This window comes from Streptopelia decaocto (genome assembly GCF_964273445.1).
Source record: "Streptopelia decaocto genome assembly, contig: HAP1_SCAFFOLD_272, whole genome shotgun sequence".
Taxonomy (NCBI): domain Eukaryota; kingdom Metazoa; phylum Chordata; class Aves; order Columbiformes; family Columbidae; genus Streptopelia; species Streptopelia decaocto.
In genome coordinates, this window is record NW_028115499.1 from 629 (window position 1) to 68,965 (window position 68,337).

The following is a 68,337-nucleotide window of genomic DNA, read 5'->3' on the forward strand; positions in this document are numbered from 1 at the left end:
TAAGGAAATTGCGTTACTCACCTACAGAGTACTGTTACATTTCCCAGGCTGCCAATCATCCTTCCTGGGTCAAGCATACACTCCAAGTCAGAATTTGAACCAAGATGAAGGCTCCTTTTACAGCAGATGATGAAATAAAACACGTCACGTTCTTTCCAGGCCAAGAAAAGGGTATGTCAGTCGTAACGTATTTGATGAAAATAACTTGGACAATGATTCCCTTAGAGAATAGGGAGTGTGTGGTGGAAAATGCAGAATTTCAGATACAGAACAAAATATTTGTAACTTTGATGGACAAATTAATCAGAGGAAGAGTCCTAGAGCCATAGAGACAGACCACAAACAGCTTGCTCCCAGAGGGAGCAGGGGCAGCCACAAGAATTAGCTGCCATGTAAGGGTGAACACATGCAATATGCAAAAGCAAGACATGAACTGTAGCTGAAAGACTGGATATTCAAGGGGCATGGATCAAACTGCAATGCAGTGAGGAAACAAAAAAGTGTATTTTGCCTAGATTGGTTTGTCTCTGGATTTGTTTATCTATGGATGGTAATAATAAAGAAAAGTAACAGGAATCCTATGATACACCAGTACATGCTTTGTATTTAGTATTAACTATTTGCTTCTGAAACATTAACCAATACAAGCCAAAATTTAGAGCCAAGGGGTTCATAAACTCCAGGAGGTACTGATAGTCCCAGGAGCCAGCAGCTGGGTCATGGGTTGTCAGCTCTCAGGCAAGTTGCCTCCAAGGATGTGCCTTCTGTCCCTGACAAAGGGCTGTAGGCACAGGGAAACTTGGTTTGAGAGCAATCACAGCAGCCTCAAAAGTGCCCAGCACAAGAGGACTTGGTTATGGTTCTCACCGGGTCCTAATATCCCCTTGTGTCTTATCACATGGTACTCAGAAGAAAATGAAAGATAATGACTCAGACCTATACTACAGTAAGAACACAAGATAGTCACAGATTAATACAGTGGCTGCCCTTCTAAATATAATTAATTAATTAATTAATTAATTAAATAGAAATTCTCCACAGATCAATTCTCATTGAAATTACATCCATCTAGTCTTCTGTTCATCTTGCTCTGAGCAATAATCCTATTTTCTGCTATTATCAGTGACCCCTGGGATAATACCACTTGCTTTGCTTGCTCTGCACATCACTTGATAGTAATGAATTGCTTTACGCACGTGCACTTTTAAATTTAAGTTTAATAAGGTAATACCTTGTTCACTAGAGACAATGACATTTGCTCCTCTCACTTGAAGATGTAATGTAGCATAGTTCAAGAAATAAATTTTGTTTTCTGAGAATAGGTGGATTTTCAGCATATTCAATAGTTCTGAATCACATCTATCACATATATTTCCCAGTTATGGTTCATCAGGGCCACAGAGGTTGGTCTGAATGGTATTTATTTATTTTATACAGATCCAGAAGCCTTACTATATGATGAAGATTGTAACGTTCTGGCTAGTAATTAGAAGACACAGGTTAATATTTTACTGGACATAATGGATAAACTCTGTGTAGTGCTGGTTTACGATGTGAGACACAAGCATTTACACAATAGGTCATATGCATGTTGAAGACAACAACACATAAACATTTCGTATGGATGATTTTTATGTTGAAAAAGGTCTCCTGTCTTATGAATCTTTAAACTGAAGGTCCTGGGCTCTTGGGGGACACCAAGTTAACCAGGAGGCAGCAAGGTGCCCTTGGCCAAAGGTGGCGGCGAGTGGTACCTTGGGCTGCACGAGGCAGAGCATTGCCAGCAGCTGGAGGGAGGTGACCCTTCCCCTCTGCTCAGCGCTGCTGAGCCCAGGCCTGAAGTGCTGTGCCCAGGTCTGGGCTCCCAGTCCCACAGAGACATGGGCGTACTGGGGAGAGCCCCCAGAGCCCCTCCCCCACCGCTGAGGTCATTAGAATGGCGTGCTGGGTTAACCCGGCGCTGTCCCGGCAACGGTTCTGTGCCAACACGGAGCGTCACGGGCAGGAGCCAGGCTCTTGCCCACAAGCACCACTCGGCACTGGGCGTCCCTCTGGCTGGCTGTTGCCACCTGCCTGGCCACTCTCTTGCGCCCCACGAGCAACATTTACAGGAGGCTTCTCCTTGCCTCGTCGGGATGGGACAGGTCAACTGCTGCCGCGGCTCCAGGTAGGCGTCCCCATGCAAGGCTCAGAGACACCCCAGAACAGCCGTACACCGCAGCAGCCAAATTTCTCACGCCCGACACCGTTTGCTCTGCAGGGACGAGCCTGAGCCCGTGCAGCAGTGCGTGCCCATCCCGGCATCATGGGAACCACTGCTCCGGCAGCGTGTGCGGGTGACCCAGGGCCGTGTGACGAGGAAGAGGGACCTCCTCCTCTTCAGGGACACGCTGGTCATCGCCAAGCACCAGTAAGATTTGCAGAGCCCAGCTGCCTTTCCTCCCAAGCACTGACCCTGGCACCAGGGCAGCGTCATCCCAGGAGCAGCCCCAGGCCAGCGGCACCCTGGTGCTGGATACAGCCATGGCCGTGACTGTGACAGGGGGACTCGGGAGGGGAGCCAGCGGGCTGCGGCTCCTCCAGCTCACTCCCTGCCGCTCCTCTCTGCAGACGTGGCAGCGCCCCGCGCCCAAAGCTCTGCCTGGCCCTGGGCCAGCTGCAGGTGCTGGGCAGCACCAATGGGGCAGCCGGCGATGGCTCTGAAGAGGAGGAGGGCAAGCACACCACCTCACTCCTCCTCGTCTGGCCCTGTGGCTCGTGTGTCATCACTTTCCGGTGAGTCTGGGTGCCACCTCCCACGGCTTCGTCCTGTCCCTGTGACCATCCCCATGGGGCAGGGCTGTGCCAGCGCCTGCCTGTGCCCGCAGGCTGGGGAGCAGCGGCACTCAGGCTGTGTCTCCTCTTTCTGCAGCTGCCGGGCAGTGAAGGAGCTCTGGCTCAGCGCCCTCCTTGGGTAAGCCCTGCCTGGCAGTGAAGCCTGGGGGACCTGTGCTCACCTCATAGGGGGATGCTCTAGGTATCATAGCCCTACAGTGTGGAAACAGGGCTCTACAGCTGAGAAGAGCTGCCCCAAAGGCAGTGGGCAGCTCTTGAGTGGGCAAAGCTGGTGGAGCACCTTCACCAGGCTGTGTGCACACAACACCTGCCCAACCCCACCTGGACCTTTGCTGCTGCTCTCCGCTCGGCTTCCGAGTGGTACTCGGGTGCTTTGGGCAGCTTGGAAGGGCTCCCTGGGCTGGCAGGGGAGGGAAAATGTGGCTTGTGTCTCACACAGCTCTTTCTTTGCTCCTTCCCCACGCACAGACCACCGGAAGGAGTGGAGGGAGCCCAGGTCACCCGGCTGCCCTCCTTCAAGGCGCTGCTAAAGGAGCTGAGGAGCCGCAACGCTGTGAGTGTCCCTCCTGTTTCCGCTCGGTCCCCAGAGCCTGTTCCAGCCCAGCACCAGCGGCATCACTTCTTACCTTCTTCTCTTTTTGCTTGCCCAGGCCATGACACTGCACGCCGCCAGCCTGGAGAGGCTGCTTGAGGGCCAGGCAACGGTGAGCATCGCACAGAGAGAAATCTCAGCCATGCCCATCACTCACACGTGGCCAGGGCACGATGCAGCTCGCTCGGGGCCCTTTCTGCTGCAGGGCTGTTGGGCGAGCACAGCACATCTCTTGCAGGCTGATGCAGAGGAGCGGCCCCCACCTGTCGCCCCCTCTGGTGGCCGAGGTAGAAGTGGCCAGTTGGCTGGTGAGTTGGGAGAAGATGGGTGCAGAACAGCCCTTCCCTTCTCCTCTTGCAGACGGGCACTCATGCTGCCCTGGGGCTGCTGCTGCCCTTCCTGCAGGGCAAGTCTGTCCCTGTTATTCTGCAGCAGGAGAGACCTGAGCCCCCGGGGTCCCTTCTTCCCAAATGACACTTGTCCCATGTGCTGGCGGGTGGGGTACAGTGTGAGAGGTTCCAGGAGCGTTGGTCTGGTGCTTCTGCTCCACCTTGCTTTGTTCTCTTCTCCTTGGCAGAAGGTGAGACCCGCAGCCAGAGGAGGTGGCTGCCCTGGCGCTTTGCGCGGCCAGGGACCTCGGCGGCTGCAGAGGCACAGGGGCCGTCGCCCTCTGCCCACACGGCGGTTCTCTTTGGCCGGCCCCTGGCAGCTCTCTGCAGCCAGGATGGTGCGCTGCCCCAGCCCATCCAGGTAAGCAAGCCCGGCCAGGGGATCCCCATCCCGCTGCCTCCTCTGCAGAGGCAGTGTCCCCGTTGGAGGCATCCCAGATGAGCCTTGGGAATAAAACACACTCCTCCACGTCACCCAACTCCAGCCACCCCTCTGTGCAGCCCCAGGGAGAGCTGCAGACCATCCACACTCCCTCCTGTCCCTGAGGAAGCTTGGCCTGTCCCAGGGCCTGTCTCCAGCCCAGCAATGTCCTCCTCTCTCCCCTGCAGGACCTGCTGGCTCTGCTGCACGAGCAGGGCCCATCCACGGAGGGGATCTTCCGGCTGGCGGCCAGCGAGCGCGCCTCCCGGGACATCAGGGAGGCCCTGGACACCGGCGCTCAGGTCCACCTGGCCAGCCAGCCGGTGCACGTCCTGGCTGTCATCTTGAAGGTGAGCCCTGCTGACCTGGAGTCTGGTGCTGCTGATGGGCAGCTGTGCGAGCAGGAGCCCAAACCCAGGAGCTGCTCGGCACCCAGCGTGCTGGGGATGCTGCCTGTGCTCCCGGCGGCACTGCTCGCAGCCTCACCAGCAGCCCTTGCCATTGCAGGACTTCCTCCGCAAGATCCCCTCCAAGCTCCTCCACTCGGAGCTTTACCAGCAGTGGATGGATGCCCTGCAAAAGACCAGCAGGGAGGAGAGGCTGGCGGGGCTCAAAGAGTAAGTGTGGCCAGCAGCCTGGCGGCTCCACAGGGACTGCCAGAGCCCGACACCTGCCTGCAAAGCCACAGCCTGCCTGAACAAGCCGTGCTTTTGGCCACCCACCTCTTGCTGCTGCTGTGGGCTCAGCATTCTGGGGGGAAAGTGGCACAGAAAAGCATTTGTCTCTCTCCTTGTAGCACTGCCTGCAGGCATTGGGGGTGGCTCCACAAAGGGACTCTCAGCAGAAGGGCTGGCAGGGAGAGAGGTGCCCATATGTCAGCGAAGGCAGTCCCTCTGCTGTAGAGCCGGCTTGGCCAAGGAGCCTTCCTTGGGATGGGCTTGGCTGACACCAGCATGGGACACCTGTCCGGACAACACCTACTTCATCCATTCATGTTGTGTTCCTGTTCCCGCAGGGTGGGCAGCAAGTTACCTGAGGCCAACCTCCTCCTCCTCCGAACCTTGCTCAGCCTGCTCCACAAGATCAGCACCAATGTCCCTGTCACCAAGATGACTGCCAGGAACCTGGCCATCTGCGTGGGGCCCAACCTCCTCAGCCCACCCGAGGAGGACACGCTGGCCCTGGATGTCCTGATGCAGGTGACAGGGAAGGTACGCTGTGTTTGCCAGCCCGCTGCAGCCTTCCAGGCCCATGCCAGCTTTGCTCTTCAGGGCTTCCTGGCTGCCTCCTCTCTTCAGCAAATGCTCGTGGTGGAGCTGCTGCCAAGAGCAGCCCCACAGCTGCAGCTTTCTGTGCAGAAGGCAGCATCAGGAGTGGGAAGGGCTGTTGGACCCATTTGCAGCCAGCGGGTTGGCAACCAATGGTTTACTGTGTGCAGGTGACGGAGCTGGTTGAGTTCCTCATCCAACACCAAGAGGAACTCTTTGAGGAGCAGGAGGAGGAGGAGGCTGAGCTTCCAGGTGCACCGGCCAAGGCTGAACTTGCCAGCCAACAGGCCGAGGAGTCACCGGTACCAGAAGAAGAAGGAGAAACTGACGAGGTATGTGAGGTCCACCCAGAGCGTGAGAGAATGCCTCCCCACCCAGAAGGTGGGATGGCCACTGTAGGGACTCTTTGTGCGGTGATCCCAGCAGAAGTGGCACAGCTGGGCTGAGCAAACCCATCCAAGGGATCCGCCTGTTAGGGCTGAGATGGAGAGTGTGCAGGTGTCATCTTCTGTGTTTCCATTGCAGGTGCCTCCAGCTGCTCCAGAATGTGAACCCCAGGAGAGCACCTCTGGGCAGACCAGGTGACATGAGCTAGCTGTGATTAAGAGTAGAATTGATTCATGGTGATCATGGCTGTGCCTGTCTAACAATCCTCCTGAACGGACAGGTGTCCAAGCTCTTCGCAGCGAGGGGAAACACCATCCCCCAGGAAGAGAAAGCACAGCTGCGAAGAGGAGGTCGGTGGCCCGCCACCCAAGCAAAGCCGAAAGCTGTGAACAGAGAGCTCAGCAATGGGTAAGTGAGACCACCCAAGCAGGGTGAGAAGACCTAGGAACCCAGGTGTGTAACAGAGCCTGTTCTCCCTCTTGGGGAATTTTCACGCTGCCCTGAGTATAGGAAATTGTTCTGTGGTGCCCATTGATGGTCCCAGAGAGGAAGCGGTCACCTGCCCTTGGGCAGTATACTTTGGGTTGGAAGCGACCTGCCAAGGTCCTCCAGTCCAACTGCCTGCTATGAGCAGGGACATCTTCAACTAGATCAGGTTGCTCAGAGTTCCATCCAGTCTGGCCTTAAATGTTTCCAAGGAAGGGACATCTACAACCTCTCTACCACCCTGCATTCTTACTGCAGCTGCACCCAGGCCTGGCCCTTACAGCAGAGATTTGTCCAGCAGTTGAGTCAAAAGCTGGTGTGTTCACTTAAGCCTCCCCAAGCTTCAGCAATCTAAATAATTAAGAGAAAAACACCAAAGCCTAATGAGCAGCTCTAAGGAAATCTGCAGTGGAGATCTGCGGATGGATATTGCCTTTCACGTCAAAGCACAAGTTGCTTGTTCGCCTCTCAACCCGGTGCCTAATGCCTGTCCTTTCCCCCCATCTTTCTCAAGGCAGGCTGTAGAGGTGGCCGAAGAAATCACCCTCATGCTGCCACCCTTTTGGCTCAGCTGGACGGTCTAGTGGGGCTTCTGAGAAAGAAGATCACATCTCGTCCTTTCTGCAGAACTTTCACCAGCCCATGAAGAAGTCTCACAAGTGTTGGCTGTGCGAGCCGTGAAAAGAGCTGCAGAAAGGGCACTTGAGAGCTTCTAATGCATTTGTTTTCACATGCCAGTTGGCAATTTTCAGATGTTTAGAACAGTGTTTTTAGCCACTAGGGCGAGAGAGTTTGTTCGTTCATTCGTTCGTTAGTTAGTTAGATAGTTAGTAAGTTAAGAAGTTAGTTAGTTAGTTAGTGAGTGAGTTAGTGAGTTAGTTATTTTCTGCTGTAGGTAGCTGTCTACTGAAGACGTTTTTTTCACATTGCAGTTTTCACTTTTCAAATATTTCCAATAACGTTTTGAGCCAGTTTGGCAAGAGAGTTTGTTATTTAGTTAGTTTAGTGTCTACTGTAGGTGTAGGTGTTCACTGTAAATCCCACCAAATTTGCCTCCGATATGACTGTGATTACTCTTCGTCTCCAAGCAAAGCGCCGTGTCAGAAGAGGATGCGGTCCAAAGAAGGATTTGTTGGGCCCCTAAGCATTTCAGGCTTTCTGAAATCACATCAGAGCTAGCAGGAGATGCAAACTGGAAATATTGATTTCCACGTAACCGACTACTATTCCTGTCGCTGAGCCAAGCGCACAAGTTGAGGGTCACTACATTTTAATACTGGCTCTCTTGATTTGGAGTGTTAATAAGACCTTGTGAGTCCCTCAAGGTAGTGATTCCAAATGAGGGCGGAAAGTAAGGCATGGAAGATATGTTATTATTTCTGGGAGACACTAACCAGAAATGTCAGAGTGCACACCTACAGAAAAGTGCTGAAACCTGTGTCTTTCTGTAAAAATGAATAAACGCTGAAAATAATTCAGTTAAACGAAAGTTTATTTTAATAAAAGCCAGAGGGATTGGAGGTCGGGGGGTGTGAGAGGGACATGCTTATCTGATATTTACTCTGGTCATTATTTTTCTGGTTTTAGAACTGAATAAAATGTAGTTGTCTATTGCTTTGAATTTTTAGATCCTACAACACAAAAACCCTCTATCCACCTATACTTGTGTGTGAGGGGGTGCAGCAGCGCCTCTGGTGGATAGATGCAACTACCATACTCCAGAAGCTCCCGCTACCATGAGACAGTTTTTTCCTGCCCTTTTCTCCCTCTTCCCTATCAACATTCTTCCCTACGACATCCATTTTGGTTTGGTTTGGTTTATCTTTTAAACACGAGCAACAACATCCTAAGAGAAAGGATGTCATTTCCTTTAGGTGTCCTTCCCTGGAAACAAACTCACTTCCCAGAAGCAGAAAGCAAACACTGTACTGCCTGCTTTTGTAAGGCAAGATGCAGTAGCAGAAATACCTACTAGAATGCTCAATTTCAGAGCCAAAAGGCTATTAATTCATGAAGTACTCTTAGTGTTACTTTTAGCAATGAATCAAAGGTCAGAATCACCATGCTGAGACATAATTTTCAACTCATTTGAGCATATAGGAGATTTTGCGTATCTAGCAAAACCTAAAATTAAGGACATAATCAAAACCATACTTGCCTGTTCAAGAGGTAATTTAGTAAAATTAAGAAGAGAAATCTGTTAGGTGTTTCCCTTCCCCCTTTCTACAAAATGGAACAAAACAGTTTGGGTTGGGGTTTTGGCTTCTCCTGAGTTGGCTTCATAGATCTGAAGCCAAAAAGACAACAGGACTTGCTCGAGGAGGCAGAAGGACAGCTTTCTTCTGTCTACCAACAGTCTCAGGCATGCCAGGAAGAGTGGGAAGAAGGCAATCCCCCTGGGTTGCACAGTTCTGATCTGCTCTGTTTCTTGGAGTTTCTCCTCGATGTTTTAGAGGCTGGGGTCTAAAAGGGAGTACCAGCCACTGTCTCTCACAGTATGCTCCTGGGCAAGATGTCCAGCATACAGGTGGATAAACAAACAATGCAGTGGGTGAGCAACTGGCTGACGGGCTGGGATCAAAGGGGTCTGGTAAATGGGGTAATGTTGGGCTGGTGACCAGTCACAAGCAGGGTTCCACAGAGACCCATCTTAGGGCCAGCACTCTCCGTGTCTTCATAAACGACTTGGACACAGGACTCGAGGGATTGCTTAGCAAGTTTGTCGACGACACATAATTGGGGAGAGCTGTTCGCGCTCTCGAGGGCAGAGAGGATCTGCAGAGGGATCTGAACAAACTGGAAAACTGAGCAATCACCAACCTCATGAAGTTCAACAAGGGCAAGTGTCAGATTTTGCACCCGGGACACGGCAACCCTGGCTGTACATACAGACTGGGGGACGCGATGCTGGAGAACAGCTCTGCAGACAGGGATCTGGTTCTGGTTGAGGGCAGGTGTCACGACCCCAAGCCTGACAGTGTTCAAGAAGAGACTGAACAATGCCCTCAGACACATGGTGTGAACGGTGGGGTTGTCCTGTGCAGGGACAGGGATTTGGTTCTGGTTGAGGGCGGGTTGAACATGAGCCAACAGTGTGCCCTGGCAGCCAAGAGGGCCAACCGTGTCCTGCGGTGCATCAAGCACAGCATTGCCAGCCTGAGGTGAGAGGGAGGTGATTTTCCCACTCTACCCTGCGATGGTGCGGCCTCACCTGGAGCACTGGGTGCAGTTCTGGGCGCCGCAGGATTAAAAGGATACAAAGCTACTCGAGAGTATCCAGAAGAGGGCTACCAAGTTGGTGAAGGGTTTAAAGAGGAAGTCATATGAACAGCAGCTAAAGTGACTTGGTTTGTTGAGCTTCAAGAAGAGGAGACTGAGAGGAGGCCTCATTGTGGTCTACAGCTTCCTCCCAAGGGGAGCACGAAGTGTAGACACCAAACTCTTCACTTTAGTGACCAATGATAGAACCTGAGGCAACCGCAGCAAGATGTGCTAGGGGAGGTGTAGACTGGACATTAGGGCAGTGGAGCACCGGAACAGGCTCCCCAGGCTCCCCAGGGAGGTGTCACAGCCCCAAGCCTGACAGTGTTCAAGAAGAGACTGGACAATGCCCTCAGACACATGGTGTGAACAGTGGGGTTGTCCTGTGGAGGGACAGGAGCTGGACACGATGATCCCGGTGGGTCTCTTCACACTGAAGACATTCTGTGATTCCACGATTCTATGAACCACCACCTTTTACCCAGATGTTATGTGAAGAACAAAGTTGGTGTGAAAAAGCTGGACCTAGGGAAAAAAGACAAAGATGGAGTTCTGTGGAAACTCCATCTCTGGACCCTGTCAACAGGGTGCATCCTCTTTCTCCCTGTCCCATAACAAGAGAGAGCCTTTCCACCTGCACCACTGCTTTGGCTGCAGGAAACATGCCCTCCTCATCCTCATGCCCGTGGCACCAGGAGACCTGCAGAAAGAGCGTGGAACTGACTGCAGATGGCACCAGTACGGGCATGAAGCATCCCAGGACTCATCCACATAGACTTGTGACCTGAAGCAGCTTGGCCAAGCTGCTGGAAAGCAACGTGGCAGAATGTGTCCTGGGTGTTCTAGTGGACACCAATTTGACCAGGAGCCAGGAAGGTGCCCTGATCTCTATGCAGCATACCCCATAGCAGCTAAAAAATGTGTTTGCCACAAACCAATATTGTGTTATTCACCTAATATGCTCCACAAATCCAGGCCAGGCCCTTTAGTAGTAGTTTGACCCATTCCGGTAAGATAAAGCTCTGGAGATTGGTTATTATTGGTTCTCTACGGGCTTGTGTCTCTGCTGTGGAGAAACTGTGTGAAAAGCTGTTGCAGGAAATCAAAGAACTCAGAGAAGACACGCACCATTCATGAGCTGTACGAACCTATGTTTCAGCTATTAGGAGGAGGCATTTCCAATCTCAAGAGAGAGGACAGAGGCAGCCCACAAGAAGAGGTTCACTGTGGTTCTTCCTAAGTGAGCAGGGAGAAAACATGAATAAGTGGCATGGAAGACCTACCTCAGAACTTCAAGAACGAGTACGTGAGATAAAAGGAAAAACTCCTAAGAAGGTGGCTGCTCCAGTTTACAAAAGGAGCAGAAGAGACTCTGATGCTCTTGAAGGAACCTCTAATTCACACCCAGAGACTGTGCAAAACAGAAATTAGAGGTGCCCCGACTCCAACCAGGTGGAGGAAAGGGATAACAGAGTTTATAGGACTGTACAGATTCAATGGCCTGGTACAACACACCCCCAGAAGTACAAAGCTTCAGTGGCTTGTGATCCAGCAAGCTGGAAGAAGTGGTGCTGCTGTATTCACACTCACTTTCATTGGCAAGGACTATGCTGACCGCCTTGGCTGTCACGCTGCAAACACACCTTTTCCCAAGCGCTGAGCCAAGGGCAACTGCTTTAGCCTGGATCCCGACGTGCGTTAGATTCCAAGAGCAGAAACTTCCTCTAAAAGGCTCCTCTCCCTGCACTTTTCCTTCTACCCAGTTGCACATGCTGCAAAAGGCACGTGTTGAGCTGCAAGAATTTCCTCTAAGGGCGTAGGTAATAAACCAGCCATTGGAAGAGATTTTCTGCAGGTTGGAGAAAACCGGTAGCAAGCACTGCGATGACCTCCACATCGCATGAACACACAAGCGTATGGGTGGTGCGTACGTGACTACTGGAATGCTGCTCCTTTGTGCCCTTCTTACTGTACTAGAGTGAGCGTGTCTACAGAGCTGCATCGTGCAAGCAAGCTGTGCGCTTTTCCCTGTTTGACTGGGCAGGTCTTTTGGAATGATGATACGTCTATTACGTGTTAACTCTATCGCAATATCATTCCTCAGCCTGACAATGCTAAAAGCAACTTGCTTTGAGCCCTACAAAAACCAAAACCAACCAAACCAAGAAAAGCCATCAAAGTGGAAGTCCTGAAGAGCCTCCGAGGTAATCCTAGACATGTTTTCATGGAAGATAAGAAACAGTAAAATAGACACCATGAACAGTCTGTAATGCAGTTTACAGAAATACGATGGTGTCGAGGTTTTTGATTGCGGGGTGACAATAAAACCCTGGAAGATGTATTGTTAACCCCCTCTCCCCCCTGTTCCCCATTCAGCCTCTCCCTCTCCCCGCTTCCCACTGAGGACAGGCAATTGGGAGGAAAGAAGGACAGAGAGAAGAGAGTTGGAAAAATTAAAAATGTTTTCCTGATGCTACTAATAAGAATAGAGAAAATAATACAAAATCTACAAAACCAATCTTGAAAGTCCCAGCAACTGCAGAGCTGGCACCCGAAGTCCTGGATTGGAGTCTGCAGCCAACCGGAGCTGGATTCAGTCTCTCACTAGGCCTCAGTTCGCAGGGACGACTCGCAAAGTCCTCTCCTAATGTCGGCCATAAAGAAAAAAGGAAGGAGATCCTCGTGATCGCCCACTTTTATATGAAGTATTCACGTGAATGGGATGTTATACTCCATTGGTCAGTTTCTCGGTCACCTGTTTCTCGTTGCCCCTCTTGCGAGATGTCCATCCACACTTATCAATAACTTTGCATTCCATTGCTATGTTTGCCAAAACATGTATCTGGTTTTCAAGGAAAATGCAACTAATAGGAAAGCTTTAGCTGACAGGCAAGTTCACTGAAAGAGAAACTTGTTTTTAACAAAACCAGGACATAGAGTGGTTTTAGAGAGGGTTACATAGAGAAACCTTGTATTACGTGGGCAGTTTTGTTGTATCAAAATGTATTTAATACAGAGAGAGCCATGCTTTATGGTAGAATGAAAATGTGTAATTGTCCTGGTTTTATTAAAAAACAAGGGATCTCTGGCAATGCTACGGGCGTGAAGCATCCTGAGACACATCCACACAGACTTGTGACCCAGAACAGCTTGGCAAAGTTACACAGTATCACAGTATCACAGTATGTTTGGGATTGGAAGGGACCTCAAAAGATCATCTAGTCCAATCCCCCTGCTGGAGCAGGAACACCTAGGTGAGGTCGCACAGGAACATGTCCAGGCGGGTTTTGAATGTCTCCAGAGAAGGAGACTCCACAACCTCCCTGGGCAGCCTGTTCCAGTGCTCTGTCACCCTCACTGAGAAGAAGTTTCTTCTCAAATTTAAGTGGAACCTCTTGTGTTCCAGCTTGATCCCATTACCCCTTGTCCTATCATTGTTTGCCACTGAGAAGAGTCTGGCTCCATCCTCATGGCACTCACCCTTTATATATTTATAAACATTAATAAGGTCCCCCCTTAGTCTCCTCTTCTCCAAACTAAAGAGACCCAGCTCCCTCAGCCTTTCTTCATAAGGGAGGTGCTCCACTCCCTTAATCATCTTCGTTGCCCTACGCTGGACCCTCTCCAGCAGTTCCCTGTCCTTCTTGAACTGAGGGGCCCAGAACTGGACACAATATTCCAGATGTGGTCTCACCAGGGCAGAGTAGAGGGGAAGGAGGACCTCTCTCGATCTACTAACCACCCCCCTTCTAATACACCCCAGGATGCCATTGGCCTTCCTGGCCACAAGGGCACAGTGCTGGCTCATGGTCATCCTGTTGTCCACCAGGACCCCCAGGTCCCTTTCCCCTACACTGCTCTCTAATATGTAATCTCCCAACCTATACTGGAACCTGGGGTTGTTCCTGCCCAGATGCAGGACTCTACACTTGTCCTTGTTAAATTTCATCAGGTTATTCCCTGCCCAGCTCTCCAGCCTGTCCAGGTCCCGCTGGATGGCAGCACAGCCCTCCGGCGTGTCAGCCACTCCTCCCAGCTTGGTGTCATCAGCAAACTTGCTGATAGTACACTCAATTCCCTCGTCCAAGTCATTAATGAATATATTGAATAATATTGGCCCCAGCACTGACCCTTGGGGCACTCCACTAGATACTGGCCTCCAACTAGACTCCGCACCATTGACTACCACTCTCTGGCTTCTCTCCCTAAGCCAGTTTGCAACCCACCTCACTACTCTATTGTCTAGACCACACCTCCTCAACTTAGCTGTGAGGATGCTGTGGGAGACTGTGTCAAAGGCTTTACTGAAGTCAAGGTAGACAACATCCACCGCTCTGCCACCATCCATCCACCTTGTTACATTCTCATAAAAGGCTATGAGGTTGGTCAAGCATGACCTACCCTTGGTAAAGCCATGCTGACTGCCCCTAATAACCCTCTTATCCTTGATATGCCTTGAGATGGCACCAAGGACAAGCTGTTCCATTACTTTCCCAGGGACAGAGGTGAGGCTGACCGGTCTATAATTACCCGGGTCCTCCTTCTTGCCCTTTTTGAAGACTGGAGTGACATTTGCTTTCCTCCAATCCTCGGGCACCTCTCCCGTTTCCCAAGACTTGGCAAAGATGATGGAGAGCGGTCCAGCAATGACTTCAGCCAGCTCCCTCAGCACCCGCGGATGCATCCCATCTGGACCCATGGATTTATGAATGTCCAGACTATTTAATTGCTCCCTAACCCAGTCCTCATCGACTAAAGCAAACTCCTCCATTGACCTGGCTTCATCCGGGGTCTCAGGGGTACAGGGCTCCCCAGGACAGCCTCCGGCAGAGTAGACAGAGACAAAGAAGGCATTCAGTAATTCTGCCTTCTCTGTATCTTCTGCCACCAGGGCACCCACCCCATTCATCAGTGGGCCTACATTGCCTCTGGTATTAGTTTTATCTGCTATGTATTTGAAAAAGTTCTTTTTGCTGTCCTTGACCCCTCTCGCCAGCTGTAATTCTAAGGAGGCCTTGGCTATCCTAGCTGCCTTCCTATATCCTCTAACAGCAGCCTTATATTCCTCCCAAGTGGCCAGCCCCTGCTTCCATGACCTGTAAACTCTCCTCTTCTGCTTGAGCATACCCAACAGCTCCCTATTCAACCACGCAGGCCTCCTGGCTCCCTTCCTTGACTTCCTACGTGTGGGGATGCTCTGATCCTGAGCGTGGAAGAAGCAATCACTGAATGCCACCCAGCTATCTTGGGCCCCTTTTCCTTCAAGCAGCCTTGCCCATGGGATTTCCCCCAGCAATTGCTTGAAAAGGCCAAAGTTAGCCCTGCTGAAGTCCAGGGTTGCAATTCTACTTGCTATTCTGTTCCTGCCACATGAGATGCTGAACTCCACCATCTCGTGGTCACTGCAACCCAGGCAGCCCTCAACCTTTACTGCTTCGACCAGACCCTCCTTGTTAGTGAGGATGAGATCCAGCAGTGCACCTCTCCTAGTCGGCTCCTCCACCATCTGCATGAGGAAGTTATCATCAATGCACTGGAGGAACCTCCTGGACTGTGGCTGGCTGGCTGAATGGTCCTTCCAGCAAACATCAGGGAAGTTAAAATCACCCACAACAACCATGGCCTGTGACTGTGAGGCCACTCTCAGCTGCCCATAGAAGGCCTCATCAACTTCCTCAGCCTGATCTGGTGGCCTGTAGCAGACGCCCACAACAGTGTCAGCCCTGCCAGCCTGCCCCTTGATCCTGATCCATACACTCTCAACTCGCTCGTCATCCGCTCCTGGGCAGAATTTAGTACATTGTAGTTGCTGTCTCACATAGAGAGCAACTCCACCACCACGCCTGGCTGGCCTGTCTTTCCTGAAAAGGGCATAGCCATCCATGACCACATTCCAGTCATGTGAACTGTCCCACCATGTTTCTGTAATTGCCACCAGATCATAATCTCCCGACCGAACATAGGATTCTAGCTCCTCCTGCTTATTCCCCATGCTGCGCGCATTGGTATACAGGCATTTCAGGGAGCGAGCAGAGCACACCAGTTTCTCCCTAGGGGCATAGGAGGCCACACGGTCCTCATCAGTTTTAGATTGCAGCCCCACTGGGACAAGCCCAGCTACAACCCCATCCCCCTTCGAGCCTAGTTTAAAGCTCTCCAAATGAGCCCAGCTAATTCCTGCCCCAGCATCCTTTTGCCCCTACGAGATAAACCTTTCCCACGTGACAGTGTCCGGACTGGTGTCTTATAAAACCAACCATTATCAAAAAATCCAAAGCCCTGCCTGTAGCACCAGTCTTGGAGCCAACCATTTAGAGAGTGAATTTTCCTATTCCAAGTTGCTGGTAAAGAGCGTGGCACAAATGGTCCTGGGCTCTTGGGGGACACCAAGTTAACCAGGAGGCAGCAAGGAGCCCTTGGCCAAAGGCGGCGGCGAGTGGTACCTTGGGCTGCACGAGGCAGAGCATTGCCAGCAGCTGGAGGGAGGTGACCCTTCCCCTCTGCTCAGCGCTGCTGAGCCCAGGCCTGAAGTGCTGTGCCCAGGTCTGGGCTCCCAGTCCCACAGAGACATGGGCGTACTGGGGAGAGCCCCCAGAGCCCCTCCCCCACCGCTGAGGTCATTAGAATGGCGTGCTGGGTTAACCCGGCGCTGTCCCGGCAACGGTTCTGTGCCAACACGGAGCGTCACGGGCAGGAGCCAGGCTCTTGCCCACAAGCACCACTCGGCACTGGGCGTCCCTCTGGCTGGCTGTTGCCACCTGCCTGGCCACTCTCTTGCGCCCCACGAGCAACATTTACAGGAGGCTTCTCCTTGCCTCGTCGGGATGGGACAGGTCAACTGCTGCCGCGGCTCCAGGTAGGCGTCCCCATGCAAGGCTCAGAGACACCCCAGAACAGCCGTACACCGCAGCAGCCAAATTTCTCACGCCCGACACCGTTTGCTCTGCAGGGACGAGCCTGAGCCCGTGCAGCAGTGCGTGCCCATCCCGGCATCATGGGAACCACTGCTCCGGCAGCGTGTGCGGGTGACCCAGGGCCGTGTGACGAGGAAGAGGGACCTCCTCCTCTTCAGGGACATGCTGGTCATCGCCAAACACCAGTAAGATTTGCAGAGCCCAGCTGCCTTTCCTCCCAAGCACTGACCCTGGCACCAGGGCAGCGTCATCCCAGGAGCAGCCCCAGGCCAGCGGCACCCTGGTGCTGGGTACAGCCATGGCCGTGACTGTGACAGGGGGACTCGGGAGGTGAGCCAGCGGGCTGCGGCTCCTCCAGCTCACTCCCTGCCGCTCCTCTCTGCAGACGTGGCAGCGCCCCGCGCCCAAAGCTCTGCCTGGCCCTGGGCCAGCTGCAGGTGCTGGGCAGCACCAAGGGGGCAGCCGGCGATGGCTCTGAAGAGGAGGAGGGCAAGCACACCACCTCACTCCTCCTCGTCTGGCCCTGCGGCTCGTGTGTCATCACTTTCCGGTGAGTCTGGGTGCCACCTCCCACGGCTTCGTCCTGTCCCTGTGACCATCCCCACGGGGCAGGGCTGTGCCAGCGCCTGCCTGTGCCCGCAGGCTGGGGAGCAGCGGCACTCAGGCTGTGTCTCCTCTTTCTGCAGCTGCCGGGCAGTGAAGGAGCTCTGGCTCAGCGCCCTCCTTGGGTAAGCCCTGCCTGGCAGTGAAGCCTGGGGGACCTGTGCTCACCTCATAGGGGGATGCTCTAGGTATCATAGCCCTACAGTGTGGAAACAGGGCTCTACAGCTGAGAAGAGCTGCCCCAAAGGCAGTGGGCAGCTCTTGAGTGGGCAAAGCTGGTGGAGCACCTTCACCAGGCTGTGTGCACACAACACTTGCCCAACCCCACCTGGACCTTTGCTGCTGCTCTCCGCTCGGCTTCCGAGTGGTACTCGGGTGCTTTGGGCAGCTTGGAAGGGCTCCCTGGGCTGGCAGGGGAGGGAAAATGTGGCTTGTGTCTCACACAGCTCTTTCTTTGCTCCTTCCCCACGCACAGACCACCGGAAGGAGTGGAGGGAGCCCAGGTCACCCGGCTGCCCTCCTTCAAGGCGCTGCTAAAGGAGCTGAGGAGCCGCAACGCTGTGAGCATCCCTCCTGTTTCCGCTCGGTCCCCCAGAGCCTGTTCCAGCCCAGCACCAGCTGCATCACTTCTTACCTTCTTCTCTTTTTGCTTGCCCAGGCCATGACACTGCACGCCGCCAGCCTGGAGAGGCTGCTTGAGGGCCAGGCAACGGTGAGCATCGCACAGAGAGAAATCTCAGCCATGCCCATCACTCACACGTGGCCAGGGCACGATGCAGCTCGCTCGGGGCCCTTTCTGCTGCAGGGCTGTTGGGCGAGCACAGCACATCTCTTGCAGGCTGATGCAGAGGAGCGGCCCCCACCTGTCGCCCCCTCTGGTGGCCGAGGTAGAAGTGGCCAGTTGGCTGGTGAGTTGGGAGAAGATGGGTGCAGAACAGCCCTTCCCTTCTCCTCTTGCAGACGGGCACTCATGCTGCCCTGGGGCTGCTGCTGCCCTTCCTGCAGGGCAAGTCTGTCCGTTATTCTGCAGCAGGAGAGACCTGAGCCCCCGGGGTCCCTTCTTCCCAAATGACACTTGTCCCATGCGCTGGCGGGTGGGGTACAGTGTGAGAGGTTCCAGGAGCGTTGGTCTGGTGCTTCTGCTCCACCTTGCTTTGTTCTCTTCTCCTTGGCAGAAGGTGAGACCCGCAGCCAGAGGAGGTGGCTGCCCTGGCGCTTTGCGCGGCCAGGGACCTCGGCGGCTGCAGAGGCACAGGGGCCGTCGCCCTCTGCCCACACGGGGGTTCTCTTTGGCCGGCCCTTGGCAGCTCTCTGCAGCCAGGATGGTGCGCTGCCCCAGCCCATCCAGGTAAGCAAGCCCGGCCAGGGGATCCCCATCCCGCTGCCTCCTCTGCAGAGGCAGTGTCCCCGTTGGAGGCATCCCAGATGAGCCTTGGGAATAAAACACACTCCTCCACGTCACCCAACTCCAGCCACCCCTCTGTGCAGCCCCAGGGAGAGCTGCAGACCATCCACACTCCCTCCTGTCCCTGAGGAAGCTTGGCCTGTCCCAGGGCCTGTCTCCAGCCCAGCAATGTCCTCCTCTCTCCCCTGCAGGACCTGCTGGCTCTGCTGCACGAGCAGGGCCCATCCACGGAGGGGATCTTCCGGCTGGCGGCCAGCGAGCGCGCCTCCCGGGATATCAGGGAGGCCCTGGACACCGGCGCTCAGGTCCACCTGGCCAGCCAGCCGGTGCACGTCCTGGCTGTCATCTTGAAGGTGAGCCCTGCTGACCTGGAGTCTGGTGCTGCTGATGGGCAGCTGTGCGAGCAGGAGCCCAAACCCAGGAGCTGCTCGGCACCCAGCGTGCTGGGGATGCTGCCTGTGCTCCCGGCGGCACTGCTCGCAGCCTCACCAGCAGCCCTTGCCATTGCAGGACTTCCTCCGCAAGATCCCCTCCAAGCTCCTCCACTCGGAGCTTTACCAGCAGTGGATGGATGCCCTGCAAAAGACCAGCAGGGAGGAGAGGCTGGCGGGGCTCAAAGAGTAAGTGTGGCCAGCAGCCTGGCGGCTCCACAGGGACTGCCAGAGCCCGACACCTGCCTGCAAAGCCACAGCCTGCCTGAACAAGCCGTGCTTTTGGCCACCCACCTCTTGCTGCTGCTGTGGGCTCAGCATTCTGGGGGGAAAGTGGCACAGAAAAGCATTTGTCTCTCTCCTTGTAGCACTGCCTGCAGGCATTGGGGGTGGCTCCACAAAGGGACTCTCAGCAGAAGGGCTGGCAGGGAGAGAGGTGCCCATATGTCAGCGAAGGCAGTCCCTCTGCTGTAGAGCCGGCTTGGCCAAGGAGCCTTCCTTGGGATGGGCTTGGCTGACACCAGCATGGGACACCTGTCCGGACAACACCTACTTCATCCATTCATGTTGTGTTCCTGTTCCCGCAGGGTGGGCAGCAAGTTACCTGAGGCCAACCTCCTCCTCCTCCGAACCTTGCTCAGCCTGCTCCACAAGATCAGCACCAATGTCCCTGTCACCAAGATGACTGCCAGGAACCTGGCCATCTGCGTGGGGCCCAACCTCCTCAGCCCACCCGAGGAGGACACGCTGGCCCTGGATGTCCTGATGCAGGTGACAGGGAAGGTACGCTGTGTTTGCCAGCCCGCTGCAGCCTTCCAGGCCCATGCCAGCTTTGCTCTTCAGGGCTTCCTGGCTGCCTCCTCTCTTCAGCAAATGCTCGTGGTGGAGCTGCTGCCAAGAGCAGCCCCACAGCTGCAGCTTTCTGTGCAGAAGGCAGCATCAGGAGTGGGAAGGGCTGTTGGACCCATTTGCAGCCAGCGGGTTGGCAACCAATGGTTTACTGTGTGCAGGTGACGGAGCTGGTTGAGTTCCTCATCCAACACCAAGAGGAACTCTTTGAGGAGCAGGAGGAGGAGGAGGCTGAGCTTCCAGGTGCACCGGCCAAGGCTGAACTTGCCAGCCAACAGGCCGAGGAGTCACCGGCACCAGAAGAAGAAGGAGAAACTGACGAGGTATGTGAGGTCCACCCAGAGCGTGAGAGAATGCCTCCCCACCCAGAAGGTGGGATGGCCACTGTAGGGACTCTTTGTGCGGTGATCCCAGCAGAAGTGGCACAGCTGGGCTGAGCAAACCCATCCAAGGGATCCGCCTGTTAGGGCTGAGATGGAGAGTGTGCAGGTGTCATCTTCTGTGTTTCCATTGCAGGTGCCTCCAGCTGCTCCAGAATGTGAACCCCAGGAGAGCACCTCTGGGCAGACCAGGTGACATGAGCTAGCTGTGATTAAGAGTAGAATTGATTCATGGTGATCATGGCTGTGCCTGTCTAACAATCCTCCTGAACGGACAGGTGTCCAAGCTCTTCGCAGCGAGGGGAAACACCATCCCCCAGGAAGAGAAAGCACAGCTGCGAAGAGGAGGTCGGTGGCCCGCCACCCAAGCAAAGCCGAAAGCTGTGAACAGAGAGCTCAGCAATGGGTAAGTGAGACCACCCAAGCAGGGTGAGAAGACCTAGGAACCCAGGTGTGTAACAGAGCCTGTTCTCCCTCTTGGGGAATTTTCACGCTGCCCTGAGTATAGGAAATTGTTCTGTGGTGCCCATTGATGGTCCCAGAGAGGAAGCGGTCACCTGCCCTTGGGCAGTATACTTTGGGTTGGAAGCGACCTTCCAAGGTCCTCCAGTCCAACTGCCTGCTATGAGCAGGGACATCTTCAACTAGATCAGGTTGCTCAGAGTTCCATCCAGTCTGGCCTTAAATGTTTCCAAGGAAGGGACATCTACAACCTCTCTACCACCCTGCATTCTTACTGCAGCTGCACCCAGGCCTGGCCCTTACAGCAGAGATTTGTCCAGCAGTTGAGTCAAAAGCTGGTGTGTTCACTTAAGCCTCCCCAAGCTTCAGCAATCTAAATAATTAAGAGAAAAACACCAAAGCCTAATGAGCAGCTCTAAGGAAATCTGCAGTGGAGATCTGCGGATGGATATTGCCTTTCACGTCAAAGCACAAGTTGCTTGTTCGCCTCTCAACCCGGTGCCTAATGCCTGTCCTTTCCCCCCATCTTTCTCAAGGCAGGCTGTAGAGGTGGCTGAAGAAATCACCCTCATGCTGCCACCCTTTTGGCTCAGCTGGACGGTCTAGTGGGGCTTCTGAGAAAGAAGATCGCATCTCGTCCTTTCTGCAGAACTTTCACCAGCCCATGAAGAAGTCTCACAAGTGTTGGCTGTGCGAGCCGTGAAAAGAGCTGCAGAAAGGGCACTTGAGAGCTTCTAACGCATTTGTTTTCACATGCCAGTTGGCAATTTTCAGATGTTTAGAACAGTGTTTTTAGCCACTAGGGCGAGAGAGTTTGTTCGTTCATTTGTTCGTTAGTTAGTTAGATAGTTAGTAAGTTAAGAAGTTAGTTAGTTAGTTAGTGAGTGAGTTAGTGAGTTAGTTAGTTATTTTCTACTGTAGGTAGCTGTCTACTGAAGACGTTTTTTTCACATTGCAGTTTTCACTTTTCAAATATTTCCAATAACGTTTTGAGCCAGTTTGGCAAGAGAGTTTGTTAGTTAGTAAGTTGAGTTTCTACTGTAGGTGTAGGTGTTCACTGTAAATCCCACCAAATTTGCCTCTGATATGACTGTGATTACTCTTCGTCTCCAAGCAAAGCACCGTGTCAGAAGAGGATGCAGTCCAAAGAAGGATTTGTTGGGCCCCTAAGCATTTCAGGCTTTCTGAAATCACATCAGAGCTAGCAGGAGATGCAAACTGGAAATATTGATTTCCACGTAACCGACTACTATTCCTGTCGCTGAGCCAAGCGCACAAGTTGAGGGTCACTACATTTTAATACTGGCTCTCTTGATCTGGAGTGTTAATAAGACTTTGTGAGAACCTCAAGGTAGTGATTCCAAATGAGGGCGGAAAGTAAGGCATGGAAGACATGTTATTATTTCTGGGAGACACTAATGTCAGAGTGCACACCTACAGAAAAGTGCTGAAACCTGTGTCTTTCTGTAAAAATGAATAAACGCTGAAAATAATTCAGTTAAACGAAAGTTTATTTTAATAAAAGCCAGAGGGATTGGAGGTCGGGGGGTGTGAGAGGGACATGCTTATCTGATATTTACTCTGGTCATTATTTTTCTGGTTTTAGAACTGAATAAAATGTAGTTGTCTATTGCTTTGAATTTTTAGATCCTACAACACAAAAACCCTCTATCCACCTATACTTGTGTGTGAGGGGGTGCAGCAGCACCTCTGCTGGATAGATGTAACTACCATACTCCAGAAGCTCCCGCTACCATCAGACAGTTTTTTCCTGCCCTTTTCTCCCTCTTCCCTATCAACATTCTTCCCTACGACATCCATTTTGGTTTGGTTTGGTTTATCTTTTAAACACGAGCAACAACATCCTAAGAGAAAGGATGTCATTTCCTTTAGATGTCCTTCCCTGGAAACAAACTCAGTTCCCAGAAGCAGAAAGCAAACACTGTACTGCCTGCTTTTGTAAGGCAAGATGCAGTAGCAGAAATACCTACTAGAATGCTCAATTTCAGAGCCAAAAGGCTATTAATTCATGAAGTACTCTTAGTGTTACTTTTAGCAATGAATCAAAGGTCAGAATCACCATGCTGAGACATAATTTTCAACTCATTTGAAAATATAGGAGATTTTGTGTATCTAGCAAAACCTAACATTAAGGACATAATAAAAACTATACTTGCCCATTCAAGAGGTATTTTAGTAAAATTAAGAAGAGAAATCTGTTAGGTGTCTCCCTTCCCCCCTTCTACAAAATGGAACAAAACAGTTTGGGTTGGGGTTTTTGGCTTCTCCTGGCTTGGCTTCATAGATTTGGAGCCAAAGAGACAACAGGACTTGCTCGAGGAGGCAGAAGGACAGCTTTCTTCTGTCTACCAACTGTCTCAGGCATGCCAGGAAGAGTGGGAAGAAGGCAATCCCCCTGGGTTGCACAGTTCTGATCTGCTCTGTTTCTTGGAGTTTCTCCTCGATGTTTTAGAGGCTGGGGTCTAAAAGGGAGTACCAGCCACTGTCTCTCACAGTATGCTCCTGGACAAGATGTCCAGCATACAGGTGGATGAACAAACAATGCAGTGGGTGAGCAACTGGCTGACGGGCTGGGATCAAAGGGTTCTGGTAAAGGCGGTAATGTTGGGCTGGTGACCAGTCACAAGCAGGGTTCCACAGACACCCGTCTTAGGGCCAGCACTCTTAAGTGTCTTCATAAACACAGTTCTGGGCGCCGCAGGATAAAAAGGATACAAAGCTGCTGGAGAGTATCCAGAAGAGGGCTACCAAGTTGGTGAAGGGTTTGGAGAGGAAGTCATATGAGGAGCAGCTAAAGTCACTTGGTTTGTTGAGCTTCAAGAAGAGAAGACTGAGAGGAGACCTCATTGTGGTCTACAGCTTCCTCTAGAGGGAAGGACAAAGTGTAGGCACCAAACTCTTCTCCTTAGTGGCCAATGACAGAATCTGAGGCAACGGCAGAAAGATGTGCCAGGGGAGGTGTAGACGGGACATTAGGAAAAAAGTTCTTCACCCAGAGGGAGGAGGAGCAGTGGAAAAGGCTCCCCATGGATGTGTCATGGCCCCAAGCCTGACAGTGTTCCAGAAGACACTGGACAATGCCCTCAGACACATGGTGTGAACAGTGGGGTTGTCCTGTGCAGGGACAGGAGCTGGACATGATGATCCTTGTGGGTCTCTTCACACTGAAGACATTGTGTGATTCCACGATTCTATGAACCACCACCTTTCACCCAGATGTTATGTGAAGAACAAAGTTGGCGTGAAAAAGCTGGACTTAGGCAAAAAAGACAAAGATGGAGTTCTATGGAAACTCCATCTCTGCAGCCTGTCAACAGGGTGTATTTCCTTATGTTTCTGAGTCACTTGAATCCATTTCATTTCCCTGACACCGCTCTCTCACCACCCTCACAAGAGAAAAGTGTTTCCCTTTGCCTGAGGTGCCATTCCCCCGTCCCAGCTTGTGCCCACTTCTTCGCACCTTTCCCCTCGGCGGGCAACAAATCCATCAGATCGCTCTGGGAACTGCAAAGCTTCCATGGCTACCAGAAGCTCAACCCCCACCTTCTGCCCAGACCACCAGGAGGATTGCTCTAGGATGGCAGGAAGAGCCCGATAACTGATTATTAGCAGTAGCTCAGCGCAAGTCCCCGACCTGAGTACAACCATGTCTCAGGCCTCCTCAGAGGAAAAGGACACAGATGTGTGTTCCCTCTTGGAGGCGTCTGCACGACTGATATTCCATCAGAGCAACCACAGAGAGAGACATGCTAAGTGCCTGCATGGGTTGAGAGCCTGAGCGAGCCTTCAAAGATAGGACTGTCCTCATCCAAACCCGCGAGGTCCCAAGCACTCCAATGGGGCAGCAAAACCAAGACACGGACTAGACGACACAATTTATTAAATAGCACGCTGCAAGAATACAGCTGGCACCAGATGCAGGGCAATGGCTGCACAAGATGGAATGTCAAGGTTTGCAGGCTTCATTCCTCTCTCTTGTGACCACTCTGGTTTCGGGCACCGGTGCTTCCTCTGCTCTGGCATCTTGTCACGGCTGATGGTGCTGGAGGCTCAGCAGTGGCTGGGGAAGGGTTAGTGTGGGGTGTTAGTTTATACAGCAGGCTGGGCCAAAGGTGGCACTGGAAACTGGATGCTGGAAGTACAGCACTAATGTGCAGATCCAGATCCAGAAAACCAAACACTCAGATGTGTCAACAACAAAGCTACAGCATGTGGGCTACAGCCACAAGTGGAAAATTGCGTTCCGTGGAGATAGGGATCAACCTCTTGTGGTTTTTGCCTTATTTCTTGTCCAGCTCTTCCTCCCATCTCTCTTTTAGAATGCTTTACTTGGCTGTGACCTACCACGGGAGTCCCAAATGACTTCTGAGGCTAAGCCCAGGTTCCGGACTGGTTGATCCTGAGTCCCACGCAAAGCGGAAAATCTTCTCACAGGTCCTGGGTTTATCTTGCCTGCTGCATGTGCTGTTGCAACTGCACCTCCAGCTGTTGGGAAATGTCACCAACTTGTAGGTGGCAAACCAAAAGCAAGTCAAAGAGAGAGCTCTAAAGTCACTCACTTCTGTGGAAATCCGGAAGGTGGGAGGCCATTGAGACTGCTTTTGTCACCTGCTGACAGAGCATTTAAAAGTATTAAAATCTGGTGGTGTGATGATGATGATGACCCTCTCTGCTCTTCTCACTTGGGGCCCCGGGACTGCATCCTGTTGGGAGAGGCCATTGAGCTCCGCAGCCCTGCTGGGACTCCTGGCTCATGGTTTTTAGCCATCAGGGTAACTACATCTGTGTTCCTCAACGTCATCACCATCCACTGCTACAACAGCAGCAGGAGCATCAATCAATTGCAAAATACAGCTAACAGATAATTAGCAACATGGAAAAAAGTATAGGACGAGAATCATTCAGGATCCAGCAGAAAAAAGAATCACCTCCAATCCACTAAACAAACCAGAGCGCACCTTTCTTCTTTGTTTACCAACTTGCTTGGCCACCTCAGAACAGCTGTTCTTCAGGTCTCTCTGGAAACTGGGCTGGGACTCTCTCTTCCTCGCTGTATATTCCATCAGCTTTGTCTGAGATGCCTCCAGAAGCGTCTCCAAGCTGCGCAGCAAATTAGTAAGGAAAGCATGAAACAAAGCAAAAGTCGGTATTTTTCACCTCCTCTTAGGTGAGCGGCACAGCCATGGCTTCCTTCGTCTGTCTGTAACGCACTTGACAGGCCAGGAATTGCTGAGAGCAACCAGTGCTCCAGTACCACACATCACTTGGAGGGCCTGAAGTCTACTTGCACAGAGGAAGAAAAGATTTCCTTCCCTCCCAGGAGAACAGCAGGCAGCTTGCATTTGAGAGGCCTTGTGTAGCTTTCTAAAACCATGGACTTATGCAAAGAAGCACCTTATAAGATGGAATGTGAGGCTTGAATTTGCTCCCAAGTGGTTAGTATGTGCTATTACATTAGAGTTCAGCAGTGCTTGACTATTACTCAACGTGCTGGTTTTTTAAAGCACTAAAAAGCCATACCCGCTAGGTTCTTCCTCCAGGGTGCCATTACTTGTCTGTGTTTCCTCCAGAAGCGCTTCCAATTGGCGTTTCTTCTCAGCCGGCTTCTTCAATTCCTTGCTTTCGCTCCCACGCTGTGAAAATAGCAGAGATACATCACCCACAGAGCACAGGAACAGATCTCCATGCAGAAGGTGCAGACAGATTCTCATCTTTGGAGGTCTTCTGATTGCATTATGGGCCCACATCTTGTGGCCAAGGAACCCATAGTCCCTAAAACAGGAAGGGCACCAGAGCAGAGGCAACTGAAGAACTCCTGTCACAGTCCGATGACGCCAGTCAGGCCTTTGGGATGAAGCGCTCGGCACCACCAGAGCCCAAGGAACGTCTGCAGCTGAAGGTACCAAATGCCTCTACAGCACGACTGTCTGAAGTGCTGCCTGGGGTCTCAACCTCACAAGTGTTCTAAAGCAGAAAATACCGAAGCCAGCCCCTGACTGCCAAGTCCTTCACAAAGACGGCATTAGCTGGGACTGAAGTAGGACTGGCTATAGTCTCATGGGACAACTCTCAAGGCCAGAAAGCTGTGGGATGGGGCAGCAGGACTTGGAGGGCAGCCTGTAGTCAGCAGAACAGAGGAAATTATCTCTCCCAGGCTCTCTGGGAAAACCTCTTCTTCAAATTTCCCCACCTGAACATGGAACTCGTCTCTGGGAGCTCGTGAAAAGGGAAGCTTTTGACTAGCTTACTGAGGCAGAGGCTCGCAGCTCTTTCCGAAGGGCTTCCATGGTGTTGGCTTGTTGCCGGGCTGTGGCTTCCAGCTTGGCCATTCCGACTTGGAGCCTAAAAAAGAAGGACAGGTCTTATCACAGAAGTCCACAAGAGCACAAATCCCAAGGGAAGAGTGTGATAGAACCTCATCTGAAACAAAAGCATCTTTGAAAAGCATGTGGTATTATCTTGCTGGCATGCACAAAGGCAGTCCAGTTGTTTTCCCACAATCGCAGAAAGCAAAGCCTTGCCCTGCTGTGTGACTTCCTTACTGTTGCATGCGTTCTTCCAGCTCTGGGAGAGCTGCAGTTCCAGAAGAGGTGACCAGAAGGCTCTGCAGGTTCCTGGCAGCTGTTAGCTCCCTCTCCTTATTCTTTATGGCACTCTCCAGGGCCTCGGCATAACACTCGGTCCGGATCAGCCGTTCTTGCAGTTCCTGCAGCTGTCAAACCAAAGCAAGAATCCGCAGTAGTCGGCTTAGGCTTGATAAAAAGGAGTGGACCCCCAACTAAGGCTCCGTTCCTCACTCTGGTTTGCAACAGAAAAGGCCTGGGTCCCTGCCAAGAGGCAAGAAACAGGCTTTCTCCCTACCTGAGCTTTAGAACGGTTCAGTTCCTTCTGCAGCTGCAGTTTCTGTTCCTGCAGGTCCCTGCTGGAGCGCTTCTCGACTTCAAGTGAAACTTCTGCTCTGGAGCAGTTTCTGAGAGCGCTGACAAGCTCCTCCCGCAGCCACCTGATGCATCCCTAAAGAAATGGTGTTCCATGAGCAGGGAGCAGTCAGTAAGAAGATGACAACGGGACACATGCTTTTAGTCATGGGATCATATCATTGGACTGATCTTCAGCATGGCCAGCAGGTGGAGGGAGGTGATTCTCCCCTTCTGCTCTGCTCTGCTCTTGTGAGCCCCACCTGGACTACTGCCTCCAGCTCTTGGGTCCCCAGCACAAGGAAGACACGGGCCTGTTCGAGTGGGTCCAGAGGAGGGCCACAGAAATGACCAGAGGGTTGGAACAAGGGTGGTGGGACACTGGAGCAGGCTGCCCAGAGAAGTTGTGGGTGCCCCATCCCTGGAATCGTTCAAAGTCAGGCTGGGCAGGGCTTTGAGCAAGCTGACCTAGTGGAAGATGACCCTGCCCATAGCAGGGCTTTGGACTAAATGATCTTTAGAGGACCTGTCCAACCCAAACCATTCTAAGCTTCTATGACTCAGTGAATTCAAAGACGAGAGATTTTGGCCACCACCAGCAGGCACCTGCCGGCACCTTTCTCAGCTGAGCACATCCAAACGACCGGCAGCTCATCAGGATGCTTTCTCTTTCCTAATACACAGAAAACGCTTCCGTATTTTCCTCCTCCAAACAGAGGCTGAGAGACTGTGCCACCGACTTTTTCCTAACCGTACATTTTCCCTCTTCATGCCGCACCTCTGCTTCACAATGGGAACAAAAAGGGATCCAAAATAGGCTTCAGGTCCTGATTCAAAAACTGCCTCTTAGCAGCACTCCAAAAGGAACTCAATAGCAAGAACAGGTCTCCTTAAGCTGACAGGCTTGATTTACAGATATGTGCATCAGGCCCCAAGAGTCACCTGAGTGTCGCCTTGACCATCGGTTTGTGTTGAAGCCTCCTTCTTGAGCGGAAGCTCTTCTCTCTCCAGTGCAAAAACCTGAGCGAGCAAGAACACAGACCGACAGACAGTGATGAGAGGAATCCGCAGCAACACTGCAGCATCACACTGCCTTCCAGCAGCTGGGCTTAACAAGTGCAACAATTCTGTTAGCTCAGGAAGACAAAGTACCTCATCCAAAGAAGAGAAGTCAAACTCTTCTTCTTCTTCTTGCGCTTCACCTGCTGCTGGCAACACACCTACAAAGCGATAAGAAGCGCCACGCTGCTGTGAGTGCTTATTTCACTCTGCTTTTCCCCAGCCGCTTCACTCCAGAGAAGCTTAGGAAATTACCAATGTGATGCTCCTCTGCAACAGGCTGCGCACACGCTCCTTGTTGGTTTGCATCATGAGGCGGCATGAGAGCTGACACTTCCTCTGGACCTTCAGAATCAGTCTGTGGAAATTAAGACATGCGTTAGAACTGGCACAAACTGCTTCTGGACCCATCTCCATTCCTGGAGGTATTCAGGGGACGTGGAGATGTATTGCTAAGGGACATGGTTCAGTTCTGGACTTGGCAGTGCCAGCTGTGCAGCTGGACTCGATGATCTCAAGGGTCTATTTTGACCGAAGAGATGCTGGCATTCCAAGCCTGTGTCGGAAGCAGAAGGAAAAGAGCTCAAAAGTAAGCAAGCCCAGTTGGGCCCCACCTTCAGAGAAGTTAGGTCTAAATCAGACAGGGAGTCACATTCCTCCTCTTGCTGTGCTCCAGCTTCTGGCAAGACACCTTCAAAGGAGAGAAGAGGCACAATGCAGTCCTGAGTGCTTGTTTAACTGTGTCTTTTCCCATCCCCCAGGCCCTGCATTTAACAAAGGGTTCTCATTGTCCTTAAGGCCTCAGCGATTTGTCCTCATCACCTCCTCCATGCTGAGGGATCCTACCTGCTCCAGTCTGCACAGGTGCTCCCATGGGAGGGGCAGCAGTCGTCCCAGAGCAAGAGATCTCAGGTACTGTGGGACCTCCTGTGCCTCCTACAGAGCGTTCTCCTGTTCTTTTACAGTTTTTGTATTCCTCCAGTGTCTTTACAACTCTACATAGAAAAAGGAAGGAAATGAACTCGGTGATCTTATCCCCACTCTTGCATCCTCTTTCTGCTGGAAGTGCAACAGCCATTCATGAGCCATCCTACACATCTTCAGAGCCAGGTCTAAATGGCAACACACACACACACACACACACACACACACACACACACACACACACACACACACACACCACTCATGGCACTACTACTGCAGACTGAAGTACTCACTGCAGGCATGTTCACAGTACAGGTGCCTGTTCCTGTCAGTGGGGTAATTCACCCCTGCTGGCTACAGTCTCATTTTATAAACATCCCCTCCATTTTGGGGGCCGGTGAGCCTGACATCTGACTACAAGGCTTCTACCTCAGCGGCATGCTATACTAATGCTGCAGCCACTCTTCATTTCAAGTCGGGGTAATGTCTCCCCAAACCCCGTCTGGACTTTGAAGGGTTTCAGGAATTTGCATGCTTAGTCTGAGGACCTGAGACTTTAGAGAGCTCCTAAGTGAGATTTCAAGAGGCCAACAAAGATTACACTTGCATTCCAGGCACTGCAGGGATAAACTACATTGCACACATGTCATTTTCTAACAACTCTGGCAGAGGGGCAGTTTGGGCTCTGAAGAGACACCACTTTCAGGGTTGCTTCACAAGCAGAACTAAAGACAAAAAACCCCCAAACCCAAGAAAATAGTAAGAACATCCTCCAGACCAAGGCTGCTGTGCAAAATGGTGCATTAGCACAAGACCGATACTGTGCTAGAAGCATGCAGGGAAGGAACCAGCCTCTTGTTTTGCTAGAGCAATCCTCAAACATGCTTTGTTCCTCAAGAGGTTTTTACTCCACAGTTTACCCCGGCACCCTTCTCTCCTGCTCCCCATCCATATGGGATGACAGAAGGGGCAGGGGGAGAAGACACAAAGTCCAGATTCAGCAACAAGAGGTCATGGGCAGTTGTTTATGGCTCGTCAAGGCATACTTGTGGGCATAACGCTGTTCATTCACCCACCAGTAGGCTGCCGTCACTAGGAGAGGGCTACTTCATTCAGCCTAGCTGTTAAGGACACGTAGCCACCTTAGGGAAGGAACAGTCAGGGGAGCAAAGCTGCCCACAAGAGGAGGAAAACCACTGAAGATTTTAATGCATCAGGGATATCGGTTGGATCCCCTCTGAAACAAAAGGCAGGTAGTTGCTAGTCAGTTGGGTGGAGCTTGGCAGCACGCAGGTGAATTCCCAGACAGAGCTGTGGAGGGAAGTTTTCCTCAGCTTGCAAATCCACTCTTGACACGGAAAGAGATGCATCAGAAGATGTCACTGAGCCCAGCTTCAACAAAGGTCTCAACACCCCATTCAAGCAAAAAGGGCTGCACATCAACACAGACATGCTGACAATGCAGCTGCTCTAACAAGGATGTAAAGCACTTTCTCAGGCTTAAACTGACGGTGATAATCCAAAACTGCACGGCCATACTTGTTTCGATGAAAAAGATCAACACCATGCTGAAGAAGAAGCCGTAGTACATTCACATTCCCAGCATAAGCGGCAAGCACAAGAGTGGTCCTAAAGCATCCAAGAAACCATAGGAAATACATCAGCTTCTGCAGACATTGCCTTGCCATTACTTGAGTCCTTCTTTGCTCCTCAAACAATCATTTCCCCTCCTACAGGCAGAGCAAAATTACAGCAGAACACGTGGATGCGTCAGACAGTTGAGGGTGGTGGGACCTCGGGAGGTCTCCAGGCCAAGCGTCTCCCCGGAGCAGACTCGGGGAGGTGTGTGTGCGTGTGTGTCTGTGTTTCTGTGTGCACGTGTGTGCACGCTCACGCGCACGTGTGTGTGTGCTGGCACTACAGCCAACACTTGCTTGCAGTCCCCAGTGCAGAGATCATCCCCCGAGGTAAGAAAGCAGCCGAGTGCGGGTCTGCTCTCACAGGGGCACAGAAGGAGCTCCTCTGGGCAGCTCCTGGTTCTTTTTCAAAGCTCATTCCTATGGCTCCCATCAAGCCAGCCTGAACAATGCTCAGGAGTCCCATGCACACTTTTGATGAGAATTCACCTTTCATGCAGATCTCGACTGTGCACATCAGCTCCTTTTTGAATGAGGAACTCAACCATCTCTTCGTGGCGTTGGAGGATGGCAAGGGCAAGAGGAGTGTATCCCAACTGAAAGGAGAAATCATCTCCCTTAGAAAAACACAGGAAAGGCTGGGGAAGAGAAGCCTTACCGAAGCCCAAGCTTACCGCATTCTTAGCCTCAATCTGGGCATTGTGCTCGAGTAAGAGCTCCACCATCGCTTTGCTGGGCACGATGGCAGCCACGTGAAGGGCAGTGTTGCCGCCAGCACCTTTGCGGTCAGGGTCGGCACCGTGCTCCAGCAGAGCAGTCACGCAGTCTTTGTGCTCGTGCTCTACTGCCTGGAAACAAGCCACAAAGGAGAAGTAACTTCCGACACGTACCTTTCTCTCTGTCAGAGCTCCTGCATCTTCCCAACGCGGGAAAGTACGAGCGCCTTCACAGATTAGGCAACATATGTCCCTTCCCCACTGACTGCAAAATACCTGCTTCTATGCAGGCCTACGTCAAGAGTCACGCAAGCCAGGTATGGCTCAGTGCATAATCGACAAGCCCCACGTACGACAGCGTAACATATTCCACGTACCAGCATCAGTGGTGTTTTCCGAAACATTGCATGAGGGTTGAGCTGGCACCGCTTTCCTGCCAGAAAGCGAACGACATCTGCATGGCCGTTCGCACAAGCAAGATGCAGAGGCGTCCTAGAAATTAAATACATCCAGTTAGCACAGACAAGACGGCTGAAGACATCGTTTCAGGCTGTGGGGCCAACCACCTAGGGGCACAAGGCTCAACTGCCAAAAAAGAAGCCAAAAGCAAGCTTTCTGGTGCCAGAGCGCATCCGCTGGCTCCTGTCCCAGCTGGGCCGGCCTCCGGTAAGGGCAGCGCTGCAGAGCCGGCCTGTCCCTAGGGTGCTTGCCATCGTGTGGGGCTTCGCCGGCTCTTCCAGCCAGAGCACGTGTGTCTTCGCTATGGGCACTGCCCGCCTCTTACTGCTTGTTGGCATCCCGCGAGTTGACGTAGCATCTCTTCCGCCACCAGCGCTGCTGCAGCCAGGCCAGGTCGCCACGGGCGGCCGCGCCGTGCAGCCCGCCCCGGCCCTTCTCCCGGAGCTCCGAGGCCTCGGCGGTGCTGGGCGCGGAAGCGCCGTCAGACGGCGGCCGCTCCCGCACCCTCCCGAGCAGTGCCATGAAGCTCTGCATGGTGCGGGGGACACGAGGGCACGGCCCGCTCCGGGATGAGCAGCCGCAGGAGTCGCCCGGCGGACTCTGACGAGTCCCCGGAGACCAAGGGGAGTGGGCGCGGAGAGGGCAAGAGAAGCCCAGAACCGAGCCCCGGGTGAGCAAGGGTATAGGGCACGGAGAGGGCAAGAGAAGCCCAGAACCGAGCCCCGGGTGAGCAAGGGTATAGGGCACGGAGAGGGCAAGAGAAGCCCAGAACCGAGCCCCGGGAGAGCAACGTTAGAGGGCGTTGCGAAGGCGAGAAGAGCCGAGATGAGGCGAGTCCCGAGCTGGGTCGCAGCTCCCGACGCTCCGAGCCACACACGCACTGCCGGTCCCGCTGCGGCGGCGACAGCACTGAGAGCCGGCGGCTGCAGGGGGCGGCTTAAAAGCGTCAGCTCGGGGCGTCACAGCGGGAGGGCCGGGGGCGTCACAGCGGGCGGGGTGACGCCGGCCCGGGGCGAGCGGGCTGCGGCTCCGGCGCTGGGGCTCCCGCGGGGCCGGGCGGCCGGGAAATGCGTTTGCGAATGTGCCGTTTGCACAGCTGCGGTTCAGGAGCGCAATTGGCGGCCGTGTGCAGGCTGTTGAAGGATCCGCCTGTCAGTGACAACCCCTCAGGGCTACTGGGAACGTACTGAGAAGCTGCTAAATTAAGGGATGCTGTGATTAAGTTCCGTACCCATCGTTACTGATGTAGCTGTCGTTAGCCAGTTGACATGAGATAATTGCTTCCTGACCACCTGCAAAAGGAGGGGATATTTCTCCAGTTCTGGATGCTTCTGCATGACAAGAGACATGACAGATGATTAGTTAATACATTGTTTAGAAGCAGAGTGCTTAGTTTATATCTAACTAATAATTAATAGTTTTATTGTAAGTAAGAAACGAAACAATTATAACTAACATCATCAATTACTTCCTAGTATACTGTATTGTATGTCAAAATTTTCAGAAATTGTAATGCATATGTCATAATTGTGTGAATACAAGCCACACAAGAGCATCCAGTCTTTGGAGCACTTACGGAGGATGATCTCCAGTGTTCCCCAGCAGGAATAAAATAAAGAATGTCACTTAACAGTACAACCGACTCTGCTGTGAAGTTTATTTCTCTGCTTCAGTAGACGGTGCTGGTTTGAGGCACGTGTTTGCCAAGTGTGTTTTGGTGTCTTTGTGGAGGGTGGCTTCTCAAAGTCGTAATGCCTCGCTGTCTGTCTGCTTGCACTTGAAGTGATGAGGACTGGGCCAGGTGAACCTCCGGAGCTGGCTGCTTCTGCTGCTGCCCAGCCAGACCTAGGGCACGATGGTTCTTCTGCACTTGCAGGTCTCAAAGCGGGGGTTTGTTGTGGGTTTAGATTGCGGGGTGACAATAAAACCCTGGCAGATGTATTGTTAACCTCCTCTCTCCCCCACTTCCCTCTTTTGCCCCTCCCTCTCCCCCCTTCCCACTAAGGACAGGCGATCGGGAGGGAAAGAAGGACAGAGAGAAGAGAGTTGGAAAAATTAAAAATGTTTTACTAATGCTGCTAATAAGAATAGAGAAAATAATACAAAATATACAAAACCTATATTGAAAGTCTCAGCACCTGCAGAGCTGGCACCTGAAGCCCTGGATTGGACTCTGCAGCCAACCGGAGCTGGATTCAGTCTCTCACTAGGCCTCGGTTCGCAGGGACGACTAGCTAGGTCCTCTCCTAACGTCGGCCATAAGCAGAAGGGAAAAGGGGCGAGATCCTCGTCATTTCCCACTTTTATATGAAATATTCACGTGAATGGAATGTTATACACTGTTGCTCAGTTTCTTAGTCACCGGTTTCTCGTTGCCCCTCTCGCGAGATGTCCATCTGTCCTTATCAATAAGTTTGCATTCCATTGCTATGTTTACCAAAACATGTATCTGGTTCTCCAGAAAAACACAGCTAATATGAAGGCTTTAGCTGACAGGCAAATTCACTAAAAGCGAAACTTGTTTTTTAACAAAACCAGGACAGAGTTAGAAATCAAGATTCCCTTGAATAACTCTATGGCTGTTCTTCACTGGTAGCCAGCATCTCTGGGCAACCAAGATGGCAACAACATTCTCAGACACCAAGTCATGTTCTAATGAGAGTCACAATGTAGGAGTTTAGATAACCACTCTCAGCCTTGGCACAGAGTACCTATCACACGAAGAATAAAAACCAGTGTTTACCAATGTTCAGTACAACCAAGTGCCTCCTGTTTCATGGCTGTGAATTAAAGAATGTTTGTTCCATCGTCTCCCTCAACCGGTCCTCATCAGACTTGTTCTCCAGGCCCCTCACCAGCTTCGTCACCCTCCTCTGCACTCTCTCTAGTACTTCAATGCACTTCTTAGGATGAGGGGCCCAAAACTGACCACAGGATTCAAGGTGCGGCCTCACCAGTGCCGAGTACAGTGGCACAATCACTTTTCTAGTCCTACTGGCCACACAATTCCTGATACGAGTCAGGATGCTGTTGGCCTTTTGGCCACCTGGGCACACTGCTGGCTCATGTTCAGCCGGCTGTCAATCAACACCCCCAAGACATTTTCCACCACGCAGTTTCTAGACACTCTTCCCTGAGCCCGTAGAGCTGCCTGGCAGCTTGTGACTTAAGTGGCAGAACAACACTTCCACCCAAGGTGGTGTCATCCGCAAACTTACTAAGGGTGCACTCAGTTGCCTTATCCAGATCATTGTTAAAGACATTAAACAGAACTGGTCCCAATCCTGAGCCCTGGGGAACACCACTTGTGACCGGCCGCCGACTGGATTTGGCTCCGTTCACCACAACTCTTAGGGTCCAGCCCTCCAGCCAGTTCTTTATCCATTGCAGAGTACACCCATCCAGGCCATGAGCTGCCAGCTTCTCCAGGAGAAGGCTGTGGGATACTGTGTCAAAGGCCTTACTGAAGTCTAAATACACAACAACACAGCCTTTCCCTCATCCACTAGGTCGGTCACTTTGTCATAGAAGGAGATCAGGCTGATCGAACAGGACCTGCCTTTCATAAACCCATGCTGACTGGGCCTGACCGCACAGTTCTCTTGTACGTGTCAGAAGCAGAAGAGAGGAGGCCTCGTCCTTTCCTACCCAACCTGTGCTGTACTGCCGACTCCTGCACGCTGTGCCCACCCTTGAGGGCACGCCGAGAACATTTGGATACCCACCACCTCACATTTCTAGGTCTTACAAGTTCGGGCTTCAAATTTCAAGATGTTTCCTGCTAAAGGCTGGTGCTGGGAAGCAGCCTGGGAATTCCCAGGATGATTGTTTTGGATACAGTTGGAAGTCATCAGCCCAGCAAGCTGGGGTATATATTTTCCACAGCTGTGATGTATTCAGAGTGAAACCTTTGAGTTACTAAATCTGTGGAGCTTATTATTCTCCTGGCAACTGAGAGGGAGAGAGGGAACAGATCCTTGCTTGGCTAGGAGGCTAAAACAGCTGCAAGTCTAAAGGTTCTCCCTTCAGGTGGAGTTCGCGAAGGATGTACCAAAGCGCGTACTTTGAGGTGGGTGGACAGTGGCAGATTTAAATGGCACTTGAGGTTGCTCATGCAAATCCCACAGTCAATGCTGGGTTATGCCAGGGAAGGCCCACGTCAGTGGGAGAGATCAGAGTTGCGTGTGTCAGCTGGGAAACGCCCAGCAGGAGTTTCCTCCCAGAGTCCTGCTGAGCTTTGAACCCCACCCTCCGCTCCCAAACAGACCAGGGCCCACACACCAGAGTCAGTGATGGTTCTTGCTTCCAACCGAATTTCAGCGTGGAGTCCAGGAAGGGGAGCGCTTTGCTGCACGTGGTGTCCCCAGCTGCCAGCAGGACCATGACCGTGACCACGCTCAGCCCACAAAGGATCGCAGAGCCCCTGGAGACATCTCTTTGCTGAAGAGCCAAAACCAGGTCAGGCCCTTTCCTTTCCTTTTGTTTCTGAGTCACTTGAATCCATTTCATTTCCCTGACACCGCTCTCTCATCACCCTCACAAGAGAAAAGTGTTTCCCTTTGGCTGAGGTGCCATTCCCCCGTCCCAGCTTGTGCCCACTTCTTCGCACCTTCCCCCTCGGCGGGCAACAAATCCATCAGATCGCTCTGGGAACTGCAAAGCTTCCATGGCTACCAGAAGCTCAACCCCCACCTTCTGCCCAGACCACCAGGAGGATTGCTCTAGGATGGCAGGAAGAGCCCGATAACTGATTATTAGCAGTAGCTCAGCGCAAGTCCCCGACCTGAGTACAACCATGTCTCAGGCCTCCTCAGAGGAAAAGGACACAGATGTGTGTTCCCTCTTGGAGGCGCCTGCACGACTGATATTCCGTCAGAGCAACCACAGAGAGAGACATGCTAAGTGCCTGCATGGGTTGAGAGCCTGAGTGAGCCTTCAAAGATAGGACTGTCCTCATCCAAACCCGCGAGGTCCCAAGCACTCCAATGGGGCAGCAAAACCAAGACACGGACTAGACGACACAATTTATTAAATAGCACACTGCAAGAATACAGCTGGCACCAGATGCAGGGCAATGGCTGCACAAGATGGAATGTCAAGGTCTGCAGGCTTCATTCCTCTCTCTTGTGACCACTCTGGTTTCGGGCACCGGTGCTTCCTCTGCTCTGGCATCTTGTCACGGCTGATGGTGCTGGAGGCTCAGCAGTGGCTGGGGAAGGGTTAGTGTGGGGTGTTAGTTTATACAGCAGGCTGGGCCAAAGGTGGCACTGGAAACTGGATGCTGGAAGTACAGCACTAATGTGCAGATCCAGATCCAGAAAACCAAACACTCAGATGTGTCAACAACAAAGCTACAGCATGTGGGCTACAGCCACAAGTGCAAAAATTGCGTTCCGTGGAGATAGGGATCAACCTCTTGTGGTTTTTGCCTTATTTCTTGTCCAGCTCTTCCTCCCATCTCTCTTTTAGAATGCTTTACTTGGCTGTGACCTACCACAGGAGTCCCGAATGACTTCTGAGGCTAAGCCCAGGTTCCGGACTGGTTGATCCTGAGTCCCACGCAAAGCGGAAAATCTTCTCACAGGTCCTGGGTTTATCTTGCCTGCTGCATGTGCTGTTGCAACTGCACCTCCAGCTGTTGGGAAATGTCACCAACTTGTAGGTGGCAAACCAAAAGCAAGTCAAAGAGAGAGCTCTAAAGTCACTCACTTCTGTGCAAATCCGGAAGGTGGGAGGCCATTGAGACTGCTTTTGTCACCTGCTGACAGAGCATTCAAAAGTATTAAAATCTCGTGGTATGATGATGGTGACCCTCTCTGCTCTTCTCACTTGGGGCCCCGGGACTGCGTCCTGCTTGGAGAGGCCATTGAGCTCCGCAGCCCTGCTGGGACTCCTGGCTCATGGTTTTTAGCCATCAGGGTAACTACATCTGTGTTCCTCAATGTCATCACCATCCACTGCTACAACAGCAGCAGGAGCATCAAGAGAATTCAATCAATTGCAAAATACAGCTAACAGATAATTAGCAACATGGAAAAAAGTATAGGACGAGAATCATTCAGGATCCAGCAGAAAAAAGAATCACCTCCAATCCACTAAACAAACCAGAGCTCACCTTTCTTCTTTGTTTACCAACTTGCTTGGCCACCTCAGAACAGCTGTTCTTCAGGTCTCTCTGGAAACTGGGCTGGTACTCTCTCTTCCTCGCTGTATATTCCATCAGCTTTGTCTGAGATGCCTCCAGAAGCGTCTCCAAGCTGCGCAGCAAATTAGTAAGGAAAGCATGAAACAAAGCAAAAGTCGGTATTTTTCACCTCCTCTTAGGTGAGCGGCACAGCCATGGCTTCCTTCGTCTGTCTGTAACGCACTTGACAGGCCAGGAATTGCTGAGAGCAACCAGTGCTCCAGTACCACACATCCCTTGGAGGGCCTGAAGTCTACTTGCACAGAGGAAGAAAAGATTTCCTTCCCTCCCAGGAGAACAGCAGGCAGCTTGCATTTGAGAGGCCTTGTGTAGCTTTCTAAAACCATGGACTTATGCAAAGAAGCACCTTATAAGATGGAATGTGAGGCTTGAATTTGCTCCCAAGTGGTTAGTATGTGCTATTACATTAGAGTTCAGCAGTGCTTGACTATTACTCAACGTGCTGGTTTTTTAAAGCACTAAAAAGCCATACCCGCTAGGTTCTTCCTCCAGGGTGCCATTACTTGTCTGTGTTTCCTCCAGAAGCGCTTCCAATTGGCGTTTCTTCTCAGCCGGCTTCTTCAATTCCTTGCTTTCGCTCCCACGCTGTGAAAATAGCAGAGATACATCACCCACAGAGCACAGGAACAGATCTCCATGCAGAAGGTGCAGACAGATTCTCATCTTTGGAGGTCTTCTGATTGCATTATGGGCCCACATCTTGTGGCCAAGGAACCCATAGTCCCTAAAACAGGAAGGGCACCAGAGCAGAGGCAACTGAAGAACTCCTGTCACAGTCCGATGACGCCAGTCAGGCCTTTGGGATGAAGCGCTCGGCACCACCAGAGCCCAAGGAACGTCTGCAGCTGAAGGTACCAAATGCCTCTACAGCACGACTGTCTGAAGTGCTGCCTGGGGTCTCAACCTCACAAGTGTTCTAAAGCAGAAAATACCGAAGCCAGCCCCTGACTGCCAAGTCCTTCACAAAGACGGCATTAGCTGGGACTGAAGTAGGACTGGCTATAGTCTCATGGGACAACTCTCAAGGCCAGAAAGCTGTGGAATGGGGCAGCAGGACTTGGAGGGCAGCCTGTAGTCAGCAGAACAGAGGAAATTATCTCTCCCAGGCTCTCTGGGAAAACCTCTTCTTCAAACTTCCCCACCTGAACATGGAACTTGTCTCTGGGAGCTCGTGAAAAGGGAAGGTTTTGACTAGCTTACTGAGGCAGAGGCTCGCAGCTCTTTCCGAAGGGCTTCCATGGTGTTGGCTTGTTGCCGGGCTGTGGCTTCCAGCTTGGCCATTCCGACTTGGAGCCTAAAAAAGAAGGACAGGTCTTATCACAGAAGTCCACAAGAGCACAAATCCCAAAGGAAGAGTGTGATAGAACCTCATCTGAAACAAAAGCATCTTTGAAAACCATGTGGTATTATCTTGCTGGCATGCACAAAGGCAGTCCAGTTGTTTTCCCACAATCGCAGAAAGCAAAGCCTTGCCCTGCTGTGTGACTTCCTTACTGTTGCATGCGTTCTTCCAGCTCTGGGAGAGCTGCAGTTCCAGAAGAGGTGACCAGAAGGCTCCGCAGGTTCTCAGAAGCTGTTAGCTCCCTCTCCTTATTCTTTATGGCACTCTCCAGGGCCTCGGCATAACACTCGGTCCGGATCAGCCGTTCTTGCAGTTCCTGCAGCTGTCAAACCAAAGCAAGAATCCGCAGTAGTCGGCTTAGGCTTGATAAAAAGGAGTGGACCCCCAACTAAGGCTCCGTTCCTCACTCTGGTTTGCAACAGAAAAGGCCTGGGTCCCTGCCAAGAGGCAAGAGACAGGCTTTCTCCCTACCTGAGCTTTAGAACGGTTCAGTTCCTTCTGCAGCTGCAGTTTCTGTTCCTGCAGGTCCCTGCTGGAGCGCTTCTCGACTTCAAGTGAAACTTCTGCTCTGGAGCAGTTTCTGAGAGCGCTGACAAGCTCCTCCCGCAGCCACCTGATGCATCCCTAAAGAAATGGTGTTCCATGAGCAGGGAGCAGTCAGTAAGAAGATGACAACAGGACGCATGCTTTTAGTCATGGGATCATATCATTGGACTGATCTTCAGCATGGCCAGCAGGTGGAGGGAGGTGATTCTCCCCTTCTGCTCTGCTCTGCTCTTGTGAGCCCCACCTGGACTACTGCCTCCAGCTCGTGGGTCCCCAGCACAAGGAAGACACGGGCCTGTTCGAGTGGGTCCAGAGGAGGGCCACAGAAATGACCAGAGGGTTGGAACAAGGGTGGTGGGACACTGGAGCAGGCTGCCCAGAGAAGTTGTGGGTGCCCCATCCCTGGAATCGTTCAAAGTCAGGCTGGGCAGGGCTTTGAGCAAGCTGACCTAGTGGAAGATGACCCTGCCCATAGCAGGGCTTTGGACTAAATGATCTTTAGAGGACCTGTCCAACCCAAACCATTCTAAGCTTCTATGACTCAGTGAATTCAAAGACGAGAGATTTTGGCCACCACCAGCAGGCACCTGCCGGCACCTTTCTCAGCTGAGCACATCCAAACGACCGGCAGCTCATCAGGATGCTTTCTCTTTCCTAATACACGGAAAACGCTTCCGTATTTTCCTCCTCCAAACAGAGGCTGAGAGACTGTGCCACTGACTTTTTCCTAACCGTACGTTTTCCCTCTTCATGCAGCACCTGTGCTTCACAATGGGAACAAAAAGGGATCCAAAATAGGCTTCAGGTCCTGATTCAAAAACTGCCTCTTTGCAGCACTCCAAAAGGAACCCAGTAGCAAGAACAGGTCTCCTTAAGCTGACAGGCTTGATTTACAGATATGTGCATCAGGCCCCAAGAGTCACCTGAGTGTCGCCTTGACCATCAGTTTGTGTTGAAGCCTCCTTCTTGAGCGGAAGCTCTTCTCTCTCCAGTGCAAAAACCTGAGCGAGCAAGAACACAGACCGACAGACAGTGATGAGAGGAATCCGCAGCAACACTGCAGCATCACACTGCCTTCCAGCAGCTGGGCTTAACAAGTGCAACAATTCTGTTAGCTCAGGAAGACAAAGTACCTCATCCAAAGAAGAGAAGTCAAACTCTTCTTCTTCTTCTTGCGCTTCACCTGCTGCTGGCAACACACCTACAAAGCGATAAGAAGCGCCACGCTGCTGTGAGTGCTTATTTCACTCTGCTTTTCCCCAGCCGCTTCACTCCAGAGAAGCTTAGGAAATTACCAATGTGATGCTCCTCTGCAACAGGCTGCGCACACGCTCCTTGTTGGTTTGCATCATGAGGCGGCATGAGAGCTGACACTTCCTCTGGACCTTCAGAATCAGTCTGTGGAAATTAAGACATGCGTTAGAACTGGCACAAACTGCTTCTGGACCCGTCTCCATTCCTGGAGGTATTCAGGGGACGTGGAGATGTATTGCTAAGGGACATGGTTCAGTTCTGGACTTGGCAGTGCCAGCTGTGCAGCTGGACTCGATGATCTCAAGGGTCTATTTTGACCGAAGAGATGCTGGCATTCCAAGCCTGTGTCGGAAGCAGAAGGAAAAGAGCTCAAAAGTAAGCAAGCCCAGTTGGGCCCCACCTTCAGAGAAGTTAGGTCTAAATCAGACAGGGAGTCACATTCCTCCTCTTGCTGTGCTCCAGCTTCTGGCAAGACACCTTCAAAGGAGAGAAGAGGCACAATGCAGTCCTGAGTGCTTGTTTAACTCTGTCTTTTCCCATCCCCCAGGCCCTGCATTTAACAAAGGGTTCTCATTGTCCTTAAGGCCTCAGCGATTTGTCCTCATCACCTCCTCCATGCTGAGGGATCCTACCTGCTCCAGTCTGCACAGGTGCTCCCATGGGAGGGGCAGCAGTTGTCCCAGAGCAAGAGATCTCAGGTACTGCGGGACCTCCTGTGCCTCCTACAGAGCGTTCTCCTGTTCTTTTACAGTTTTTGTATTCCTCCAGTGTCTTTACAACTCTACATAGAAAAAGGAAGGAAATGAACTCAGTGATCTTATCCCCACTCTTGCATCCTCTTTCTGCTGGAAGTGCAACAGCCATTCATGAGCCATCCTACACATCTTCAGAGCCAGGTCTAAATGGCAACACACACACACACACACACACCACTCATGGCACTACTACTGCAGACTGGGGAGCAAAGCTGCCCACAAGAGGAGGAAAACCACTGAAGATTTTAATGCATCAGGGATATCGGTTGGATCCCCTCTGAAACAAAAGGCAGGTAGTTGCTAGTCAGTTGGGTGGAGCTTGGCAGCACGCAGGTGAATTCCCAGACAGAGCTGTGGAGGGAAGTTTTCCTCAGCTTGCAAATCCACTCTTGACACGGAAAGAGATGCATCAGAAGATGTCACTGAGCCCAGCTTCAACAAAGGTCTCAACACCCCATTCAAGCAAAAAGGGCTGCACATCAACACAGACATGCTGACAATGCAGCTGCTCTAACAAGGATGTAAAGCACTTACTCAGGCTTAAACTGACGGTGATAATCCAAAACTGCACGGCCATACTTGTTTCGATGAAAAAGATCAACACCATGCTGAAGAAGAAGCCGTAGTACATTCACATTCCCAGCATAAGCGGCAATCTCAAGAGTGGTCCTAAAGCATCCAAGAAACCATAGGAAATACATCAGCTTCTGCAGACATTGCCTTGCCATTACTTGAGTCCTTCTTTGCTCCTCAAACAATCATTTCCCCTCCTACAGGCAGAGCAAAATTACAGCAGAACACGTGGATGCGTCAGACACTTGAGGGTGGTGGGACCTCGGGAGGTCTCCAGGCCAAGCGTCTCCCCGGAGCAGACTCGGGGAGGTGTGTGTGCGTGTGTGTCTGTGTTTCTGTGTGCACGTGTGTGCACGCTCACGCGCACGTGTGTGCGTGCTGGCACTACAGCCAACACTTGCTTGCAGTCCCCAGTGCAGAGATCATCCCCCGAGGTAAGAGAGCAGCCGAGTGCGGGTCTGCTCTCACAGGGGCACAGAAGGAGCTCCTTCTGGACAGCTCCTGGTTCTTTTTCAAAGCTCATTCCTATGGCTCCCATCAAGCCAGCCTGAACAATGCTCAGGAGTCCCATGCACACTTTTGATGAGAATTCACCTTTCATGCAGATCTCGAGTGTGCACATCAGCTCCTTTTTGAATGAGGAACTCAACCATCTCTTCGTGGCGTTGGAGGATGGCAAGGGCAAGAGGAGTGTATCCCAACTGAAAGGAGAAACCATCTCCCTTAGAAGAACACAGGAAAGGCTGGGGAAGAGAAGCCTTACCGAAGCCCAAGCTTACCGCATTCTTAGCCTCAATCTGGGCATTGTGCTCGAGTAAGAGCTCCACCATCGCTTTGCTGGGCACGATGGCAGCCACGTGAAGGGCAGTGTTGCCGCCAGCACCTTTGCGGTCAGGGTCGGCACCGTGCTCCAGCAGAGCAGTCACGCAGTCTTTGTGCTCGTGCTCTACTGCCTGGAAACAAGCCACAAAGGAGAAGTAACTTCCGACACGTACCTTTTTCTCTGTCAGAGCTCCTGCATCTTCCCAACACGGGAAAGTACGAGTGCCTTCACAGATTAGGCAACATATGCCCCTTCCCCACTGACTGCAACATACCTGCTTCTATGCAGGCCTACGTAAAGAGTCACGCAAGCCAGGTATGGCTCAGTGCATAATCGACAAGCCCCACGTACGACAGCGTAACATATTCCACGTACCAGCATCAGTGGTGTTTTCCGAAACATTGCATGAGGGTTGAGCTGGCACCGCTTTCCTGCCAGAAAGCGAACGACATCTGCATGGCCGTTCGCACAAGCAAGATGCAGAGGCGTCCTAGAAATTAAATACATCCAGTTAGCACAGACAAGACGGCTGAAGACATCGTTTCAGGCTGTGGGGCCAACCACCTAGGGGCACAAGGCTCAACTGCCAAAAAAGAAGCCAAAAGCAAGCTTTCTGGTGCCAGAGCGCATCCGCTGGCTCCTGTCCCAGCTGGGGCGGGCCTCCGGTAAGGGCAGCGCTGCAGAGCCGGCCTGTCCCTAGGGTGCTTGCCATCGTGTGGGGCTTCGCCGGCTCTTCCAGCCAGAGCACGTGTGTCTTCGCTATGGGCACTGCCCGCCTCTTACTGCTTGTTGGCATCCCGCGAGTTGATGTAGCATCTCTTCCGCCACCAGCGCTGCTGCAGCCAGGCCAGGTCGCCACGGGCGGCCGCGCCGTGCAGCCCGCCCCGGCCCTTCTCCCGGAGCTCCGAGGCCCCGGCGGTGCTGGGCGCGGAAGCGCCGTCAGACGGCGGCCGCTCCCGCACCCTCCCGAGCAGTGCCATGAAGCTCTGCATGGTGCGGGGGACACGAGGGCACGGCCCGCTCCGGGATGAGCTGCCGCAGGAGTCGCCCGGCGGACTCTGACGAGCCCCGGAGACCAAGGGGAGTGGGCGCGGAGAGGGCAAGAGAAGCCCAGAACCGAGCCCCTGGCGGACAAGGGTAGAGGGGACGGAGAGGGCAAGAGAAGCCCAGAACCGAGCCCCGGGTGAGCAAGGGTATAGGGCACGGAGAGGGCAAGAGAAGCCCAGAACCGAGCCCCGGGTGAGCAAGGGTATAGGGCACGGAGAGGGCAAGAGAAGCCCAGAACCGAGCCCCGGGAGAGGAACGTTAGAGGGCGTTGCGAAGGCGAGAAGAGCCGAGATGAGGCGAGTCCCGAGCTGGGTCGCAGCTCCCGACGCTCCGAGCCACACACGCACTGCCGGTCCCGCTGCGGCGGCGACAGCACTGAGAGCCGGCGGCTGCAGGGGGCGGCTTAAAAGCGTCAGCTCGGGGCGTCACAGCGGGCGGGCCGGGGGCGTCACAGCGGGCGGGGTGACGCCGGCCCGGGGCGAGCGGGCTGCGGCTCCGGCGCTGGGGCTCCCGCGGGGCCGGGCGGCCGCGAAATGCGTTTGAGAATGTGCCGTTTGCACAGCTGCGGTTCAGGAGCGCAATTGGCGGCCGTGTGCGGGCTGTTGAAGGATCCCCCTGTCCATGACACCCCCTCGGGGCTACTGGGAACGTACTGAGAAGCTGCTAAATTAAGGGATGCTGTGATTAAGTTCCGTACCCATCGTTACTGATGTAGCTGTCGTTAGCCAGTTGACATGAGATAATTGCTTCCTGACCACCTGCAAAAGGAGGGGATATTTTTCCAGTTCTGGTCCTTCTGCATGACAAGAGACATGACAGAAGATTAATTAATACATTGTTTAGAAGCAGAGTGCTTAGTTTCTATCTAACTAATAATTAATAGTTTTATTGTAAGTAAGAAGCTAAACAATTATAACTAACATCATCAATTACTTCCTAGTATACTGTATTGTATGTCAAAATTTTCAGAAATTGTAATGCATATGTCATAATTGTGTGAATACAAGCCACACAAGAGCATCCAGTCTTTGGAGCACTTACGGAGGATGATCTCCAGTGTTCCCCAGCAGGAATAAAATAAAGAATGTCACTTAACAGTACAACCGACTCTGCTGTGAAGTTTATTTCTCTGCTTCAGTAGACGGTGCTGGTTTGAGGCACGTGTTTGCCAAGTGTGTTTTGGTGTCTTTGTGGAGGGTGGCTTCTCAAAGTCGTAATGCCTCGCTGTCTGTCTGCTTGCACTTGAAGTGATGAGGACTGGGCCAGGTGAACCTCCGGAGCTGGCTGCTTCTGCTGCTGCCCAGCCAGACCTAGGGCACGATGGTTCTTCTGCACTTGCAGGTCTCAAAGCGGGGGTTTGTTGTGGGTTTAGATTGCGGGGTGACAATAAAACCCTGGCAGATGTATTGTTAACCTCCTCTCTCCCCCACTTCCCTCTTTTGCCCCTCCCTCTCCCCCCTTCCCACTAAGGACAGGCGATCGGGAGGGAAAGAAGGACAGAGAGAAGAGAGTTGGAAAAATTAAAAATGTTTTACTAATGCTGCTAATAAGAATAGAGAAAATAATACAAAATATACAAAACCTATATTGAAAGTCTCAGCACCTGCAGAGCTGGCACCTGAAGCCCTGGATTGGACTCTGCAGCCAACCGGAGCTGGATTCAGTCTCTCACTAGGCCTCGGTTCGCAGGGACGACTAGCTAGGTCCTCTCCTAACGTCGGCCATAAGCAGAAGGGAAAAGGGGCGAGATCCTCGTCATTTCCCACTTTTATATGAAATATTCACGTGAATGGAATGTTATACACTGTTGCTCAGTTTCTTAGTCACCGGTTTCTCGTTGCCCCTCTCGCGAGATGTCCATCTGTCCTTATCAATAAGTTTGCATTCCATTGCTATGTTTACCAAAACATGTATCTGGTTCTCCAGAAAAACACAGCTAATATGAAGGCTTTAGCTGACAGGCAAATTCACTAAAAGCGAAACTTGTTTTTTAACAAAACCAGGACAGAGTTAGAAATCAAGATTCCCTTGAATAACTCTATGGCTGTTCTTCACTGGTAGCCAGCATCTCTGGGCAACCAAGATGGCAACAACATTCTCAGACACCAAGTCATGTTCTAATGAGAGTCACAACGTAGGAGTTTAGATAACCACTCTCAGCCTTGGCACAGAGTACCTATCACACGAAGAATAAAAACCAGTGTTTACCAATGTTCAGTACAACCAAGTGCCTCCTGTTTCATGGCTGTGAATTAAAGAATGTTTGTTCCATCGTCTCCCTCAACCGGTCCTCATCAGACTTGTTCTCCAGGCCCCTCACCAGCTTCGTCACCCTCCTCTGCACTCTCTCTAGTACTTCAATGCACTTCTTAGGATGAGGGGCCCAAAACTGACCACAGGATTCAAGGTGCGGCCTCACCAGTGCCGAGTACAGTGGCACAATCACTTTTCTAGTCCTACTGGCCACACAATTCCTGATACGAGTCAGGATGCTGTTGGCCTTTTGGCCACCTGGGCACACTGCTGGCTCATGTTCAGCCGGCTGTCAATCAACACCCCCAAGACATTTTCCACCACGCAGTTTCTAGACACTCTTCCCTGAGCCCGTAGAGCTGCCTGGCAGCTTGTGACTTAAGTGGCAGAACAACACTTCCACCCAAGGTGGTGTCATCCGCAAACGTACTAAGGGTGCACTCAGTTGCCTTATCCAGATCATTGTTAAAGACATTAAACAGAACTGGTCCCAATCCTGAGCCCTGGGGAACACCACTTGTGACCGGCCGCCGACTGGATTTGGCTCCGTTCACCACAACTCTTTGGGTCCAGCCCTCCAGCCAGTTCTTTATCCATTGCAGAGTACACCCATCCAGGCCATGAGCTGCCAGCTTCTCCAGGAGAAGGCTGTGGGATACTGTGTCAAAGGCCTTACTGAAGTCTAAATACACAACAACACAGCCTTTCCCTCATCCACTAGGTCGGTCACTTTGTCATAGAAGGAGATCAGGCTGATCGAACAGGACCTGCCTTTCATAAACCCATGCTGACTGGGCCTGACCGCACAGTTCTCTTGTACGTGTCAGAAGCAGAAGAGAGGAGGCCTCGTCCTTTCCTACCCAACCTGTGCTGTACTGCCGACTCCTGCACGCTGTGCCCACCCTTGAGGGCACGCCGAGAACATTTGGATACCCACCACCTCACATTTCTAGGTCTTACAAGTTCGGGCTTCAAATTTCAAGATGTTTCCTGCTAAAGGCTGGTGCTGGGAAGCAGCCTGGGAATTCCCAGGATGATTGTTTTGGATACAGTTGGAAGTCATCAGCCCAGCAAGCTGGGATATATATTTTCCACAGCTGTGATGTATTCAGAGTGAAACCTTTGAGTTACTAAATCTGTGGAGCTTATTATTCTCCTGGCAACTGAGAGGGAGAGAGGGAACAGATCCTTGCTTGGCTAGGAGGCTAAAACAGCTGCAAGTCTAAAGGTTCTCCCTTCAGGTGGAGTTCGCGAAGGATGTACCAAAGCGCGTACTTTGAGGTGGGTGGACAGTGGCAGATTTAAATGGCACTTGAGGTTGCTCATGCAAATCCCACAGTCAATGCTGGGTTATGCCAGGGAAGGCCCACGTCAGTGGGAGAGATCAGAGTTGCGCGTGTCAGCTGGGAAATGCCCAGCAGGAGTTTCCTCCCAGAGTCCTGCTGAGCTTTGAACCCCACCCTCCGCTCCCAAACAGACCAGGGCCCACACACCAGAGTCAGTGATGGTTCTGCTTCCAACCGAATTTCAGCGTGGAGTCCAGGAAGGGGAGCGCTTTGCTGCACGTGGTGTCCCCAGCTGCCAGCAGGACCATGACCGTGACCACGCTCAGCCCACAAAGGATCGCAGAGCCCCTGGAGACATCTCTTTGCTGAAGAGCCAAAACCAGGTCGGGCCCTTTCCTTTCCTTTTGTTTCTGAGTCACTTGAATCCATTTCATTTCCCTGACACCGCTCTCTCATCACCCTCACAAGAGAAAAGTGTTTCCCTTTGCCTGAGGTGCCATTCCCCTGTCCCAGCTTGTGCCCACTTCTTCGCACCTTCCCCCTCGGCGGGCAACAAATCCATCAGATCGCTCTGGGAACTGCAAAGCTTCCATGGCTACCAGAAGCTCAACCCCCACCTTCTGCCCAGACCACCAGGAGGATTGCTCTAGGATGGCAGGAAGAGCCCGATAACTGATTATTAGCAGTAGCTCAGCGCAAGTCCCCGACCTGAGTACAACCATGTCTCAGGCCTCCTCAGAGGAAAAGGACACAGATGTGTGTTCCCTCTTGGAGGCGCCTGCACGACTGATATTCCGTCAGAGCAACCACAGAGAGAGACATGCTAAGTGCCTGCATGGGTTGAGAGCCTGAGTGAGCCTTCAAAGATAGGACTGTCCTCATCCAAACCCGCGAGGTCCCAAGCACTCCAATGGGGCAGCAAAACCAAGACACGGACTAGACAACACAATTTATTAAATAGCACACTGCAAGAATACAGCTGGCACCAGATGCAGGGCAATGGCTGCACAAGATGGAATGTCAAGGTCTGCAGGCTTCATTCCTCTCTCTTGTGACCACTCTGGTTTCGGGCACCGGTGCTTCCTCTGCTCTGGCATCTTGTCACGGCTGATGGTGCTGGAGGCTCAGCAGTGGCTGGGGAAGGGTTAGTGTGGGGTGTTAGTTTATACAGCAGGCTGGGCCAAAGGTGGCACTGGAAACTGGATGCTGGAAGTACAGCACTAATGTGCAGATCCAGATCCAGAAAACCAAACACTCAGATGTGTCAACAACAAAGCTACAGCATGTGGGCTACAGCCACAAGTGCAAAAATTGCGTTCCGTGGAGATAGGGATCAACCTCTTATGGTTTTTGCCTTACTTCTTGTCCAGCTCTTCCTCCCATCTCTCTTTTAGAATGCTTTACTTGGCTGTGACCTACCACAGGAGTCCCAAATGACTTCTGAGGCTAAGCCCAGGTTCCGGACTGGTTGATCCTGAGTCCCACGCAAAGCGGAAAATCTTCTCACAGGTCCTGGGTTTATCTTGCCTGCTGCATGTGCTGTTGCAACTGCACCTCCAGCTGTTGGGAAATGTCACCAACTTGTAGGTGGCAAACCAAAAGCAAGTCAAAGAGAGAGCTCTAAAGTCACTCACTTCTGTGGAAATCCGGAAGGTGGGAGGCCATTGAGACTGCTTTTGTCACCTGCTGACAGAGCATTTAAAAGTATTAAAATCTGGTGGTGTGATGATGATGATGACCCTCTCTGCTCTTCTCACTTGGGGCCCCGGGACTGCGTCCTGCTTGGAGAGGCCATTGAGCTCCGCAGCCCTGCTGGGACTCCTGGCTCATGGTTTTTAGCCATCAGGGTAACTACATCTGTGTTCCCCAACGTCATCACCATCCACTGCTACAACAGCAGCAGGAGCATCAATCGATTGCAAAATACAGCTAACAGATAATTAGCAACATGGAAAAAAGTATCAGACGAGAATCATACAGGTTCCAGCAGAAAAAAGAATCACCTCCAACCCACTAAACAAACCAGAGCTCACCTTTCTTCTTTGTTTACCAACTTGCTTGGCCACCTCAGAACAGCTGTTCTTCAGGTCTCTCTGGAAACTGGGCTGGGACTCTCTCTTCCTCGCTGTATATTCCATCAGCTTTGTCTGAGATGCCTCCAGAAGCGTCTCCAAGCTGCGCAGCAAATTAGTAAGGAAAGCATGAAACAAAGCAAAAGTCGGTATTTTTCACCTCCTCTTAGGTGAGCGGCACAGCCATGGCTTCCTTCGTCTGTCTGTAACGCACTTGACAGGCCAGGAATTGCTGAGAGCAACCAGTGCTCCAGTACCACACATCCCTTGGAGGGCCTGAAGTCTACTTGCACAGAGGAAGAAAAGATTTCCTTCCCTCCCAGGAGAACAGCAGGCAGCTTGCATTTGAGAGGCCTTGTGTAGCTTTCTAAAACCATGGACTTATGCAAAGAAGCACCTTATAAGATGGAATGTGAGGCTTGAATTTGCTCCCAAGTGGTTAGTATGTGCTATTACATTAGAGTTCAGCAGTGCTTGACTATTACTCAACGTGCTGGTTTTTTAAAGCACTAAAAAGCCATACCCGCTAGGTTCTTCCTCCAGGGTGCCATTACTTGTCTGTGTTTCCTCCAGAAGCGCTTCCAATTGGCGTTTCTTCTCAGCCGGCTTCTTCAATTCCTTGCTTTCGCTCCCACGCTGTGAAAATAGCAGAGATACATCACCCACAGAGCACAGGAACAGATCTCCATGCAGAAGGTGCAGACAGATTCTCATCTTTGGAGGTCTTCTGATTGCATTATGGGCCCACATCTTGTGGCCAAGGAACCCATAGTCCCTAAAACAGGAAGGGCACCAGAGCAGAGGCAACTGAAGAACTCCTGTCACAGTCCGATGACGCCAGTCAGGCCTTTGGGATGAAGCGCTCGGCACCACCAGAGCCCAAGGAACGTCTGCAGCTGAAGGTACCAAATGCCTCTACAGCACGACTGTCTGAAGTGCTGCCTGGGGTCTCAACCTCACAAGTGTTCTAAAGCAGAAAATACCGAAGCCAGCCCCTGACTGCCAAGTCCTTCACAAAGACGGCATTAGCTGGGACTGAAGTAGGACTGGCTATAGTCTCATGGGACAACTCTCAAGGCCAGAAAGCTGTGGAATGGGGCAGCAGGACTTGGAGGGCAGCCTGTAGTCAGCAGAACAGAGGAAATTATCTCTCCCAGGCTCTCTGGGAAAACCTCTTCTTCAAACTTCCCCACCTGAACATGGAACTTGTCTCTGGGAGCTCGTGAAAAGGGAAGGTTTTGACTAGCTTACTGAGGCAGAGGCTCGCAGCTCTTTCCGAAGGGCTTCCATGGTGTTGGCTTGTTGCCGGGCTGTGGCTTCCAGCTTGGCCATTCCGACTTGGAGCCTAAAAAAGAAGGACAGGTCTTATCACAGAAGTCCACAAGAGCACAAATCCCAAAGGAAGAGTGTGATAGAACCTCATCTGAAACAAAAGCATCTTTGAAAAGCATGTGGTATTATCTTGCTGGCATGCACAAAGGCAGTCCAGTTGTTTTCCCACAATCGCAGAAAGCAAAGCCTTGCCCTGCTGTGTGACTTCCTTACTGTTGCATGCGTTCTTCCAGCTCTGGGAGAGCTGCAGTTCCAGAAGAGGTGACCAGAAGGCTCCGCAGGTTCTCAGAAGCTGTTAGCTCCCTCTCCTTATTCTTTATGGCACTCTCCAGGGCCTCGGCATAACACTCGGTCCGGATCAGCCGTTCTTGCAGTTCCTGCAGCTGTCAAACCAAAGCAAGAATCCGCAGTAGTCGGCTTAGGCTTGATAAAAAGGAGTGGACCCCCAACTAAGGCTCCGTTCCTCACTCTGGTTTGCAACAGAAAAGGCCTGGGTCCCTGCCAAGAGGCAAGAGACAGGCTTTCTCCCTACCTGAGCTTTAGAACGGTTCAGTTCCTTCTGCAGCTGCAGTTTCTGTTCCTGCAGGTCCCTGCTGGAGCGCTTCTCGACTTCAAGTGAAACTTCTGCTCTGGAGCAGTTTCTGAGAGCGCTGACAAGCTCCTCCCGCAGCCACCTGATGCATCCCTAAAGAAATGGTGTTCCATGAGCAGGGAGCAGTCAGTAAGAAGATGACAACAGGACGCATGCTTTTAGTCATGGGATCATATCATTGGACTGATCTTCAGCATGGCCAGCAGGTGGAGGGAGGTGATTCTCCCCTTCTGCTCTGCTCTGCTCTTGTGAGCCCCACCTGGACTACTGCCTCCAGCTCTTGGGTCCCCAGCACAAGGAAGACACGGGCCTGTTTGAGTGGGTCCAGAGGAGGGCCACAGAAATGACCAGAGGGTTGGAACAAGGGTGGTGGGACACTGGAGCAGGCTGCCCAGAGAAGCTGTGGGTGCCCCATCCCTGGAATCGTTCAAAGTCAGGCTGGGCAGGGCTTTGAGCAAGCTGACCTAGTGGAAGATGACCCTGCCCATAGCAGGGCTTTGGACTAAATGATCTTTAGAGGACCTGTCCAACCCAAACCATTCTAAGCTTCTATGACTCAGTGAATTCAAAGACGAGAGATTTTGGCCACCACCAGCAGGCACCTGCCGGCACCTTTCTCAGCTGAGCACATCCAAACGACCGGCAGCTCATCAGGATGCTTTCTCTTTCCTAATACACGGAAAACGCTTCCGTATTTTCCTCCTCCAAACAGAGGCTGAGAGACTGTGCCACTGACTTTTTCCTAACCGTACGTTTTCCCTCTTCATGCAGCACCTCTGCTTCACAATGGGAACAAAAAGGGATCCAAAATAGGCTTCAGGTCCTGATTCAAAAACTGCCTCTTTGCAGCACTCCAAAAGGAACTCAGTAGCAAGAACAGGTCTCCTTAAGCTGACAGGCTTGATTTACAGATATGTGCATCAGGCCCCAAGAGTCACCTGAGTGTCGCCTTGACCATCAGTTTGTGTTGAAGCCTCCTTCTTGAGCGGAAGCTCTTCTCTCTCCAGTGCAAAAACCTGAGCGAGCAAGAACACAGACCGACAGACAGTGAGGAGAGGAATCCGCAGCAACACTGCAGCATCACACTGCCTTCTAGCAGCTGGGCTTAACAAGTGCAACAATTCTGTTAGCTCAGGAAGACAAAGTACCTCATCCAAAGAAGAGAAGTCAAAATCTTCTTCTTCTTGTGCTGCACCTGCTGCTGGCAACACACCTACAAAGCGATAAGAAGCGCCACGCTGCTGTGAGTGCTTATTTCACTCTGCTTTTCCCCAGCCGCTTCACTCCAGAGAAGCTTAGGAAATTACCAATGTGATGCTCCTCTGCAACAGGCTGCGCACACGCTCCTTGTTGGTTTGCATCATGAGGCGGCATGAGAGCTGACACTTCCTCTGGACCTTCAGAATCAGTCTGTGGAAATTAAGACATGCGTTAGAACTGGCACAAACTGCTTCTGGACCCGTCTCCATTCCTGGAGGTATTCAGGGGACGTGGAGATGTATTGCTAAGGGACATGGTTCAGTTCTGGACTTGGCAGTGCCAGCTGTGCAGCTGGACTCGATGATCTTAAGGGTCTATTTTGACCGAAGAGATGCTGGCATTCCAAGCCTGTGTCGGAAGTAGAAGGAAAAGAGCTCAAAAGTAAGCAAGCCCAGTTGGGCCCCACCTTCAGAGAAGTTAGGTCTAAATCAGACAGGGAGTCACATTCCTCCTCTTGCTGTGCTCCAGCTTCTGGCAAGACACCTTCAAAGGAGAGAAGAGGCACAATGCAGTCCTGAGTGCTTGTTTAACTGTGTCTTTTCCCATCCCCCAGGCCCTGCATTTAACAAAGGGTTCTCATTGTCCTTAAGGCCTCAGCGATTTGTCCTCATCACCTCCTCCATGCTGAGGGATCCTACCTGCTCCAGTCTGCACAGGTGCTCCCATGGGAGGGGCAGCAGTTGTCCCAGAGCAAGAGATCTCAGGTACTGCGGGACCTCCTGTGCCTCCTACAGAGCGTTCTCCTGTTCTTTTACAGTTTTTGTATTCCTCCAGTGTCTTTACAACTCTACATAGAAAAAGGAAGGAAATGAACTCAGTGATCTTATCCCCACTCTTGCATCCTCTTTCTGCTGGAAGTGCAACAGCCATTCATGAGCCATCCTACACATCTTCAGAGCCAGGTCTAAATGGCAACACACACACACACACACACACCACTCATGGCACTACTACTGCAGACTGAAGTACTCACTGCAGGCATGTTCACAGTACAGGTGCCTGTTCCTGTCAGTGGGGTAATTCTACATTGCACACATGTCATTTTCTAACAACTCTGGCAGAGGGGCAGTTTGGGCTCTGAAGAGACACCACTTTCAGGGTTGCTTCACAAGCAGAACTAGAGACAAAAAACCCCCAAAACCAAGAAAATAGTAAGAACATCCTCCAGACCAAGGCTGCTGTGCAAAATGGTGCATTAGCACAAGACCGATACTGTGCTAGAAGCATGCAGGGAAGGAACCAGCCTCTTGTTTTGCTAGAGCAATCCTCAAACATGCTTTGTTCCTCAAGAGGTTTTTACTCCACAGTTTACCCCGGCACCCTTCTCTCCTGCTCCCCATCCATATGGGATGACAGAAGGGGCAGGGGGAGAAGACACAAAGTCCAGATTCAGCAACAAGAGGTCATGGGCAGTTGTTTATGGCTCATCAAGGCATACTTGTGGGCATAACGCTGTTCATTCACCCACCAGTAGGCTGCCGTCACTAGGAGAGGGCTACTTCATTCAGCCTAGCTGTTAAGGACACGTAGCCACCTTAGGGAAGGAACAGTCAGGGGAGCAAAGCTGCCCACAAGAGGAGGAAAACCACTGAAGATTTTAATGCATCAGGGATATCGGTTGGATCCCCTCTGAAACAAAAGGCAGGTAGTTGCTAGTCAGTTGGGTGGAGCTTGGCAGCACGCAGGTGAATTCCCAGACAGAGCTGTGGAGGGAAGTTTTCCTCAGCTTGCAAATCCACTCTTGACACGGAAAGAGATGCATCAGAAGATGTCACTGAGCCCAGCTTCAACAAAGGTCTCAACACCCCATTCAAGCAAAAAGGGCTGCACATCAACACAGACATGCTGACAATGCAGCTGCTCTAACAAGGATGTAAAGCACTTACTCAGGCTTAAACTGACGGTGATAATCCAAAACTGCACGGCCATACTTGTTTCGATGAAAAAGATCAACACCATGCTGAAGAAGAAGCCGTAGTACATTCACATTCCCAGCATAAGCGGCAAGCACAAGAGTGGTCCTAAAGCATCCAAGAAACCATAGGAAATACATCAGCTTCTGCAGACATTGCCTTGCCATTACTTGAGTCCTTCTTTGCTCCTCAAACAATCATTTCCCCTCCTACAGGCAGAGCAAAATTACAGCAGAACACGTGGATGCGTCAGACAGTTGAGGGTGGTGGGACCTCGGGAGGTCTCCAGGCCAAGCGTCTCCCCGGAGCAGACTCGGGGAGGTGTGTGTGCGTGTGTGTCTGTGTTTCTGTGTGCACGTGTGTGCACGCTCACGCGCACGTGTGTGTGTGCTGGCACTACAGCCAACACTTGCTTGCAGTCCCCAGTGCAGAGATCATCCCCCGAGGTAAGAAAGCAGCCGAGTGCGGGTCTGCTCTCACAGGGGCACAGAAGGAGCTCCTCTGGGCAGCTCCTGGTTCTTTTTCAAAGCTCATTCCTATGGCTCCCATCAAGCCAGCCTGAACAATGCTCAGGAGTCCCATGCACACTTTTGATGAGAATTCACCTTTCATGCAGATCTCGACTGTGCACATCAGCTCCTTTTTGAATGAGGAACTCAACCATCTCTTCGTGGCGTTGGAGGATGGCAAGGGCAAGAGGAGTGTATCCCAACTGAAAGGAGAAATCATCTCCCTTAGAAAAACACAGGAAAGGCTGGGGAAGAGAAGCCTTACCGAAGCCCAAGCTTACCGCATTCTTAGCCTCAATCTGGGCATTGTGCTCGAGTAAGAGCTCCACCATCGCTTTGCTGGGCACGATGGCAGCCACGTGAAGGGCAGTGTTGCCGCCAGCACCTTTGCGGTCAGGGTCGGCACCGTGCTCCAGCAGAGCAGTCACGCAGTCTTTGTGCTCGTGCTCTACTGCCTGGAAACAAGCCACAAAGGAGAAGTAACTTCCGACACGTACCTTTCTCTCTGTCAGAGCTCCTGCATCTTCCCAACGCGGGAAAGTACGAGCGCCTTCACAGATTAGGCAACATATGTCCCTTCCCCACTGACTGCAAAATACCTGCTTCTATGCAGGCCTACGTCAAGAGTCACGCAAGCCAGGTATGGCTCAGTGCATAATCGACAAGCCCCACGTACGACAGCGTAACATATTCCACGTACCAGCATCAGTGGTGTTTTCCGAAACATTGCATGAGGGTTGAGCTGGCACCGCTTTCCTGCCAGAAAGCGAACGACATCTGCATGGCCGTTCGCACAAGCAAGATGCAGAGGCGTCCTAGAAATTAAATACATCCAGTTAGCACAGACAAGACGGCTGAAGACATCGTTTCAGGCTGTGGGGCCAACCACCTAGGGGCACAAGGCTCAACTGCCAAAAAAGAAGCCAAAAGCAAGCTTTCTGGTGCCAGAGCGCATCCGCTGGCTCCTGTCCCAGCTGGGCCGGCCTCCGGTAAGGGCAGCGCTGCAGAGCCGGCCTGTCCCTAGGGTGCTTGCCATCGTGTGGGGCTTCGCCGGCTCTTCCAGCCAGAGCACGTGTGTCTTCGCTATGGGCACTGCCCGCCTCTTACTGCTTGTTGGCATCCCGCGAGTTGACGTAGCATCTCTTCCGCCACCAGCGCTGCTGCAGCCAGGCCAGGTCGCCACGGGCGGCCGCGCCGTGCAGCCCGCCCCGGCCCTTCTCCCGGAGCTCCGAGGCCTCGGCGGTGCTGGGCGCGGAAGCGCCGTCAGACGGCGGCCGCTCCCGCACCCTCCCGAGCAGTGCCATGAAGCTCTGCATGGTGCGGGGGACACGAGGGCACGGCCCGCTCCGGGATGAGCAGCCGCAGGAGTCGCCCGGCGGACTCTGACGAGTCCCCGGAGACCAAGGGGAGTGGGCGCGGAGAGGGCAAGAGAAGCCCAGAACCGAGCCCCGGGTGAGCAAGGGTATAGGGCACGGAGAGGGCAAGAGAAGCCCAGAACCGAGCCCCGGGTGAGCAAGGGTATAGGGCACGGAGAGGGCAAGAGAAGCCCAGAACCGAGCCCCGGGAGAGCAACGTTAGAGGGCGTTGCGAAGGCGAGAAGAGCCGAGATGAGGCGAGTCCCGAGCTGGGTCGCAGCTCCCGACGCTCCGAGCCACACACGCACTGCCGGTCCCGCTGCGGCGGCGACAGCACTGAGAGCCGGCGGCTGCAGGGGGCGGCTTAAAAGCGTCAGCTCGGGGCGTCACAGCGGGAGGGCCGGGGGCGTCACAGCGGGCGGGGTGACGCCGGCCCGGGGCGAGCGGGCTGCGGCTCCGGCGCTGGGGCTCCCGCGGGGCCGGGCGGCCGCGAAATGCGTTTGAGAATGTGCCGTTTGCACAGCTGCGGTTCAGGAGCGCAATTGGCGGCCGTGTGCGGGCTGTTGAAGGATCCCCCTGTCCATGACACCCCCTCGGGGCTACTGGGAACGTACTGAGAAGCTGCTAAATTAAGGGATGCTGTGATTAAGTTCCGTACCCATCGTTACTGATGTAGCTGTCGTTAGCCAGTTGACATGAGATAATTGCTTCCTGACCACCTGCAAAAGGAGGGGATATTTTTCCAGTTCTGGTCCTTCTGCATGACAAGAGACATGACAGAAGATTAATTAATACATTGTTTAGAAGCAGAGTGCTTCGTTTCTATCTAACTAATAATTAATAGTTTTATTGTAAGTAAGAAACGAAACAATTATAACTAACATCATCAATTACTTCCTAGTATACTGTATTGTATGTCAAAATTTTCAGAAATTGTAATGCATATGTCATAATTGTGTGAATACAAGCCACACAAGAGCATCCAGTCTTTGGAGCACTTACGGAGGATGATCTCCAGTGTTCCCCAGCAGGAATAAAATAAAGAATGTCACTTAACAGTACAACCGACTCTGCTGTGAAGTTTATTTCTCTGCTTCAGTAGACGGTGCTGGTTTGAGGCACGTGTTTGCCAAGTGTGTTTTGGTGTCTTTGTGGAGGGTGGCTTCTCAAAGTCGTAATGCCTCGCTGTCTGTCTGCTTGCACTTGAAGTGATGAGGACTGGGCCAGGTGAACCTCCGGAGCTGGCTGCTTCTGCTGCTGCCCAGCCAGACCTAGGGCACGATGGTTCTTCTGCACTTGCAGGTCTCAAAGCGGGGGTTTGTTGTGGGTTTAGATTGCGGGGTGACAATAAAACCCTGGCAGATGTATTGTTAACCTCCTCTCTCCCCCACTTCCCTCTTTTGCCCCTCCCTCTCCCCCCTTCCCAGTAAGGACAGGCGATCGGGAGGGAAAGAAGGACAGAGAGAAGAGAGTTGGAAAAATTAAAAATGTTTTACTAATGCTGCTAATAAGAATAGAGAAAATAATACAAAATATACAAAACCTATATTGAAAGTCTCAGCACCTGCAGAGCTGGCACCTGAAGCCCTGGATTGGACTCTGCAGCCAACCGGAGCTGGATTCAGTCTCTCACTAGGCCTCGGTTCGCAGGGACGACTAGCTAGGTCCTCTCCTAACGTCGGCCATAAGCAGAAGGGAAAAGGGGCGAGATCCTCGTCATTTCCCACTTTTATATGAAATATTCACGTGAATGGAATGTTATACACTGTTGCTCAGTTTCTTAGTCACCGGTTTCTCGTTGCCCCTCTCGCGAGATGTCCATCTGTCCTTATCAATAAGTTTGCATTCCATTGCTATGTTTACCAAAACATGTATCTGGTTCTCCAGAAAAACACAGCTAATATGAAGGCTTTAGCTGACAGGCAAATTCACTAAAAGCGAAACTTGTTTTTTAACAAAACCAGGACAGAGTTAGAAATCAAGATTCCCTTGAATAACTCTATGGCTGTTCTTCACTGGTAGCCAGCATCTCTGGGCAACCAAGATGGCAACAACATTCTCAGACACCAAGTCATGTTCTAATGAGAGTCACAATGTAGGAGTTTAGATAACCACTCTCAGCCTTGGCACAGAGTACCTATCACACGAAGAATAAAAACCAGTGTTTACCAATGTTCAGTACAACCAAGTGCCTCCTGTTTCATGGCTGTGAATTAAAGAATGTTTGTTCCATCGTCTCCCTCAACCGGTCCTCATCAGACTTGTTCTCCAGGCCCCTCACCAGCTTCGTCACCCTCCTCTGCACTCTCTCTAGTACTTCAATGCACTTCTTAGGATGAGGGGCCCAAAACTGAACACAGGATTCAAGGTGCGGCCTCACCAGTGCCGAGTACAGTGGCACAATCACTTTTCTAGTCCTACTGGCCACACAATTCCTGATACGAGTCAGGATGCTGTTGGCCTTTTGGCCACCTGGGCACACTGCTGGCTCATGTTCAGCCGGCTGTCAATCAACACCCCCAAGACATTTTCCACCACGCAGTTTCTAGACACTCTTCCCTGAGCCCGTAGAGCTGCCTGGCAGCTTGTGACTTAAGTGGCAGAACAACACTTCCACCCAAGGTGGTGTCATCCGCAAACTTACTAAGGGTGCACTCAGTTGCCTTATCCAGATCATTGTTAAAGACATTAAACAGAACTGGTCCCAATCCTGAGCCCTGGGGAACACCACTTGTGACCGGCCGCCGACTGGATTTGGCTCCGTTCACCACAACTCTTTGGGTCCAGCCCTCCAGCCAGTTCTTTATCCATTGCAGAGTACACCCATCCAGGCCATGAGCTGCCAGCTTCTCCAGGAGAAGGCTGTGGGATACTGTGTCAAAGGCCTTACTGAAGTCTAAATACACAACAACACAGCCTTTCCCTCATCCACTAGGTCGGTCACTTTGTCATAGAAGGAGATCAGGCTGATCGAACAGGACCTGCCTTTCATAAACCCATGCTGACTGGGCCTGACCGCACAGTTCTCTTGTACTTGTCAGAAGCAGAAGAGAGGAGGCCTCGTCCTTTCCTACCCAACCTGTGCTGTACTGCCGACTCCTGCACGCTGTGCCCACACTTGAGGGCACGCAGAGAACATTTGGATACCCACCACCTCACATTTCTAGGTCTTACAAGTTCGGGCTTCAAATTTCAAGATGTTTCCTGCTAAAGGCTGGTGCTGGGAAGCAGCCTGGGAATTCCCAGGATGATTGTTTTGGATACAGTTGGAAGTCATCAGCCCAGCAAGCTGGGATATATATTTTCCACAGCTGTGATGTATTCAGAGTGAAACCTTTGAGTTACTAAATCTGTGGAGCTTATTATTCTCCTGGCAACTGAGAGGGAGAGAGGGAACAGATCCTTGCTTGGCTAGGAGGCTAAAACAGCTGCAAGTCTAAAGGTTCTCCCTTCAGGTGGAGTTCGCGAAGGATGTACCAAAGCGCGTACTTTGAGGTGGGTGGACAGTGGCAGCTTTTAAATGGCACTTGAGGTTGCTCATGCAAATCCCACAGTCAATGCTGGGTTATGCCAGGGAAGGCCCACGTCAGTGGGAGAGATCAGAGTTGCGCGTGTCAGCTGGGAAATGCCCAGCAGGGGTTTCCTCCCAGAGTCCTGCTGAGCTTTGAACCCCACCCTCCGCTCCCAAACAGACCAGGGCCCACACACCAGAGTCAGTGATGGTTCTTGCTTCCAACCAAATTTCAGCGTGGAGTCCAGGAAGGGGAGCGCTTTGCTGCACGTGGTGTCCCCAGCTGCCAGCAGGACCACGACAGTGACCACGCTCAGCCCACAAAGGATCGCAGAGCCCCTGGAGACATCTCTTTGCTGAAGAGCCAAAACCAGGTCGGGCCCTTTCCTTTCCTTAGGTTTCTGAGTCACTTGAATCCATTTCATTTCCCTGACACCGCTCTCTCACCACCCTCACAAGAGAAAAGTGTTTCCCTTTGCCTGAGGTGCCATTCCCCCGTCCCAGCTTGTGCCCACTTCTTCGCACCTTCCCCCTCGGCGGGCAACAAATCCATCAGATCGCTCTGGGAACTGCAAAGCTTCCATGGCTACCAGAAGCTCAACCCCCACCTTCTGCCCAGACCACCAGGAGGATTGCTCTAGGATGGCAGGAAGAGTCCGATAACTGATTATTAGCAGTAGCTCAGCGCAAGTCCCCGACCTGAGTACAACCATGTCTCAGGCCTCCTCAGAGGAAAAGGACACAGATGTGTGTTCCCTCTTGGAGGTGCCTGCACGACTGATATTCCATCAGAGCAACCACAGAGAGAGACATGCTAAGTGCCTGCATGGGTTGAGAGCCTGAGCGAGCCTTCAAAGATAGGACTGTCCTCATCCAAACCCGCGAGGTCCCAAGCACTCCAATGGGGCAGCAAAACGAAGACACGGACTAGACGACACAATTTATTAAATAGCACGCTGCAAGAATACAGCTGGCACCAGATGCAGGGCAATGGCTGCACAAGATGGAATGTCAAGGTTTGCAGGCTTCATTCCTCTCTCTTGTGACCACTCTGGTTTCGGGCACCGGTGCTTCCTCTGCTCTGGTATCTTGTCACGGCTGATGGTGCTGGAGGCTCAGCAGTGGCTGGGGAAGGGTTAGTGTGGGGTGTTAGTTTATACAGCAGGCTGGGCCAAAGGTGGCACTGGAAACTGGATGCTGGAAGTACAGCACTAATGTGCAGATCCAGATCCAGAAAACCAAACACTCAGATGTGTCAACAACAAAGCTACAGCATGTGGGCTACAGCCACAAGTGCAAAAATTGCATTCTGTGGAGATAGGGATCAACCTCCTGTGGTTTTTGCCTTATTTCTTGTCCAGCTCTTCCTCCCATCTCTCTTTTAGAATGCTTTACTTGGCTGTGACCTACCACGGGAGTCCCGAATGACTTCTGAGGCTAAGCCCAGGTTCCGGACTGGTTGTTCCTGAGTCCCACGCAAAGCGGAAAATCTTCTCACAGGTCCTGGGTTTATCTTGCCTGCTGCATGTGCTGTTGCAACTGCACCTCCAGCTGTTGGGAAATGTCACCAACTTGTAGGTGGCAAACCAAAAGCAAGTCAAAGAGAGAGCTCTAAAGTCACTCACTTCTGTGGAAATCCGGAAGGTGGGAGGCCATTGAGACTGCTTTTGTCACCTGCTGACAGAGCATTTAAAAGTATTAAAATCTGGTGGTGTGATGATGATGATGACCCTCTCTGCTCTTCTCACTTGGGGCCCCGGGACTGCGTCCTGTTGGGAGAGGCCATTGAGCTCCGCAGCCCTGCTGGGACTCCTGGCTCATGGTTTTTAGCCATCAGGGTAACTACATCTGTGTTCCTCAATGTCATCACCATCCACTGCTACAACAGCAGCAGGAGCATCAAGAGAATTCAATCAATTGCAAAATACAGCTAACAGATAATTAGCAACATGGAAAAAAGTATAGGACGAGAATCATTCAGGATCCAGCAGAAAAAAGAATCACCTCCAATCCACTAAACAAACCAGAGCTCACCTTTCTTCTTTGTTTACCAACTTGTTTGGCCACCTCAGAACAGCTGTTCTTCAGGTCTCTCTGGAAACTGGGCTGGGACTCTCTCTTCCTCGCTGTATATTCCATCAGCTTTGTCTGAGATGCCTCCAGAAGCGTCTCCAAGCTGCGCAGCAAATTAGTAAGGAAAGCATGAAACAAAGCAAAAGTCGGTATTTTTCACCTCCTCTTAGGTGAGCGGCACAGCCATGGCTTCCTTCATCTGTCTGTAACGCACTTGACAGGCCAGGAATTGCTGAGAGCAACCAGTGCTCCAGTACCACACATCCCTTGGAGGGCCTGAAGTCTACTTGCACAGAGGAAGAAAAGATTTCCTTCCCTCCCAGGAGAACAGCAGGCAGCTTGCATTTGAGAGGCCTTGTGTAGCTTTCTAAAACCATGGACTTATGCAAAGAAGCACCTTATAAGATGGAATGTGAGGCTTGAATTTGCTCCCAAGTGGTTAGTATGTGCTATTACATTAGAGTTCAGCAGTGCTTGACTATTACTCAACGTGCTGGTTTTTTAAAGCACTAAAAAGCCATACCCGCTAGGTTCTTCCTCCAGGGTGCCATTACTTGTCTGTGTTTCCTCCAGAAGCGCTTCCAATTGGCGTTTCTTCTCAGCCGGCTTCTTCAATTCCTTGCTTTCGCTCCCACGCTGTGAAAATAGCAGAGATACATCACCCACAGAGCACAGGAACAGATCTCCATGCAGAAGGTGCAGACAGATTCTCATCTTTGGAGGTCTTCTGATTGCATTATGGGCCCACATCTTGTGGCCAAGGAACCCATAGTCCCTAAAACAGGAAGGGCACCAGAGCAGAGGCAACTGAAGAACTCCTGTCACAGTCCGATGACGCCAGTCAGGCCTTTGGGATGAAGCGCTCGGCACCACCAGAGCCCAAGGAACGTCTGCAGCTGAAGGTACCAAATGCCTCTACAGCACAACTGTCTGAAGTGCTGCCTGGGGTCTCAACCTCACAAGTGTTCTAAAGCAGAAAATACCGAAGCCAGCCCCTGACTGCCAAGTCCTTCACAAAGACGGCATTAGCTGGGACTGAAGTAGGACTGGCTATAGTCTCATGGGACAACTCTCAAGGCCAGAAAGCTGTGGAATGGGGCAGCAGGATTTGGAGGGCAGCCTGTAGTCAGCAGAACAGAGGAAATTATCTCTCCCAGGCTCTCTGGGAAAACCTCTTCTTCAAACTTCCCCACCTGAACATGGAACTTGTCTCTGGGAGCTCGTGAAAAGGGAAGGTTTTGACTAGCTTACTGAGGCAGAGGCTCGCAGCTCTTTCCGAAGGGCTTCCATGGTGTTGGCTTGTTGCCGGGCTGTGGCTTCCAGCTTGGCCATTCCGACTTGGAGCCTAAAAAAGAAGGACAGGTCTTATCACAGAAGTCCACAAGAGCACAAATCCCAAAGGAAGAGTGTGATAGAACCTCATCTGAAACAAAAGCATCTTTGAAAACCATGTGGTATTATCTTGCTGGCATGCACAAAGGCAGTCCAGTTGTTTTCCCACAATCGCAGAAAGCAAAGCCTTGCCCTGCTGTGTGACTTCCTTACTGTTGCATGCGTTCTTCCAGCTCTGGGAGAGCTGCAGTTCCAGAAGAGGTGACCAGAAGGCTCCGCAGGTTCTCAGAAGCTGTTAGCTCCCTCTCCTTATTCTTTATGGCACTCTCCAGGGCCTCGGCATAACACTCGGTCCGGATCAGCCGTTCTTGCAGTTCCTGCAGCTGTCAAACCAAAGCAAGAATCCGCAGTAGTCGGCTTAGGCTTGATAAAAAGGAGTGGACCCCCAACTAAGGCTCCGTTCCTCACTCTGGTTTGCAACAGAAAAGGCCTGGGTCCCTGCCAAGAGGCAAGAGACAGGCTTTCTCCCTACCTGAGCTTTAGAACGGTTCAGTTCCTTCTGCAGCTGCAGTTTCTGTTCCTGCAGGTCCCTGCTGGAGCGCTTCTCGACTTCAAGTGAAACTTCTGCTCTGGAGCAGTTTCTGAGAGCGCTGACAAGCTCCTCCCGCAGCCACCTGATGCATCCCTAAAGAAATGGTGTTCCATGAGCAGGGAGCAGTCAGTAAGAAGATGACAACGGGACGCATGCTTTTAGTCATGGGATCATATCATTGGACTGATCTTCAGCATGGCCAGCAGGTGGAGGGAGGTGATTCTCCCCTTCTGCTCTGCTCTGCTCTTGTGAGCCCCACCTGGACTACTGCCTCCAGCTCTTGGGTCCCCAGCACAAGGAAGACACGGGCCTGTTCGAGTGGGTCCAGAGGAGGGCCACAGAAATGACCAGAGGGTTGGAACAAGGGTGGTGGGACACTGGAGCAGGCTGCCCAGAGAAGCTGTGGGTGCCCCATCCCTGGAATCGTTCAAAGTCAGGCTGGGCAGGGCTTTGAGCAAGCTGACCTAGTGGAAGATGACCCTGCCCATAGCAGGGCTTTGGACTAAATGATCTTTAGAGGACCTGTCCAACCCAAACCATTCTAAGCTTCTATGACTCAGTGAATTCAAAGATGAGAGATTTTGGCCACCACCAGCAGGCACCTGCCGGCACCTTTCTCAGCTGAGCACATCCAAACGACCGGCAGCTCATCAGGATGCTTTCTCTTTCCTAATACATGGAAAACGCTTCCATATTTTCCTCCTCCAAACAGAGGCTGAGAGACTGTGCCACTGACTTTTTCCTAACCGTACGTTTTCCCTCTTCATGCAGCACCTCTGCTTCACAATGGGAACAAAAAGGGATCCAAAATAGGCTTCAGGTCCTGATTCAAAAACTGCCTCTTAGCAGCACTCCAAAAGGAACTCAATAGCAAGAACAGGTCTCCTTAAGCTGACTGGCTTGATTTACAGATATGTGCATCAGGCCCCAAGAGTCACCTGAGTGTCGCCTTGACCATCAGTTTGTGTTGAAGCCTCCTTCTTGAGAGGAAGCTCTTCTCTCTCCAGTGCAAAAACCTGAGCGAGCAAGAACACAGACCGACAGACAGTGAGGAGAGGAATCCGCAGCAACACTGCAGCATCACACTGCCTTCCAGCAGCTGGGCTTAACAAGTGCAACAATTCTGTAAGCTCAGGAAGACAAAGTACCTCATCCAAAGAAGAGAAGTCAAACTCTTCTTCTTCTTGTGCTGCACCTGCTGCTGGCAACACACCTACAAAGCGATAAGAAGCGCCACGCTGCTGTGAGTGCTTATTTCACTCTGCTTTTCCCCAGCCGCTTCACTCCAGAGAAGCTTAGGAAATTACCAATGTGATGCTCCTCTGCAACAGGCTGCGCACACGCTCCTTGTTGGTTTGCATCATGAGGCGGCATGAGAGCTGACACTTCCTCTGGACCTTCAGAATCAGTCTGTGGAAATTAAGACATGCGTTAGAACTGGCACAAACTGCTTCTGGACCCGTCTCCATTCCTGGAGGTATTCAGGGGACGTGGAGATGTATTGCTAAGGGACATGGTTCAGCTCTGGACTTGGCAGTGCCAGCTGTGCAGCTGGACTCGATGATCTCAAGGGTCTATTTTGACCGAAGAGATGCTGGCATTCCAAGCCTGTGTCGGAAGCAGAAGGAAAAGAGCTCAAAAGTAAGCAAGCCCAGTTGGGCCCCACCTTCAGAGAAGTTAGGTCTAAATCAGACAGGGAGTCACATTCCTCCTCTTGCTGTGCTCCAGCTTCTGGCAAGACACCTTCAAAGGAGAGAAGAGGCACAATGCAGTCCTGAGTGCTTGTTTAACTCTGTCTTTTCCCATCCCCCAGGCCCTGCATTTAACAAAGGGTTCTCATTGTCCTTAAGGCCTCAGCGATTTGTCCTCATCACCTCCTCCATGCTGAGGGATCCTACCTGCTCCAGTCTGCACAGGTGCTCCCATGGGAGGGGCAGCAGTTGTCCCAGAGCAAGAGATCTCAGGTACTGCTGGACCTCCTGTGCCTCCTACAGAGCGTTCTCCTGTTCTTTTACAGTTTTTGTATTCCTCCAGTGTCTTTACAACTCTACATAGAAAAAGGAAGGAAATGAACTCGGTGATCTTATCCCCACTCTTGCATCCTCTTTCTGCTGGAAGTGCAACAGCCATTCATGAGCCATCCTACACATCTTCAGAGCCAGGTCTAAATGGCAACACACACACACACACACACACACACACCACTCATGGCACTACTACTGCAGACTGAAGTACTCACTGCAGGCATGTTCACAGTACAGGTGCCTGTTCCTGTCAGTGAGGTAATTCACCCCTGCTGGCTACAGTCTCATTTTATAAACATCCCCTCCATTTTGGGGGCCGGTGAGCCTGACATCTGACTACAAGGCTTCTACCTCAGCGGGATGCTATACTAATGCTGCAGCCACTCTTCATTTCAAGTCGGGGTAATGTCTCCCCAAACCCTGTCTGGACTTTGAAGGGTTTCAGGAATTTGCATGCTTAGTCTGAGGACCTGAGACTTTAGAGAGCTCCTAAGTGAGATTTCAAGAGGCCAACAAAGATTGCAGTTGCATTCCAGGCACTGCAGGGATAAACTACATTGCACACATGTCATTTTCCTACAACTCTGGCAGAGGGGCAGTTTGGGCTCTGAAGAGACACCACTTTCAGGGTTTCTTCACAAGCAGAACTAAAGACAAAAAACCCCCAAAACCAAGAAAATAGTAAGAACATCCTCCAGACCAAGACTGCTGTGCAAAATGGTGCATTAGCACAAGACCGATACTGTGCTAGAAGCATGCAGGGAAGGAACCAGCCTCTTGTTTTGCTAGAGCAATCCTCAAACATGCTTTGTTCCTCAAGAGGTTTTTACTCCACAGTTTACCCCGGCACCCTTCTCTCCTGCTCCCCATTCATGTGGGATGACAGAAGGGGCAGGGGGAGAAGACACAAAGTCCAGATTCAGCAACAAGAGGTCATGGGCAGTTGTTTATGGCTCGTCAAGGCATACTTGTGGGCATAACGCTCTTCATTCACCCACCAGTAGGCTGCCGTCACTAGGAGAGGGCTACATCATTCAACCTAGCTGTTAAGGACATGTAGCCACCTTAGGGAAGGAACACTCAGGGGAGCAAAGCTGCCCACAAGAGGAGGAAAACCACTGAAGATTTTAATGCATCAGGGATATCGGTTGGATCCCCTCTGAAACAAAAGGCAGGTAGTTGCTAGTCAGTTGGGTGGAGCTTGGCAGCACGCAGGTGAATTCCCAGACAGAGCTGTGGAGGGAAGTTTTCCTCAGCTTGCAAATCCACTCT

The 68,337-nt window shown here is 51.9% G+C and overlaps 4 protein-coding genes across 6 annotated transcripts; all 4 read right to left on the reverse strand.

Moving 5' to 3' along the window:
• Positions 1-24,476: 24,476 nt before the first annotated feature.
• On the reverse strand, positions 24,477-33,303 carry LOC309452723 (uncharacterized protein). Of its 2 annotated transcripts, none has more exons than XM_082077373.1 (17): positions 32,742-33,303; positions 32,335-32,449; positions 31,916-32,089; positions 31,731-31,837; positions 29,527-29,675; positions 29,295-29,371; positions 28,936-29,038; positions 28,774-28,841; positions 28,564-28,641; positions 27,566-27,718; positions 27,247-27,416; positions 26,953-27,046; positions 26,225-26,337; positions 25,663-25,804; positions 25,264-25,312; positions 25,049-25,189; positions 24,477-24,764 (listed from the first exon to the last, which is right to left on the reverse strand). In XM_082077373.1, the coding sequence occupies exons 1-17, from the start codon at positions 32,948-32,950 to the stop codon at positions 24,667-24,669; spliced, it is 2,040 nt and encodes a 679-aa protein (XP_081933499.1). In that variant the 5' UTR covers positions 32,951-33,303; the 3' UTR covers positions 24,477-24,666. The 2 variants fall into 2 exon arrangements, with proteins under 2 accessions (XP_081933499.1, XP_081933498.1); XM_082077372.1 differs by having other exon boundaries at positions 24,479-24,764; positions 25,264-25,315.
• Positions 33,304-37,436: 4,133 nt separating this feature from the next.
• LOC309452724 (uncharacterized protein) lies at positions 37,437-45,056 on the reverse strand. Of its 2 annotated transcripts, XM_082077374.1 has the most exons (17): positions 44,290-45,056; positions 43,871-44,044; positions 43,686-43,792; positions 43,053-43,187; positions 42,396-42,544; positions 42,164-42,240; positions 41,805-41,907; positions 41,643-41,710; positions 41,433-41,510; positions 40,435-40,587; positions 40,116-40,285; positions 39,822-39,915; positions 39,094-39,206; positions 38,532-38,673; positions 38,126-38,174; positions 37,911-38,051; positions 37,437-37,625 (listed from the first exon to the last, which is right to left on the reverse strand). In XM_082077374.1, the coding sequence occupies exons 1-17, from the start codon at positions 44,419-44,421 to the stop codon at positions 37,528-37,530; spliced, it is 1,983 nt and encodes a 660-aa protein (XP_081933500.1). In that variant the 5' UTR covers positions 44,422-45,056; the 3' UTR covers positions 37,437-37,527. The 2 variants fall into 2 exon arrangements, with proteins under 2 accessions (XP_081933500.1, XP_081933501.1); XM_082077375.1 differs by lacking the exon at positions 37,437-37,625 and having other exon boundaries at positions 37,924-38,177.
• A 4,428-nt stretch (positions 45,057-49,484) lies between these two features.
• Positions 49,485-57,847, reverse strand: LOC309452721 (uncharacterized protein). Its single transcript, XM_082077370.1, has 18 exons — positions 57,286-57,847; positions 56,879-56,993; positions 56,460-56,633; positions 56,275-56,381; positions 55,643-55,777; positions 54,395-54,543; positions 54,163-54,239; positions 53,804-53,906; positions 53,645-53,709; positions 53,435-53,512; positions 52,437-52,589; positions 52,118-52,287; positions 51,824-51,917; positions 51,096-51,208; positions 50,534-50,675; positions 50,135-50,186; positions 49,920-50,060; positions 49,485-49,634 (listed from the first exon to the last, which is right to left on the reverse strand). The coding sequence occupies exons 1-18, from the start codon at positions 57,492-57,494 to the stop codon at positions 49,537-49,539; spliced, it is 2,175 nt and encodes a 724-aa protein (XP_081933496.1). The 5' UTR covers positions 57,495-57,847; the 3' UTR covers positions 49,485-49,536.
• A 4,131-nt stretch (positions 57,848-61,978) lies between these two features.
• On the reverse strand, positions 61,979-66,967 carry LOC309452722 (uncharacterized protein; the record flags this gene model as incomplete). The annotated part of the gene is made up of 13 exons (XM_082077371.1): positions 61,979-62,169; positions 62,455-62,595; positions 62,670-62,718; positions 63,079-63,220; positions 63,641-63,753; positions 64,369-64,462; positions 64,663-64,832; positions 64,982-65,134; positions 65,980-66,057; positions 66,190-66,254; positions 66,349-66,451; positions 66,708-66,784; positions 66,940-66,967. The coding sequence occupies 13 exons, from the start codon at positions 66,965-66,967 to the stop codon at positions 62,072-62,074; spliced, it is 1,311 nt and encodes a 436-aa protein (XP_081933497.1). The 3' UTR covers positions 61,979-62,071.
• Between the last annotated feature and the right edge of the window lie 1,370 nt (positions 66,968-68,337).

Bases quoted from the DNA above. Each gene is read 5' to 3' on its own strand.
- LOC309452723 (XM_082077372.1), bottom strand. From the start codon at position 32,950: ATGCAGAGCTTCATGGCACTGCTCGGGAGGGTGCGGGAGCGGCCGCCG. The intron at 28,842-28,935 runs GTAATTTCCTAA...ATCGCTTTGTAG, and splicing joins TGCAGAGGAGCATCACATTG to GTGTGTTGCCAGCAGCAGGT. The intron at 28,642-28,773 runs GTACTTTGTCTT...TTGCTCGCTCAG, and splicing joins ACTTCTCTTCTTTGGATGAG to GTTTTTGCACTGGAGAGAGA.
- LOC309452724 (XM_082077374.1), bottom strand. From the start codon at position 44,421: ATGTATTTAATTTCTAGGACGCCTCTGCATCTTGCTTGTGCGAACGGC. The intron at 43,188-43,685 runs GTGAATTCTCAT...TGGATGCTTTAG, and splicing joins ACTCGAGATCTGCATGAAAG to GACCACTCTTGAGATTGCCG. The intron at 42,241-42,395 runs GTAGGATCCCTC...TCTCCTTTGAAG, and splicing joins ACCTGTGCAGACTGGAGCAG to GTGTCTTGCCAGAAGCTGGA.
- LOC309452721 (XM_082077370.1), bottom strand. From the start codon at position 57,494: ATGCAGAGCTTCATGGCACTGCTCGGGAGGGTGCGGGAGCGGCCGCCG. The intron at 54,544-55,642 runs GTAAGTGCTTTA...TTTTCTATGTAG, and splicing joins CACCGTCAGTTTAAGCCTGA to AGTTGTAAAGACACTGGAGG. The intron at 52,590-53,434 runs GTGACTCTTGGG...CCATTTCTTTAG, and splicing joins ATGGTCAAGGCGACACTCAG to GGATGCATCAGGTGGCTGCG.